The 72,089-nt window shown below is 38.6% G+C and overlaps 3 protein-coding genes across 3 annotated transcripts in view; all 3 read right to left on the minus strand.

Annotated features, from left to right (window-relative positions):
* Positions 1 to 14,210: 14,210 nt before the first annotated feature.
* Positions 14,211 to 15,409, minus strand: LOC124149606 (C3 and PZP-like alpha-2-macroglobulin domain-containing protein 8). Its single transcript, XM_046521301.2, has 4 exons — positions 15,265 to 15,409; positions 14,827 to 14,929; positions 14,546 to 14,637; positions 14,211 to 14,298 (listed from the first exon to the last, which is right to left on the minus strand). Exons 1-4 carry the CDS (start codon positions 15,385 to 15,387, stop codon positions 14,290 to 14,292), a joined length of 327 nt encoding a protein of 108 aa, XP_046377257.2. The 5' UTR covers positions 15,388 to 15,409; the 3' UTR covers positions 14,211 to 14,289.
* Positions 15,410 to 28,777: 13,368 nt separating this feature from the next.
* LOC124149631 (CD109 antigen-like) lies at positions 28,778 to 51,241 on the minus strand. The gene is made up of 37 exons (XM_046521353.2): positions 51,195 to 51,241; positions 50,719 to 50,796; positions 49,514 to 49,707; positions 48,840 to 48,865; positions 46,259 to 46,418; positions 45,238 to 45,308; positions 44,740 to 44,868; positions 44,313 to 44,352; positions 43,999 to 44,083; positions 43,572 to 43,683; positions 43,050 to 43,274; positions 41,982 to 42,215; positions 40,559 to 40,657; positions 40,347 to 40,409; positions 39,717 to 39,908; positions 38,338 to 38,487; positions 38,113 to 38,196; positions 37,679 to 37,754; positions 37,126 to 37,450; positions 36,646 to 36,763; positions 36,359 to 36,472; positions 35,976 to 36,080; positions 35,687 to 35,815; positions 35,318 to 35,456; positions 34,139 to 34,315; positions 32,671 to 32,752; positions 32,355 to 32,511; positions 32,169 to 32,243; positions 31,816 to 31,993; positions 31,447 to 31,652; positions 31,177 to 31,326; positions 30,985 to 31,047; positions 30,333 to 30,442; positions 29,907 to 30,054; positions 29,460 to 29,562; positions 29,209 to 29,291; positions 28,778 to 28,873 (listed from the first exon to the last, which is right to left on the minus strand). The coding sequence occupies exons 2-37, from the start codon at positions 50,766 to 50,768 to the stop codon at positions 28,865 to 28,867; spliced, it is 4,461 nt and encodes a 1,486-aa protein (XP_046377309.2). The 5' UTR covers positions 50,769 to 50,796; positions 51,195 to 51,241; the 3' UTR covers positions 28,778 to 28,864.
* Positions 51,242 to 57,547: 6,306 nt separating this feature from the next.
* The window catches only part of LOC124149632 (CD109 antigen-like), a 19,968-nt gene continuing 5,426 nt past the window's right edge, over positions 57,548 to 72,089 (minus strand). Inside the window, exons 11-37 of the mRNA XM_046521356.2 lie at positions 71,787 to 72,011; positions 71,188 to 71,421; positions 70,136 to 70,234; positions 69,768 to 69,830; positions 69,227 to 69,418; positions 68,478 to 68,627; positions 68,231 to 68,314; positions 68,012 to 68,087; positions 67,373 to 67,598; positions 66,961 to 67,078; positions 66,338 to 66,451; positions 65,364 to 65,468; positions 65,058 to 65,186; positions 64,465 to 64,603; positions 63,985 to 64,161; positions 63,753 to 63,834; positions 63,486 to 63,642; positions 61,356 to 61,430; positions 60,960 to 61,137; positions 60,534 to 60,739; positions 60,223 to 60,372; positions 60,018 to 60,080; positions 59,128 to 59,237; positions 58,647 to 58,794; positions 58,209 to 58,311; positions 57,927 to 58,018; positions 57,548 to 57,675 (exon numbers count right to left, since the gene is read on the minus strand). Of these exons, the coding sequence (XP_046377312.2) occupies positions 57,667 to 57,675; positions 57,927 to 58,018; positions 58,209 to 58,311; positions 58,647 to 58,794; positions 59,128 to 59,237; positions 60,018 to 60,080; positions 60,223 to 60,372; positions 60,534 to 60,739; positions 60,960 to 61,137; positions 61,356 to 61,430; positions 63,486 to 63,642; positions 63,753 to 63,834; positions 63,985 to 64,161; positions 64,465 to 64,603; positions 65,058 to 65,186; positions 65,364 to 65,468; positions 66,338 to 66,451; positions 66,961 to 67,078; positions 67,373 to 67,598; positions 68,012 to 68,087; positions 68,231 to 68,314; positions 68,478 to 68,627; positions 69,227 to 69,418; positions 69,768 to 69,830; positions 70,136 to 70,234; positions 71,188 to 71,421; positions 71,787 to 72,011 (3,504 nt within the window). The 3' untranslated portion in view covers positions 57,548 to 57,666. The remainder of the gene's footprint in view (positions 57,676 to 57,926; positions 58,019 to 58,208; positions 58,312 to 58,646; positions 58,795 to 59,127; positions 59,238 to 60,017; positions 60,081 to 60,222; positions 60,373 to 60,533; positions 60,740 to 60,959; positions 61,138 to 61,355; positions 61,431 to 63,485; positions 63,643 to 63,752; positions 63,835 to 63,984; positions 64,162 to 64,464; positions 64,604 to 65,057; positions 65,187 to 65,363; positions 65,469 to 66,337; positions 66,452 to 66,960; positions 67,079 to 67,372; positions 67,599 to 68,011; positions 68,088 to 68,230; positions 68,315 to 68,477; positions 68,628 to 69,226; positions 69,419 to 69,767; positions 69,831 to 70,135; positions 70,235 to 71,187; positions 71,422 to 71,786; positions 72,012 to 72,089) is intronic.

Below are 72,089 nucleotides of genomic sequence, written 5' to 3' on the forward strand. Positions count from 1 at the left end.
GGAAAGTTGGTTTTGCTCATCTGATGGGGCTTCTTGGCTACGTTTATCGTTCGTTTTATAGCAAAGAAAGACGATACGACTTAGTGAGAATATTGTGTCACATGCCCAGTAGCTCGGTCTGTATTATCTATGTGAGTGTGGTATGTATACAATTAGTGTACACTAGAATGCAAGGCTACAGTGATATAAACAAATGAATCATCTTTTCACCTTGCTATGTCCATTATTTCACCTGTCAGTGCTAATTACTCCCAGCCTCCCGTTTGCCCAGTGTCTATAACCTATTACTACTATATGTTACTTAGTACTGGTTTCCATACTATCAGCGGTAATTACTGTAAAGTGTTGGCTTCCATTATCCATTGCTAATCACCTATTTGCGCCAATCATCTGTTGGCTTCCCTTGTTAGTTTCTATCCTTTTTTATTTTCCACCTTTTGTTATCTTATTGATGCTGTTGTCCTGACCTGTTCATATATATGCTCTCTGCCTCAAAGCATTCACAAACAAACACCACACCCATAACCGACAGCTGTGTCTGGGGCCCCTACCGAGAAACCGCACCCACCTCACACACACACGCAGCCACTCAACCAGCCACGAACCCTCCCACATCTCACATAGCCAAAACATCAACCCCCGCTTCAAAACAAACCTCAAAATGACCACCACAACACGACCCTCATCCAAGCACCCTACAGCCCATATGGCAACAACACTCTCCCACAAGCAAGCACAACAACAAAACACAAACACTAAGAAATCATCAGCTACACCCATCCCGTAAACACCTTCACAATCCTCCACATCACATGCCTCCCCCATGGAAACTCAATCAGCTAAACCTAATCTAACCGATGACGAAGATTTCTCCACTACTGAGGAAACAATAGACACTACTCCAACTAAAACAAACCAAACTCCCCAACCAGCCAACACCCAAAACCTTAATAACCTCACCTTACTCCTAGCATACATGCATAGTCAAACCTCACCAAAAGCTAGCATGAAATCCTTCCACAAAGTAGCTTTCAATCTAAAATTAACCAATCTTCCCTTCTTCCTCTTTAACCTCCATCTAAAAGAACTCACCGAATAAAATAAAAACTAAATCACCAATCACCAATCACCCGAACCCAATAATGGAAGGACTAAATATTTTTCAGTGGAACGCCAACGGACTCACCTCCCACGGCCATGAACTTAAAACTAAATTTAAACTAAATAAAGGCCCTCACATTGCTTGTATACAGGAAACCAAATTCTCAAAAAAAATCCAAATTCACACTACCTAACTACAACTCAGTTAGAACTGACAGAGCTAAACCGAAAACAAGAAGAGCCGCAGGAAGACTAATCATATTTATCAGGGAAGATATAAATTACGAAGAAATAAAAATAGACACGCTAAACCTAGAAGCCAACGGCATTAAAATCACATTAAATAACCGAAACATAAACATCATAAATATTTACCACTGGGCGGAACAAAAAGTCCAACCTGAGGATCTAAACAAACTACTCCAAATAAGCGATAAATCTACTATATTCCTAGGAGACTTTAACGCTCACCATCCTACATGGAGCATAGATGATAAAATAGATAATCATGGCAAATTAATCTCCGAATGGATAGAAACAAACGACCTAGTACTCCTTAATAGCAACCAACCCACGAGGTACGATAAGATAAACCAAAAAATTTCGGCTATCGACCTAACCATATGCACCGCAGATCTAGCCCAAAGTACTCAATGGGAAGTGCACGACGTCCCGCTAGGTAGTGACCACTTCCCCATAAACATAACCATAGGAAATACAAACGTACCAATCCAAACAGAAAACCAAGAACCAAAATTCCATTACAATAAAGCTAACTGGGACCGATTCCAAGATATCTGCAACGAAGCTAACTTAAACGAAATAGAAAATAATGATCCAGAAACCTATTGTAAAAACCTAACAGACTATATAATAAACGCAGCCAAAACCTCCATCCCCTTCAAAACATCTAAGACAGGCAAACCGACGGTACCATGGTGGAATGAGGAAATAGAACAGACTAGACGAAAACGTAAATCAGCCTTCAATAAAGCAAAACGCGACTACAAATATTTAAACATAGCCCACGAACTAAACCACCAGGTTCAAAAACTAGTCCAAATAGCCAAAAGTAGAGACTGGAAACAATTCTGCGAAGGTATAAATAACCGTACAGATGCCAGAATGGTCTGGCGCAAAATCCACGCCATCAGAGGCTTAAAACGACATAAAAAAACCTAACATTGACAACTCAACCAACCCCGCCCAAAAAGCAAATAATCTCGCCAACCACTTTTCGGCCGTTAGCAGTAACACCAACTTCAGTCAAAAATTCCAAGATAAATTTAAAACAGAAAACAAACCCACAAAAGAACCAAACAATAACAATCTAGAAATAAATCAACCCTACACAATGGAGGAGCTCCTCTACGCAATCCAAAACAGGAAAAAGGGCACAGCCCCTGGATTAGACCTAACTTCTTACCAAATAATTAAAACATTCCCCCTAAAACTACTCCAGGCACTACTCAAACTATACAATCTCATCTACCTAAACGGACAGGTTCCTACTCCCTGGAAACAGGCCCTAGTCATACCAATCCCTAAACCTAATAAACCAGCTAATCAAGCTAACTCATATAGACCAATATCCCTAACTTCAAACTTATGTTAAGTAATGGAATCAATGGCTAAAAATAGATTACAACATTACTTAACCCAAAATAACATCATAAACCCAGATCAAAGCGGTTTCACTCCTGGCCGCTCAACCCTAGATAACCTCGCCCGACTAGAACAAGATATTAAGACAGGACAACTAAATAAACAATATACCACAGGCATCTTCTTAGACTTCTCTAAAGCTTTCGACATGGTACATGTATGGCACGACGGGCTAATACAAAAACTTCAAAAAATAGGACTCAAAGGTCAGATAATAAACTACATCCAGGACTTCCTAAACAATCGTAAAATAACCGTGGGTATAGACCAAACTCTATCGGACCAATGTCCCCTAGAAAATGGCACTCCACAGGGCAGTATCCTCAGCCCCACCCTCTTCAATATAATGATAAACGATCTATTCGAGGGCCTATCCCCTAAAGTAAACACATCAAAATTCGCGGATGATGGAGCCATCTGGATCCGCACTTAAAGCATGAAAATGGTCCAAAATTTACTCCAAAAATCTCTGAATAAAATACAACAATGGGCTGACAAATGGGGCTTCTCCCTTAATCAGAAAAAACAACAGGAATAGTATTCAAACATAAAAACATGAAACCCGCCTCCCCAATCCTCCAGCTAAACAATCAAACAATCAAATTTCAAAAACAAACCAAATTCTTAGGACTTATTTTCGATGAACATCTCAACTGGGATGCTCACATCCAAAACCTAACAACTAAATGCAGTAAAGACCTAAACACCCTAAGATGCCTAACTGGCTCTAACTGGGGAGCATCCAAAGATACCCTCCTCTCTCTCTACATATCACTAATTAGATCAAAACTAGACTACGGCTGCGCCATATACAACACCCTAAACAACTCTCTATCTAAAAAACTTGACTCAATACAATACCAGGCTCTCAAACTAATTACACGCACCCAACATGGCACCTCCTACACCTCACTTCAGGCCTTAACAGGAGAAATGCCACTAAGTCTACGCAGGGAACAGCTAAGCTTAAATTTCTGGGCCGCGTCCCAATCAAACCCTCTCATCCAAAACTTAATAAACCAAAACATCAGCCCCAAAAACCAAGCTCTAGCTCGTAAACACCCCTTACTTACCCCAATATCCCAAAGAATAACAAACTACCTAAATGAACACCAAATTAAAAATCCTAAACAAAACTGCAAACAATCAAATATCTTCACCCCTAAACTCAAAATACCCAAAATAGACACAACACTAGCTAGCCAAATAAATAAACAAACCCACCCAAACATAGCTAAAACTACCACACTAGCATACATACACGAAAATTGGCCAAATTGGTGTCACATTTACACGGACGGATCCTCAGATCCGACCTCCAAACACACAGGTTTCGGAGTCCATACCACACAACCAACTAAAACCACACAATCCTTCCGAATCCCAAACAACCAATCAATATTCACCGCAGAACATGGGCATGGCCTCAGCCCACCATAATCAAGAATCCAAAAACCACAAAAAAAATCCTAATACTTACCGACTCCCTAAGTGGACTGCAAGCCCTCCAAAACAAAAATACCAAAAACCGCCCTAAATTAATATATCAAATACTTAAAAGCTCAAACGACCTAACTAAGGCAGGCAAACAAATAACCTTCTTGTGGATATCCGCCCACGTAGGAATATACGGTAATGAAAACGCCGATAAAGCAGCTAAACTATCCCTCAAAATCCCAGAAATAAGCTTAAACTTACCCATTTCAAAATCAGAAATTAAAAGTGTAAACAAGCAAAAAATCACAAAAATGGCATAACCTATATCTAAACTCAAATAGCCAAATCAAAAAAGAGCTCAGCAAACCACTAACCAAACCAAAAATTCTCCGCCCATCCAAATAAATCGACAGAGTAATCACTAAACTCCAAACAGGACACACCAACCTAAATAACCACCTAAAAAAAATTTAAAAACACACTACAGGTAACTGCCCACACTGCAAACAACTAGAAACCCCAGAACACGCACTCATCCACTGCACACACTACCTAACACATTGAACCGCATTACAAACCACCCTCAATCTAAACAAGGCTCTCACTCTAGAAGCAATACTAAACCCACAAAATAAACTAGAAAACTTCAAGGCCTTAGGCGTATTCTTAATCAAAACGGAACTAATAAAACGCTTCTAAAAACACAATAACCTACCAAATCAAAAGCACATAAACAAACAAACATCCACCATACCCAGCTCCCTTAGTTCTCCTCCCCAACCCCATCGGCATCTATTCCAAATCTCAAAATTCCCAAATTCTATATAAGCAACCCCTAAAGCCCCCTCTTGGGTTGCACACACCACTTTCGCCCCTTTCGGAAACACATTAAATGGCCTGGCCGGCCCCGTGTGCGAAATACGCATCAGTCGGAAAGCGCACGTTAAATCTCCAAAGTAAGTAAGTAAGTAAGAAAGGCATTCAGTCACCTGATGAAGGAGTAAGCATATACTCCGATACTTTGTGTTCCTCATAATAAAGAAGTTGATATCCATATATTCTCTTCCTTATGTGTATCACTTCTAAATGCCTTTTAAAGACCCAAATGAAACATGGTCTCCCATTAGGCGCTGCTTCTTACTGACAAGCACATTGTTTATGGGCCACCGTTGTTGCATTTCAGTATTGTCTGGATCTGAGGATCATGGGTTTGAATTCTTCATTGTGAAACAACGGTCAAATGGACAAGAAACGCTCGCTTATAGATTGAAAGTTTATTTGAATGCTTCTTGCAATTTGCGAAAAACTGCTGAATGAGATTGTAAATACACAGTGATCTTACAATATGTCAGTTAATATTAATATTATTTCTAAACATATCTGAAATGCAAAGTGGATATGGATGATTGACCACAAACCAAAGAAATATGTTTTGTTTGATTTGGAATAAATAATCAAATTAAACCATCTACTAACATTGCTGTTAAAAATATCTGTTAAATATTTTTTTAATAATATATTACAACTTTAAATGTCGAGGAGTAAAACGTGTTATTTCATCCCTGGCATATGACATATGGCTACAAGGTTCATACCTTTTATACCTTCTGGCAGCATTTGGCACAAATGCCACACATAGCTGCATCATGTTGGTAGAACGCCACTGCCTTGTGTGCTGAAGGAGAGAGTATCACCATCGTCATTATCAGAGACTTTAAAAATATCTTTTAATTATCATTCCATCAACCATTGGAATCGAAATTTCTTTTTAAGAGAAGGATGTTTGACATGCTAGTTGTCAAATACGGGGATGGGAGATGCAACCTTACCATTCCCTTTGCCGGTGAATGTGATGCATGAATTCGCTGCTTTCAAGCTGTCAAAATATCCCATAATTCTTGAAATACTACAATTCCTTTAAACACAAGTATGACCGTGGTCTAGTGGTTGAGCGTCTGCCCGGAGAGCGGAAGGTCCGGGGTTCCCCGGCCGCGTCATACCAAAATACCTTAAAAGATGGTACTTGTTGTTACCCTGTCTGGCGCTGTGTCTGAGTGCGGTATTCATGATAAACTGCAGCATGGTATCTCAGTGGGCTAGTACTATAAAATTAGCATCAGTCCGGAGTAGTACAAGCACACACACACACGTACGTGCACGTCGCTATATAAGTGCAATAATCTTGGACGCGTCGTTAAACCCCATTTCACCTCAACTCACCTACCAGGTTCTAGAAAACGATCGACTGTAGGAATCCTTTATTGTATGTTAAAAAAAGATAACACAAAATCTTCTTGATGGAAGAATGTTAGTCGTGAAATTTCGATGTGCAACACACTGGGGAATATCAGTAATACATTGTAAACGAAAAATTAATAATAGCATACCATATCTCAGCAGGTCTGACGTGGATGTATATGGTCTGCAGGTCATTATATTTAGTAAGTGTGAATGAGTATGTTTAGGCCGCTGTTAGCAATATTCCAGCAATATCACGACAGAGCACACTAGAAATGGGCTCAATACATTGTACCCGTGAGGGGAATCGAACCCGTGCCTTTGGCGTGAGGAGCGAACCATTTACATAGAAGACTACCCCACCGCCCCGACATTATATATAACTACTAAGTGAGTGAGTGAGTGAGTATGGTTTTACGCTGCTTTGAGCAATATTCCAGCAATATAAAACAACGGAACAAAGATAAAGTTGATCTGTTTATTTTATGACGGTGCAATGGTAGATCTAGTAGTATTTCTTTTATAAGATCGGTGCGCAGTTTTCCACAGCGGCAGCAAAATTAAGACACGAAAACATTATATTATTTCACGTCGGAATGGAAATAGAAATATTAAAATACCGCCAGCCTCACAGACTTCGAAACGATGTTCAAATAAATATTTGTTCACATTAATTCTGTCATGTGCGAGAAAATGGATTTCAACATTATTTTCTTCAAGCTTATTCAGGTCGCTGGCTGCACAGACCATCCTCTCTTGTAAACTACTTCAACATGAACACATGATTTGTCTCGAAGCTCAAAGCAACAATGTTTCTCTCAGATACATTTTTTTCTCCATCCATGACGAGCATCTGTCATAATGTGCCTCAACAATCTTCCTGGTCAGTTGAATTGAACAATGTAATACACACGGTCTCATTCACGGCGTCATCACAAGATTCCTTCCAAATACCCACCACGTGATCAGGGTTACGACCTTGGGATGAATTAATAAATTAATTTGCACTTTTAGGAAAGATTTTTTTTCGTGAATAGTTATTATTAAAAAATATCCTGTACATGGTACTTTTGGATTGCACTGCGGATGTCTTTTATTACTTTCTAAAACTTTTTGTTTTCCCCTTTCTGACCACGCGATCTCCTAGCAACCACGCCCCATGAGCGCATCGAGTTGCTGCTTACAACTGTCAAGAACTTTACAATTTCGCTTGTCTTCAATATGAGCAAAAAAATATTTTCATGTAAATCCTAAATTGACGAAGAGTTGTTCGCGATAATCAAGGAGCCTTTGGTCATTTCGATTATGACATTGGTGACTTTATTGTGGAGAAATGGCGCCTCTCTTCCCGCCCTTGCAAGTGCAACTGAAACTTTGACAAATTCAGTGCCGATTCTTGGGAGTAGTGAATCAGTGTCACAGCGAGATTTGATTGTGGAACCAGATGAAGCCGAATATGTATGTTCACACTTCTTTTTTCAACATGCGTGACACGACACAGGCAATCGCAGTTAGGGAATGGCGCGGCCACCATGTTGCAGAAATTCGTCGATTCGAACACATTGCTTCTGGGCACTGAGCTAAATAAACGAAGTGTTTGGAGAGATCGCAGATACTTAGACTTGAAGAAACGGATATTAAACGTTGCAGCAGATGAAGGATTGGTGTGGACAAAACGGGAAAGGGGTCCTAGATTGTATTTTAAAACTTGTGAACAAAGTGTATCCAAATACCCCGAACAAAAAATAGGCTACATGGGACAAGTGTGGATCTAATGATCAAGTTCAATTTTATGTATGAAAATTCTGTGAAGGAAAAGGAAATTCATAATTAAAGTTGTCTTGGAATATGTGTATTGGAGTTTTCGTTTATCGTAAGTACAATGTTATCTGGATACGCCTTATGTAGGTCAAAACATCAAGTATATTTCGTTACTTATTTACCAGTTGCTTATGTGCATTGTTATGTTGATACACGTGACATATTCATCTATTGTAGTCAAGCTGAGAAATATTGGCGCCACTTCTGGCGCTTCAAATTAGGCCTCTTCCTAAAGACGAGTTGAATAATCTGTGTCATAATTTAAGTTTTATAAATATAATCTGATTATTGTGTGGCACAGATCTAACTGTTGAATGCAAATGACCAAAACTAAACAAATATCTGTAATTTTCGGATTGAACTGAAAGAATCGTGTCGTCAATTTCGTATGTAAGTATCGTTACTGTTACATTAACCGAAACCGATGTTCTACTGCTGTTCTGCCGTAAAAATATACAACACAATGCACTTTGACCACAAATACATTGAATGTGTCACATGAACACATGACCATGTGCTTTGCTATTTATAGCACAACCGTAAATAAGTTCCGCCCACTGTGATTGATGCAGACGCCAAACACGATCGATTCGATTTTTTATGATAAAACTACAGAAAATTTATTGACTTATATCTAGATATGGAGCCATTTGTTGTATCCATGGTTTGTCATTCAAGTTGATACGAAGTTTGACGGTCAATGGTGATCTTATTCCCGTATGGTTTTCAAAAAGCTTCTCCCGACACTCGGTAGTGTTTACATTGTCAGTCATTGTTCGAAACTGAAACACCGCCACCTTGCGGGCTATTTATGGTCAGGGTGGGGCTTGAAACACATAGTCTTCGTGTCTTAAGAAAATCAACATTTTGTCAGGTGGGGAGTAATGTTGAAGTGCCGGAATCTTAAAACTTTGTACATGGCCTTGTTTGTCTGGATGAATGTTGACAGGTACTTGCTGTAGTACTGCAGGTTGTACATGTTGGTGTGTTCCTCTCCAGAGCTCGTCTCTACCTGGAACTTTAGGATGTTCTTGTCTGACTTCAGGTCCATGGGGATCTGTGGGATACAGAAATGTCACGGGTGCATGACGACCCTTGTGCTTGATTGAAGAATATTGTGTATAAATCTGTGTGTTTCATGATAGCCGCGTGAACTGTAGTATATTTGTGATGTTTTCCCGATCTTGTGGGGCATATGTAGATTATATGCAGTGAGTGTATTATTGCGAATTTGGAAAACATTTATTGTCAAGTGTCACAAGAAGGTTGCTTTTGAATAAATTTTTTTCCGAATTTTGTTTTGTTTTTAAAGGTGTTAAAATAAGTCTGTTGGTCTGTTTCCTATGCATATGAATAGGAATTGCCGCTCTAATTGGCTAAATCAAAACACGGGAATTTGGTCCGTTTAACTTTAGATTCTGGTATATCGATGATCTGATATCATTCAATAACTATCAAATTCTCTTCCAATGATTTACCCAACTGAATCAGAAATAATGGGCCCCAGTGAAACAGCCTTATCTCTTTCATGTTAAGATGTATGCATACAAATCTTGAGTTACAAAACTCTATCTACAAGACTGTATTACAAGAGGGATGACTTCAACTTTCCATTAGCCAACTTCTCTTTATGTTGAGCAATATTCCAGCAGCTCCGGCCTTTGCTGTCTGCTATTTCACATTTCTTGAGTTACACTTTCAAAGATTTCAAAGAGCAAAATTTCCATTAAGACAATGCACATGGAACATTATCACCTTGATTTACCGCCAATTCCATCTCCTCAAGTTATATTATGTAGACGATAAGAATTATTACATTTCAATCAATCAATTCAATGTGTTGTACATTCCGACTTGGTGTGTCATACATCTCAAAATATAATTTCAAAGACAATCTCCGTTCTTAACAGTGTAGCGCTCGAAACTAAATCCTTGTACAAAATTGGTCTCTGTCACTATTGTGTTAAAACCACTTTTTGTAGTAAAACAAAAAAGTCCCACCACACGCATGTATACCTAAAATTATAACGTCAGTTCAGGTTAATATTTTCTGTCAGCTACTTTAATGCCATATTGCCCGTGGCCTACCTCAACTAATGATATGCGAAGTGTTGGCATGATCGACGTTGATAGTGGTAGTAGGGGAGTTGCTCAACTCGTATGCCTGAACACGTGCTGTTACAGCCAGGTCCTGACTGGCGTTCAGGGAGTTGACCCCCAGACACAGGGTTGTAGAGGTGTTGATAGTCTTAAGGGTAACGATCAGAAAGTTGCTGCAAAAGCAGTTGCTTACAAAATAACGAATGAAGCATTAATTTATTTATTCTTTACCCTTCACTTTTACAGTTCAGATTTAGTAGGACGTATTTAAATGAATATTATGTTGAGCGGAGGCTCATAGATTCAGTAATATTAACGTAGCCCTGCAATAACGCTTTTGAATCAATGAATAATTGGATGAAATACTTTCGGCGTTACATAAGAAAGATTCAACTTTTTAGTGTGTATCATGTATACAGTGCTTTAGGTCTAGTATATGCATTTCATTATTGGTTTTCAAATGATAAACATCGAGCATTTGGCTCCCTGATACTGGTAGTCATAATTGTTAGAATTGAAAGAATCGTAGATATTATGCTGCTATCCTAAAACTTAAATATGGTCCTTTTTCTTTTTCCGAAATAAATTGTGTTTTAAAGAATCCTGCTATCAGTACTTACATTTTAACGCTGATTCACATAAGCAGCAGTAGTTTCCAGATGGTTGAGTTCCAGGTAGTAGACACTTCTTTTGAACACATTGCGACCATTGTTTACCACTGATTGATACATAGCATTATGTTCATGTAAACAAGTCAAAACCAAACGATAGATTTCATATTAGAAAATAAGTACAATTATTACATACATTAGTTTAGGGGTTAGATGTTAACAGAGAACGCAGAATGGACACTGACCACATATATGTGCCCTAAGCCACATATTACCATCGCGAAATTTTACGTGTAGAATGAGTTTAGGGCTTGTGATAATGAGCTATACAATCGGTTCAGTTGCTCAGTTAAATGCTTTGTGTGAGTGTGTGTGTGTGTGTGGGGGGGGGGGGGGGGGGGGGATTTGGGGTTGTCGATATGATTCGAGTATATACATTGGACTCCATGTTGAACCATACAAACATACAATATTAGCCAAAAAAATGTGTACCTAGATGTTGAAGGACTTGGTCCGGTTTTTTTCTTCTTGACCCTTCCGTTATCTGCTTCGTTGTTGTCATGTCTTATGCAGTCGGCTTGGCGCTGTGCCTGGATCATGCGTCCAGTATTGGCGCTTGGCTTATACATACCACATCCTATCTTATCTGTCCGCCCTCAGTACTACACAGCCTACGATTACAGGCGGACACTCTCAGGTTTTAAGAAGAAGTACACAATGCCATACACTAAAGGTGATATTGATAACCTGTGGAGCATTCTTGTTTGTGGAGCATTCTTTTTTTTATAACACAAGTAATGTCTATAAGGAACTGTTATTGTATAATCATGTACGCAAAAGTCGGATCATGTGAATCGAAAGTCGGTCTACATTTTATCAAAATGTTACAGAACAAGTGTTTTGATATGTTAGTTACCCTGGTGTTTTGTATTCGCAGGCCTCAGTACATACAAAATATTCTATGGCAGGAGCCTTGTATCTGCTTTACCAGATTGCAGTCGTGACATTGAACATACGTTATTTGTAACTGTCTATGTACCAATGCTGTTTGACTTGTGTAAAGGTAAACTGGTCAATTTGAATACACATTCACGTCGATCAGTATTCCGTGATAACTATAAATATTATTAGATATAGTATTTCCTGATATACCAGTACCGATGACATATCAGCTAAGAATGTTGAGCGTTGAGGACTTTAATTGGATAGATATTAATCACTTATTGATTCAGAAAACGTGATATCCTCATTGTTTAGTGACTGAATATTGTACACCCTTTCAGGGGAGGAAAGACATGAATTATGTCAGGGGCCATTACAGGTGTGTATGCGTGCGTGCATGTCAACAATTATCATCAAGTAATTCTTCTTGTCCCTCACTCTTGTGGATTGTCCATTGTCACTCTGAAGCTTTATGTAGTTGTGTTGCGTAATTCAAGGAATTGTCCAATCCGCGGATTAATAAAGGCAATCGACCATTCTCGGGAACCGCGACCCTGTTGGCGTAATCAGCGAATAGTGCACGCTTCATTTCGAAATCCCATAGAACGAACTGATGTAAACCTACGGTGGTAGTATAGACGATGGGGGTTCTAGATCACCCCGACTTCTTTGATGAACGGTGTTATTGGGTCGTGCATTCGACATCGCATTATGAGCCTCGCAGGCATGAAGAAGACATTTGCACTTCTTCAATAGATTCTCAAATTTTATTTTATCTTCTACAGCGGGGCTATTATGAAACAAAAGTGAACTACTCAAGTAAATCCCTGTCGAAACACATGAGCTTTGATTGCACACTTAAAGGGATAACGGAGATTAGTTAATTGCCCAAAACCAGGGAATGAGAAACGCTCATTGCGAAATGATGGAACTTTGTCGACCATCCTTCGGGACTACTCAAAACTTTCGATTTCCTCTGCATATGCACAAAGAAACAGAACAGGTAAACAGGGTTGGACAATTTATGCCCCTGTGCGATGCTTACTTCTTGCCTAAATGTCCAATCCCCAAATTTCACAATGAGGTTATCTATGAGAAAGTCAAGCAAAATGTTGATGGTACTGATGCTTGGTTTTGCCAGCTTTCAGTTGTCTATATGTGGCATTATTTGTTGTCACTTATACCGTGTACTTTAATCAAACAATCAATGTAGTGATGCTTACATATAATGGTAATAATATTTAAAGCATTGTCAGTTGGAACTGCTTCAAACTGTTTATGTTTACGTATTCCAATTCTGGTTCCTCTGTTTCAGTTTTTTGTATTATACCAACTTCACACACTGTCTTAACAAATTCCGAACGACAATCGACAGGTTCATCTTCTCTTTTTTCGTACATTTTGGGCATGTTTTGACAGCATCCATAATTATTTAAAAGTTGTGATCCCAATTGGTAACAAGCTGTTCACAGTATTTTGTGCCAGATTTGAAAAAAGGTTGTTATTGCCAACAATAGAGGAGTCACCTGTGATTATATGATCAACAGGTTGGCAGCGGTACGGTGAGTCTTGGCAGAAACTACTGCCACTCTGCTACATACTCTGGATGTACACCAGGCCTGCCTTTTAAAGTCTGTGCTTGCCTTAAAAAGGGGTGAATGAAATGTACGGATCACAGCACTGACATATATTTTTCAATAATGACAAAAATCTCCTGTCTCTCACGTATCATATCAGATGAAAGAAAAGAAAACACCTTGCAACAATGCCATTTTGTGGCAGGCAATTTCGGTTTTTGTCAAGAGTGTGAAGTATAATTATTTGTTTCAAGAATTTTCGAGGACAATTTACTATATATTCAATGTTGTTCTATGCGATTGAGTGTAACAGTGAGTGGTGGGTGCAAGCAGGATATGCTTGACCTTTTTTCAAACACAGGTGTCATCACTGACTTTCAGTGATTTATTCATAATTGCCCCACACGTGCAATGGAATCTGATTATTCTCTGACGTGGACATTTATATCTCAATATGAGTTTGTCACTGCTATGAGAAGCTTTCAGTTCTTTAAACAAATCTTACATGATCTCAGATACAGCTTCACAGTCTGGTTCTTCAGAACAGATTCATAAGTTATCTCAATATTTACACATATTTCATTGCCCACCGGTGACACAAGATGCGCCTCAGTCTTGTCAGGATCTCAGGATCATGTTAGTCGTTACACACCACTCAGATGGATAAGAAATAATTGATAATTGTTTGACAGTTTATTCGATTGTTTTTGGTGAACAACTGCACAGTGTTTTGCTTATAAATAAGGTTAGTCTTTCAAGGCTTTCGTGGCTTGTCAGTCAAGATGATGTGATGAGGCTTAGTGTGACTGAAAAAATATAGAAAGAATTGTTATTGTTGTTATTTATCCTACAATTATTCTAAACATATCTAAAGTGGACATAGCACATTAACCACAGTTGAAAGCAATACTTGATATTTGATTTGGAAAAATTATCATCCAAAAATATGTTAGAAATATCTGTGTTATTTATTTATTATATTACAACTTTGAAACTCAAGGAATAAAACGTGTTATTTCCTGCCTGCCATATGATATACTACCAGCTACATACCTGTACTACCTTCTGACAGCAGTTGGCGCAAATGTCACAAACAGTTGCATCATGCAGGGTCTTCGGTTGGTAGAACGCCACTGCCTGGTGTGCTAGAGGAGAGAGTACCACCACCATCATTATCATCAGTCATCATATCAGTGGAAATATTTTAATCCAAGTAGTAATTTTTGGACGTTTGACAAAATCGCAAAGACGGTGATAAGCAACATTCATTCAATTAATCGTTCCATCAACGATTAGAATCAAAAGTATATTAGGCAGAACTATGATTTACATACTTGGCTCATAGTAGTCAAATACATGGATGGGAGACGCCTGCAGCTTAGCAACCTGACCATTCCTTCTGCCGGTGAATCTGACGCATGTTTCGCCGCTGTCAAGCTGTCAAATATCACAAAATTCTTGAACTAGCGTAATTCCTTAAAACACAAATATCACTTATCATGAATTTTAATACATTGTTTTATTCGATTCTTTCAAACAGTCGACTGAAGGAATCCTATAATAAGGTATGTAAAAACGTTAACACAAAATCTGAATCAACTTGAAGGTTGAATGTTAGTCGTGAAACTTGGACGTGCAACACATTGTTTAACATCAGCAATACATTGTACATGTAAAGTTAATAATAAATCTTATCTCAGCAAGCCTAAAATATGTGGCACCTACCATAGCACATATTATAACACAGTAGTTTAGATGTAATGGTTACTCACGTGGCTGAAGTAGAATACAAAGTTCTTGCCCAGCAATTCAGATCGTTGTAGGTTGCGGATTTCATTCAGTGACTCCATGTCCGGTTCAAAGCCTGATGGGATTGTGATTTCTACAACGGCCATGTTGTTAGTTCTTGCTTTGCTGTAACTGTTGAATACATAAGAATATGATATGACAGTGTCGAATAAATATAGTTAGATTACTTTGTGTTTCACTGTAAAATCCTTGCGATTCGTCTCACGAATAGAACGATATGAATCCAACGATACATATTATGTTTGGAACAGTAAATAGTAGATAACCTATCAGAAGAAGATGGTCCCTTGGGAAATCAATCAGCAAAACGTGACAGGAAGGGAACATTTGCGACAATCCTGCTGCGGTATGACAGCGAGGTGCCAACACAAAACTGAACAAAATAACTTTTTTAGGAATCAACCAGTTTGCTAAACTAGCATTTGCCAAACCAGTATAGACCGAGCCACCGTCTGAAATAAACCTGAAGGTAATTCCTGACACAGGTCCTGAGTGTGTACATGTTCAGTGTCTCGATCTCGATGTCCTGACTGATATAAAAGTACTGCTCTTCTACAGGCTTCTCTACGTTGAAGAAAGTTGCAATCTGTGAAAGAAACCAGAAAAATTCCTCTCACAATATTAGACATGTTTATACTCACTGGTTATAACTTTATTTAATGAGTTATGCGAAGTATGTCTAAATACAGAAACTTATCATTAGTTAAGAAAACTAATGACTTTATGATAACAACTTCTGGTTTATTGCATTAGCGATGTTCCGATAAAGATTCTTACACTGTTCTCAATCAGGAATGAGTACAACAAGTTAAAAAAGTCCGAATACTCCCAACCCAACATCAGGAAACGACAAAGAAAACTCTCAGAAGCTATGGAAATCCGCCGTCACAAACCTTTGATAAACAGAGATCAAGGGTATTACATCCTTTGAAGATCTGATCAATCAAAAGACTCATCCAGTCAAGCTTGTAACACCTTAACATCTTAATCCGTAATCCATTCTGTAATCTGGCTTCATTCAACTGTGTGCTATTTGTTATCAGTCACCTGTTGTTGTTGTTGTTGTTGTTGTTGTTGTTAATAGGTTGCTTTGCACAACTTATCATGCATATGTTTCTCTCATCACTTGCTTGTACTCATTCTAGTTTTGGAACAGTGTAAAAGTCGACATCAAAACGTCGTTAATGCAATAAACCATGAGTTGTTATTCATAAACTATATATATTTATCCATTCCTTTAAAAAAGAATTTGCTAAAAAATTTCATTAATACACCCATTCCACTAAGTGGCGCTCTGTGGCGCTCTTACAAATTGCCATAGAGCGCCATTTAGAGGGCTAAGATCTCCAAAAGCGTTAATGGATCGCTATCTGATCTCTAACTGATCTCCATGATCGTCAAAGTAGCCACCTGTCGACTTCCCTGCACAAAGATCCGTGGCGCTCTGTCCAGAATGCTGTTATCGCCACTTGATCGCCGAGATGGCCATCGGAGAGCTACTTGATCGCCAAGGTCGTAATCAGGGCCCTACTTGATCGACATGGTCTTAATCAGAGCGCTATTGTATCACCTTAGAGCGCCGACGATCGCCACGAAAGACAAGACCTACCCCTCTGCTAACAAGCGTATAACTGATGGGCGCCTCAACTTACTTACTTACTTTGGAGATTTAACGTGCGCTTTCCGACTGATGTGTATTTCGCACACGGGCCCGGCCAGGCCATTTAATGTGTTTCCGAAAGGGGCGAAAGTGGTCTGTGCAACCCAAGAGGGGGGGTTTGGGGGTTGCTTATATAGAATTTGGGAATTTTGAGATTTGGAATAGATGCCGATGGGATTGGGGAGGAGAACTAAGGGAGCTGGGTATGGTGGATGTTTGTTTGTTTATGTGCTTTTGATTTGGTAGGTTATTGTGTTTTTAGAAGCGTTTTATTAGTTCCGTTTTGATTAAGAATACGCCTAAGGCCTTGAAGTTTTCTAGTTTATTTTGTGGGTTTAGTATTGCTTCTAGAGTGAGAGCCTTGTTTAGATTGAGGATGGTTTGTAATGCGGTTCGATGTGTTAGGTAGTGTGTGCAGTGGATGAGTGCGTGTTCTGGGGTTTCTAGTTGTTTGCAGTTTGGGCAGTTACCTGTAGTGTGTTTTTAATTTTTTTTTAGGTGGTTATTTAGGTTGGTGTGTCCTGTTTGGAGTTTAGTGATTACTCTGTCGATTTTTTTGGATGGATGGAGAATTTTTGGTTTGGTTAGTGGTTTGCTGAGCACTTTTTTGATTTGGTTATTTGAGTTTAGATATACGTTATGCCATTTTTTGCTTGCCTCAGAAGGCTACGAGTTTTTATAGGATCGGACTCAAACTTCGGCTATCGGGTCGCAATGGGATCCCATAGAGTGCTAATTGAGTGCTAATGGATCTCATTCGGTCGCCTAGATCATACTCGGATCGGAGTAGAGGGCATTAGATGCACAGTACGTGTTCACTCTAATAACACAAACATCCAATCCATGAAATAAAGGATAAAGTGCAGTGCCCTATATTGTCGCGAGGAAGCGATCCTGATTTGATTACTTACGTAATCATGTTGATGTAATGTTTCCATGTGGGTCATGATTCAGTATGGAAGGTATAAGGCAGTCCAACCACAGAAAGCTGGAGACAATGTGTAGATGGTGGTGTATCTCTACTCCAGCAATGCTACATAAATAGGGTTTGTGGCTCACAATATAGTCAATATGTTACAACGCACACACACGCACGCACACACACAAGAACACTAAATAAATAAATAAATAAATAAATAAGTAATTAAAAAAATATACTCAACAAATATACATACGATACTGTAGCTTTTATCTCAGCCAATTGTCATCATTGTCAACAAAAGATAGTCAAAGATACCGAAAGTCAGGGCCTTACTGAGGCGTTTTGCATGTGTACAGACAAAATGGAACTATAAACTGCGTTTACATTAGGACTGTGTATCAGTTCCCATACCTTTTCTTGTAGATCTCTGTGACTTGGGGTCTCTTCTCGAATGTAATGCAGTTTTCGTGATTTAGTGGGCGACTGAAAAAGTTAGAAACCGTCACTGAAAGAGAAGTTTGTGCACATCCCGTTCCAAGTCGAGTCCAATGTGGTCGGAGGTGTCCATTCATACCTTGCTTTGTATCACTGTGTCGGTATGTGGGGCATCTGACTATATATTGTAACCAAATAACAATGTTATGACCAGGTAAATTTGATGCCTCATTCACTGGGTTCTGGCGGTTAGATACAGGGACGAGTCACCACTTATATGCCTCAGAGACTGGAGTAGCTTCCCTTTGATAAAGGGCATTTACTCCTGTGTGTGGTCTGATTGATTGTCGCGAAAGGGGATATCACTGGCAATATGCCCCACTCACTGGTTTCCCGCGCTAGCCCGGTTGGACATCGTGACGTGTGACTGCTGGAACAAGCTTAGATGGGCACATTGATTGCCGCTAAAGGTTATATCATTGACATTATGTGTTGGCAATTGTCTTTTCAAACATGGTAGTTGGAACTACATTGTCTGTTGTCACTGTCAGACTGACTTAGCACTGACCTTTTGACGCAATATGATAAGCGCAAAATCCAGGAATGTTTGCAATGTTTAGAAACCCGTTTGTGAATTTAATAATAACATTATATGATGAAGAAGTTATATCCTGTATTAGGACACAAGACTCGCTTATAATTTTTTTAATTCATAATACATGATATTTTCCATCCGAAAAACACACCCGCATGACAACTTTAGACATCTCATGAGTAATATTTGATGGACCCATGTGGAACCCAGTTAGCAAAACCCTTGACCAGTTGCTTCACCTGGCCCACTTTAAACCATGCTTTGCGGGGATAGGATTTTAATACCTTTTTGTTCATGTATGAGGATCGATAACGCTCCAGATCTTGTTGGAACACGTGTCCGAAACAAAACAGTAAACCAATTCATATTCCTGTTTCAGAGTAGCATGGACTGTGTTGCTTTTCACAATGACGGGAATATGTCTGAAAACTTTGGCTGGTCTTTACAGTAGGTACTACAGCTACAACTTCATCACTAAGATTACAAGAGAGCGCAAACAACAGATCAGGTTTCCTGCAATCACGTTTTGCAAACCGAACACGTTTGACATAAGCCAACAAAACCTTACTGAGACAGAGCTGAACTATCTTCGCAGTAAAGGCCCTCTGGCACACATGTCACCTGATATTGACTGGTACGGGGAGGAAGGAAGAGAGCTAGATAAAGTGGATTATGTCAAACTTTGGGAAGATGGAGCATACAATGAGGAAAATATGTTCGAGTTCATATATTTCAAACACGACCGTGTCCTCCCGGAAAGGCTGAAATACAACCAAAAACAAGATCAACGTCGTTCACCTTCAACGCTAACGCTGATATAGATACAGAGTCCGGACATTCAGTATTGTTTATAACTTTTAACATCATGCAAGAGACCTATCTTGAGGGAGTAGTATACGAGGCGGGGACAAATGTAAATCTGACAGACACAGAAAAGTTTCAAAAGGTTCAAAAGCAAACAACATTCTACTATAGCTGCTCATAATGTAGTATTACAATACCTGACATTCCCTCTGACCAGGGGGCACCGGTTGCCCAGTCGCCGCGATTCGCTGTGCAAAGTTGCGTCCCTTGGGCACGCCAGGAACCTATGATTGTATGTTCGAATCCCGGTTCACCCCGATTATGTTTATAGGTTTGTCAGCACCATACCCGTGCTCGTTGGTTTCACCGAAGTGGTAAACGTCTGAGACCTGCATCACTTCGGGCTTTCCTCCCACAATAAGCTGACATGCCGTGATATCACTGCAATACTGTTAAAAGCGGCGTGACACCAACTCGTCCACTCACTCCCTCTGACCAGCACTCAGCAATTACTTCTTAACATAAGACAATTTTATCTTTCGAACCTTGACTAAATGGATCAGATGGTCAGACTGGGTGACTTGGTTGATAGCGTCTCAAAGTACCTCGACCGTGTGGAGTGTTGGCCATGGGACCAATTACTGTATTGTCTGGTCCAGACTCCATTTTTTACAGACCGCCGTCATATAGCTGACATATTCCTGCGTTAACAACCAACACACAATTAAATAACTCAGCACATAATCGTTCTAGACGTCAATATTGAGCATCGTGCCATTCGAATCTAGGGCTAAAAACGAAGCTAAAGGTAAATATAATAGCACAAAAGATGTGAAGAGGTTCCAAGCAAACGACAATATGTCATGGCTGTTCATAATCTAATACAAAAGTTGTTTAAAATATTCAAGAATGCACTGACTCATAAACTTGGAATCCTTTGCCACATGTAATCTCCGCTTGTTGAATCAGGTATATATCGATGAACCAGATACATCTCCGAGCTACAGTAATCATGCAATGACTGGTGTATCAGTCGGGACGTCGACACGCATACAGCTGACAAAGAAGGAGGTACGTTTGTGTCAAGAACAATATATATATATGATTGAATTTGATCAGTCATCCAAATAGTAAACAGTTCCATTATGTAAGTGTACAATTATATTCTTCCAACGCAAGGATAGAGCAGTGATGCAAACACTAGTTTGGAAATAATTGATGTTACCTTTTGAAAATGACGTTTGGCTCCAGTGGGTCGAATCACAAAAATAAAATCAAAAGCTAAAAAGGGTCCCCTTACATTTATGCCACAACAATCAGCATTCTCGATCGAGTGGTTCTAAGCAGACTTGATTTAACATCGAAATTCCACATACTCAGGTGCTTCTGCTTGGTCCTAAGTCAATATATATGGTCGGCGTATGAACGTACACGATATAACAACAACGAAGTTAAGTTGTTCGTTACATCATATTCTAACAATCCATCAACATGAAGCAAACAATGACGAGAAGTCAATGGACCATGAGCACGGGTATGGAGTTATAAAATAGAACTAAACAACGGAGCTAAAACATCTGGAAGCACAATCAAGGCGAACCAGGATTCGAACCTACAATTATATGTTTCTGGCATGCCTAGATGACACAACTCTGCACCGAGAATTACGGAGCTTTCGATGACTGGGCCATCCATCGATCATTAAAACATTACATGTCAAGCATTGTCTGTTAAGGTTTACCATCAAATGACAAATTGTTTGTGATAACAGTGTTTGAGAATTCCGGGTAGCACTGCTATATGCCCATAGATGAAGTACCTTCCGACCCCCTATAATTCCCGCAGAACGGATTGTCTGGACACTAAAGCCTCGGACTTTGTCAACTCCCTTAATTGGTTCAAGCACTACAGCTTTGACGGGTGTCTTCATGAGTGCTCCAATAAGGCTGCCATTAAAGCCTGTAACTGTACCGCTGGGTGGGACCCTCAACAAGGTATTTGTCGTTTTCTCTTTTTACAGCAAGAATACTTTACATCCAACGACACCAATAACGCATTTTCATGTTGAGGTTGGTCTCAAACTGTTTGATTGGAACCTCAACAATGTATTGTATTTCTTTCTCAGTTTCTAACAATGGCAATATACCCATGATATCACATGTACAAACAACACAGTTTCTTTTATTGCTGGATGGGAATCAAGTTATTGATGTACTTGTTTCTTGCTTTCTTTTCTGGTTTTAAGAATAACAATAGACACATTACATCATGCTATACAGATAACACAGTCACTGTCATTTTCAGATATTTCTGAAAGTCTGGCATTTAAACACATCTGACTAACTGAAATCCAGCTTGTCCTAGTAGTAGAAGTCTTTGTGATTTTTTGACTGGTGATATATTTTCCAGCCACCGTCAGTCTGCGGCACTGCTCTGTGAAAGAACTTGAAACATGTTACAGACCCAAAATCCGTAAGATCATTTCCATTGCAATGTGGCTTTGTACTGTGTTGAAATGTTCCTGGCATACGTACATTGTATTTTGTTGTTGATTCTAAATGAAAGCCACAAAATCATTTCCACAATCTTGAGAAACCTCTGCTTATACGATTCTGACTACATCATAAGCTCGTGTCTATGAATCACTGACAGTGGGTGAGTGTGTTGGGTTTTAACGCCGCTTTTAACAGTATTCCAGTTATATCGCGGCGTGTCAGCTTAATGTTGGAGGAAACCCTGAAGTGATGCAGGTCTCAGACGTTTACCACTTCGGCGAAACCCACGAACACAAACCTGGAAACATAATCGGGGCGAACCGGGATTCGAACCCCTGTAAGACAGTGATTATACAAGGTGTTTGGAAAAGGTAAGTACATACTGAACTCCCGATAACACCCATCACAAACACATACAAAGGCTGCTGGTTTCAACCACAGAATTTCGGAACTTTGAAATCAGGAGGTTCTTACTCTTAAACCAAAAACGAGGTGTATGTGTGTATGTGGAGGGGTGGGGAGAGAAAAGAATAATTGTAAACTGCGTAAGATTTTAGTAAATAGATGGCAATATGATTGCAAGTAGAACTTACATAATTGAGGTGAGATACAACTTACTAAGACCATATACTTGAGACCATATGTATTTGCTCATGCAAAGTTCTCTATGTTTAGATCAAGCACAGTCGGAAGCCAGAAGCGGGAAGAGTTGTTCATGCCGGTACCCATGCGATGAGACATCGTATGATATACAAGGGTCATCCATGGTATTGCCGCGAAACACCACATCCATCGCTTCTCTTATGCATTCTACCCGTGATATGATAAGGTGAGAACGGATCGGCAGCTGTTTTGTATTTTTAATAGATCCTTTTACGGTGTCAAGCAAGACTGAATGAGAACTTACTTACTTACTTTGGAGATTTAACGTGCGCTTTCCGACTGATGCGTATTTCGCACACGGGCCCGGCCAGGCCATATAATGTGTTTCCGAAAGGGGCGAAAGGGGTCTGTGCAACCCAAGAGGGGGGGTTTAGGGGTTGCTTATATAGAATTTGGGAATTTTGAGATTTGGAATAGATGCCGATGGGGTTGGGGAGGAGAACTTAGGGAGCTGGGTATGGTGGATGTTTGTTTGTTTATGTGCTTTTGATTTGGTAGGTTATTGTGTTTTTAGATGCGTTTTATTAGTTCCGTTTTGATTAAGAATACGCCTAAGGCCTTGAAGTTTTCTAGTTTGTTTTGTGGGTTTAGTATTGCTTCTAGAGTGAGAGCCTTGTTTAGATAGAGGGTGGTTTGTAATGCGGTTCGATGTGTTAGGTAGTGTGTGGAACATGAATGAATGAGGAACATGGTACAGAATATATATAGTAGGTTGAGGATTAACAGAAACAACAATTGCATACATGAGTGGGATAACATGAGTAGGTAATGACAACAGAAGGAAATACTGTCACAACATGATGGAAAGAGAACACATCATCCGATAGGTGGAAGCCAATGAGACATGAAGCCAATTAAACAGGATAAGTTTTGCATAGGTGTAGGGATTATTGCTTAATGAGTTCAAAGTAGGTGGATGGGATTATATAGCCTTGATCTCTGTTGATTGATGGCTTGTGGCGGCGAATCTGGACTGCTTCTGTTAGTTTTTTTAGTGAAGTCATGGACGTTGTTGGAGAGGATTTCTACTTTGTCATCCGTCAACTTCTAAGTAATGCCTATCAAACAATCCTTTTATACTATGCACAAAAGTAGGGGATATTGTTTTATTTGAAACTACAGAAAAATACACCAGTGATTTACTTAAGCGATACCAGATACTTGAGTCAGTTTCACTTTGCTCGCAATAAATACAGAGAACTTTGTCGCAAGAAATGTGAATATTGCCATTAGTCTTTAGCTATAAATCTACTCAATACAGTTAACGAGGGAAATTCAAAACAATATGTGTCTGGTGTAAAATCCTTACTAGGCAAGTCTTATTCCCTAGCTTCGTGTATAAGCAGTTCTCGGTGGATTGACTATTTTATAAATATTTTGTATATTTAGGATACTATACTAGATGATGACTTTGTCTCCTTTACTCGACATTACCTTTCCAAAGATATCCCTGTTCATATTGATGATGACAATAATAATACTCTAAATAGAGAGATATCAAGAGAAGGAATACTTAAAGCACTGTCTTATTTAAAGTGTGGTATTCCTCCTGGGCCAGATGGAATTCCTCCTGAAATGTAGAAACATGGAGGTGATGTGTTACTACCATACTAAGGTGTTCTTTTTAATAGGATTTTTGAATCTGGTGATTTCCCACTGCATTGGCCTTACAGTATAATTTTCTCACTTCATAAGAAAGGCAATACAAATGATGTGAATAACTACATACAGAGGAATTTCTTAATGAACATTTGTGGTAAAATATTCACGGTGTGTTTTAAATAACAGACTTAAAACTTTAGATTTGTGTAACAAAAACCCTGAGTGTCAAGCTGGATTTCGTACTGGCTACTGAAATATTTATCCAAATCCAGGGGTAGATTTTATTATTTATTCGTAGACTTTCACAAAGCTTTTGATTCTATCAATAGACATCTTTTATGGTATATGCGTTTGCTCAACAAGATATTAAAGGCAAAATGCTGAATATAATTCGTGATATGTATTCTGAGACAACAGCAGCTGTTAAAACATCAAATGTTAGCATTTCCGAATATTTTGATTGTTTAAGCGGTATTCGTCAAGGTTATGTTCTAAGTCCACTTCTATTTAGTATGTTTATAAACCAACTTGAAGATGAATTACAGCAGCATGGCGGGAGAGGTATTTTTGTTGGTGCAGTTTTTTTAGATTTGCTTTTATTACTATATGCAGCTGATTTGTGTCTGTTTTCTGACAGTATTATTGATTTGCAAAAGAAAATACATATATTGTGGAAATTCTGTTCAAAGAGGGGCTTGAAAACTGAAATCCTCGTGTTCCGCAACGATGGTATAGTTAAGAATACCAAAAAATGGATGTACAATGATAATGCACTGAAAACCTCAACCTACTATAAGTTGGAATAATGAGAGTGTCGGCAATATTGATTTCTTTCTTTTAGAATTTCGACAATGAGCATTCAAATTTAGATTTTTATTCCACTATAAAGTCAACTTTCACAATTGAACCATATTTGCTTCATATAAACCAAAGAGACCAAAGGAGATTGTTAACATTATTAAGAATTGGACAATTACACATAATGAAAAATATAGGTAAACGGGTGGGTGTACCTAGAATCCTTAGATTCTGTCCTTTTCGTAAAAATATTATAGAAGGTGAGTTATATTTTTGTTAGTACATGTATGCCCACCTTATGATATTTTAAGATACACATATTTTCCCAACAATAACTTAAAAATAAGTACTCCCTCAGAACTTTACTGCAAACTTCTAACATTGAAACCTTGTTATTATGTGCTAAATACATTAAAGATGCCCTATCCTTGCCTTCTTCATTATTTTAATTCTAATTTACACTTTTATTGCATACTGTACCTCTTGATATTGTACCACCACTTGGTATATAATACATGTTTCAATATTGTACTTGGGCCTGTGGCCTTTATACTGACCTAAACGTCTATTATTTACTATATGTCAAGAACATTTCCTATGGAAATGAAGCTCCCAAACACAACATTGTGATTGTCATGAAGCACGTGACCTCGGACAGCACGTGCAAGGGGTGGTATGCCAGGTTTACCATAGACTTAGCAAAGTCATTGTGACCTTATTCTTCCAACAGCAAATCATCCATGTTATGCCATGGCCAGTACTCCTTTCTCCCATTGAACACGTCTGGGACGTCATTGGCAGACGTGTAATTCAACGTCAAAATCCACCCGTCACTCTCCATGAACTCGGTGTTGTGCTGTCATTGGTCGACTATCAGAAGCATGTCCCGAAGGTGCATGTGTTGCCACCCGATATTAGTGATGTTTGCTAGCAAATGCAAATTTTGAATTCGACCCCCGACTTCCTGAACAACCAAGTGCGCCGGTATCTCATCGCACCGACCATAAGAACCCATTAGATCTGATCACCTACTCCCAAGCAAATATGATCATATGATTTCCATTTTCCAATACCATGTAGTTGACAGGACTGAGCACAAGCCAGAATTGGAGCGGAATGGTGTATTTGGTCTGTATCAAACTATATCTATGTGGCTCATTTCAATCCATTAATTTGGGAAAGGTTGGCCGCGTTGGCTAAAGAACCGCAACACGCTGTGTAGACACTATGTCCCATACCCATGAATGTATTACATAAATATTATCATGGGTTTGAATCCATGACCCGACCCGTTTACGATCCTTGGTTTGTTACAACCCAAACAATGCTCTACTTTTACCGAAGTGATCACTTTCAACTTTGCTCTGACATCATACTGACATGCTGTATATAACGGTTGTTCAAAACGGCGTAAATATTGAATATTCCGTCTGTCACAATAAACCCAAGCGTGCACATCTACGTGCCTGACATAATTCTCTCTTAAGTAATTTAAGGATGAAGATATGTTCAAAGTCGTTAATCCTTGAAAAATGGAAATGTAATTGACACGCTGTAGGCATCATGAACGTAATTAACTGGAAATATTTATAATTAATACCAATGTAGGTGGTAGTTCAATATGAGAAAGAAATTCTCGGTAAAAATTGAGGGCGAAATTTCTCCACATAAAAGACATACTCACTACGCATACTTATGTCAACCTGTCTTGATATTGTGTACCCGTTCAGCCAGTGTTGGTGGACAGATGGGGCTGTTTCTTGGGGCCAGTATCCTCACCATCATAGAACTGCTGGAACTGTTGTCTGCATGTGTGCTTGCCAGTCTGACGTCGCTGTGGGCCAGACGTAACAACTTTAGAGTTGAGGAACAAAACAGACCCTGGTAACCCAGATAGATCTTCTTCCACTGAAGTTTGATTATCATATACAAACAATGTATTAATGATAAGTTTCAAACTGTAAGTCATATGTTTTCTGTTTGTCCCAATTTGACGTAGTAAATATAAATTGTCAACGCAAGAGAATAACCAGCCCAGATAAAACATTTCAGTGACATATCCATCCAACAGCGTAACACTCTTGATCAGGACATTTCTGTTTCCTTCATAATGTTTGTATTGATTGCTTCAGAGCAGAGGCCAATTGTTTATTTGCTGTTTTCATTTGTTCCAGAGTGCCCACGTTTCGAGAAAGCTGAACTTTGCTCCCGGGACTTCTGCAATCGACTGCATAGTGGATGAAAAGTTTTAATATCCCTCGTTTCATGGAATATAATACCATTCTTAAAATAGAGAGATGTGGCATTGATGTGTATGTATTTCTCTTCAGAATATATGGGCTACATGTATATGGTATTGCTGGTTGATATATCGTGTACCTGTGTACACGACAAGCCAGAAACACGTGGTGTGAGGGCCAACAACATTCATTTCCCTGATGGGGTAAATAGAAGCAAGTCATGGGGTTTTCTTGGTCAAGTGTGTGTCGTTTTTTAAAATCATTCAGTTAACTAAGTGAAGTTCGAAAATCGTCATGCCTAGATTCAATAATAATGCGAAAAATAATGGCAGTAGCTGACTTGAGTGAGTGAATATGGTTTTACGCCGCTTTTAGCAATATTCCAGCAATATAACGGCGGGTGACACCAGAAATGGGCTTCACACATTGTACCCATGTCGGGAATCGAACCAGGGTCTTCATCGTGACGAGCGAACGCTTTAACCACTAGGCTACCAGACCGCCAAGCTGACTTGAAGTTGGTGAATGACAAAAATCAGTGCCAAGACATTTCAACTTTGCGCACAGCACAATTTCCCGATTTTTGGACTCACAAACACAAACGAACTGACGTGGCCGTCAAGGTCGCCATATCTCAAAATAATTGATTTGTGGGATGAGCTAGACAGACGTATTCTTTCACGTCAACCAGGGCTACAGAATCTGCATCAATTAAGCCAAGCTCTTCAGGGTGAATGTGCAGCCATTCCATAATGTCATAAGCAGGTATCTTGGTTCCACGGGCATGATGCGTCGTGCAGTCATTCAGGCCAGTGGTGAACACACACGGTACTAGGCTTTACGACTACAGTGAGATTGTGACCGGCATTTGCATTTTCTTTTCCCGTATCACGTTTAAAGCAGTGTATAAGACCTCTTGAATGAACCTCTTGAAAACAACATGAGCAAAAGCTTTTCCACACCAACAATAAATCTCTACCAAGAGCAGAGTCGATTGTACGTTGCCAACTATATGATGAATAAGTCTTTATGAATCACCATAAAATAGTGATGATACCAGGCGTTCTCGAAAACGTGAACGTATCCCGCCGCACCAATGGCACAAACACACGAGGAGAGCACACTCACACCCACGCACGCGTGCACACTCAAATGGGAAATATTTATATGTTGTCAAATAACGTTTTTATTAATAAGTAGATATTTTCACGATCTTTCTCTTGAAACAACAGTGTAACCAATAGATAAGCAGAAAGATAAGAGGCATTTGAATATTTATTTGTTGTCAACAATTGCGTTGTTTGAAAGAATTGTTTCACCGTCGGTGTTTCCAGATGTTGTGACGTTGTTTAGTGTGACTGGAAGACAATGGAGATAATTTTGCAACATTGAGACGATATTGTATAAGTGACTTAAAATATCGACATGAATGACAGATCATTATGATGACAATTGATCAAGGACTGATGGTTTATTGTGAACATAGTAACATATGGTTTCAGAATAGGGTCATTGGACTTGTTACTTGAATTATTTTGTTATCTAGAAACGCGTATAAACGGGGCTTTTAGAAACATATGTGTTCACTTATATTTCTATTTTCAAAAATAAATTTAAAAAAAACGATTAATTTTATCCTGGCCATATAACCAAATTATTAACAGCTACAAACTATACTACATAACTCTACTACCTGTGTGCAGCATTTGGCGCAAATGTCACAAACAGTTGCGTCATGCAGGGTCTTGGAGCGGTAGAACGCAACACCCTGGTGTGCTAGAAGACAGAAACGCCAGTCACAGAATCATCACTTTCAATACTTTTGGTTTTCAAGAAAGACAAACCGTCTTATGACTTCATACATCATTACTACATTCCTATTTCCTGGTATCATTACTAATAAGATGTTTAGGATTTTATTTGGCAGAAATATGTTTAACTTACTTGGCTCGTAGTAGTCAAAGGCATGGATAGGGGACGCCTGTATCTTAGCAACCGGGCCATTCCTTCTTCCAGTGAATCTGATGCATGTTTCACTGGCATCCATCTTTCAAAATATAACATAATTCTTTTGAATGTATATTCATCGGTAGTACTTCATGTCTGCCCAGAGACATACATGAATGCCTATTCATACTAGTGATATATGTTGTGATTCTACAATTATATATGGTAATTATAAAACATATATCATTTTCAATCTGTGATGACATGGTAACAATATTAACATGAATACAATTTTAGTTTCAAAGTATGGTGTTTGCGTAAAGCATGTCTCTCTCTGGTTGAATTGCCAATTTAATGCCATAAAACTTCTAAAGCTTGTGTGAGTGCATGACACCTACCACAGTTCACATGTCTACATAATGGCGAGTTGCTTTGGTTGCTCACCTGGTTGAAATAGAAGACAAGAGTCTTCCCCAGCAGTTCGGATCTCTGTAGTTTGCGGCTGATATAGATTGACTCCATATCCGGTTCAAAGCCTGATGGGATTGTGATCTCGACCACAGCCATGTTACTGGTTCTCTCCTTGCTGTAGCTGTTGGATATTATGGAAGAGTATATTAATGGACGTCACACACATAATACTTCGGAGTAAAACCTAGTAAATCAATATGTATATGATAATCAGGATTTATAAGACATAAGTGAAAAAACCTTTGATATGGCCAGGTAATCAATAATAACATTTGACGTGAGAGAATAGAGAAGAGTTTTGTTTACCATTTCTGTTTCTGACAACTAGCCAATATATTGACAACAACAGACTCCCCCAACCGTAGTCATAGGACAACCTACAGGCACAAGTACTCTTACCTGACACAGGTCCTGAGTGTGTACATGTTCAGTGTCTCGATCTCGATGTCCTGACTGATATCAAAGTACTGCTCCTCTACTGGTTTCTCAACGTTGAAGAACGAAGCAATCTGTGTGACAAACAGCTTCACAGTTCTACACATTGTCATAACAAGTGCACTGTAGTTAAAACAGCTGCAATACAGCATGCCAAATCAGCACGACATATTTGTTCTCAAGTATGATGGCTTGAGTCTAAGTCAATGGGTAGAGTTACTGTGTCTCATATAAAGTGGTGCAAACATTGTAGCTTTGAAAATAATACCATTAACAATGAAGAGTTGTCATGTGTTCTCTAATGAGATGTGATGCCTTCCCATACCATTACACTGATTATTACGTTGATTTCAGCAAGCCGTGGCATTGCGAATTTACGGTTAAACTGAACTGCTTTCTGAGCACCTTAACAATCAGTATCTACTGTACACATTCAAAACCTACGTTGCACTATATAATTTCATAATAAATATATATTTATTGAACTTTATATGAAGCGAAAATTACTTTTCCCCGTTAATGTATATAAGAGATTTAATGTAAGAAAAGTTACTGTGCAGCTGCAAGCGTTGTTATATTGGTTTACAGTGTTGTTACTGTACCCACTAGGACTAACCTCAAGGTATCCGACTCCATGGCCTTGGGCTTTCACGTTGAAGGTACCGGTGAACTCATTGGCCTGAAATAAAAGTTTAGTACCCTGTGAACAAATTTACTTTATCTCAGAGATTGTGTGACCTACCAATGTTACCAAATATGGTTACAATATATTGCAAGGTATTGATGGTATACTACTGAAAGAACTTACATCAGTAGCTTGGAGGTCAAGGGCGTTCTTGGCATTGATGTCAAAATGTTTGCTGAATTTTCCAGAACTGATGTCGGCGCTGATTTTGAAGGAATCCGAGTTGATGACGGTGGCAAACGCAGACAGAGCGTCGAGAGCAACAACAGTATCCTGAGAAATGAGAAATAAGAAATCCGAGCTAGTCAATCTCATCTTGTGTTCATATCAGATGCTCAATATAACATCATTTTTATCATGTTCCGCTCTTCAATTTTATCTAATCATATATACCTGAGTAGATACGAAGCCACCATTGGGATTCCTGGTGGAAATGAGCCATTTCATGATAGACAGGCCTTTGACAAAGTCCTTCCGGAGCGCATATGTCTTCAGAGCGTAGCCTGTAGTCTCAATGTCGATGGCGTCAGCATATTGGTGATATGGCCTCCAGTAGCTGGAGCGAGTGTGGCTGTATCTTTCCCAGAACATCATGTCATCTGGCAATGGACCCGAATTGATTGTGAGCACACTTTTTATCATTATAGCATACAGCAATGGATTGTATATTCTAGTCAATTATGGTTTCTCACTTAACAAACAGAAACAGTTTTTTTGTGAAGCAAGACATTATATGAGCATGTTACTCCTGTTCCCAAATACCTTTTGTTTTAGAAACATGTTCAAGTTTCTTGAAGGCATCTTCAGCAAAGATGCTGCCTGCTTTGGTTAGGGCGTGGGTAGCGATTGCAACAGTGTAGGCATCATCAAACCTCATAATGTTGAACTCAAGGAAGGCACTGGCGCGGATCAAAGAGTCGTTCAGGTTGTAAGCATTCACCTGTATGCAAAATGTTTTATGCAAAAATAAAAGCGATCATCTTCGCAATGTATGATTATCTCCGTATGCTTTAATTACGTGTAGGCCAAGTCTGCAAGAAGATTGAATTTGACCACATATTTTCGACTATGAAAGCAGCCTGTGACCATTGAGATGGAAGTATGATTACACTTACCCCTTCCAGCCCTCGGACTTCAAGCAGAGCATCCAGAACAAATGCTGTCAGAGCGTATCCATGTCCAGATCCTCCCTTGAAAACACAACGGAACAGGAACATGATAAGCATCAGCTTTCATTCATCTTAAATAAAAATATACCACTTGCACGAATAGTATCTTTAAAGTACAACATAATTAGGTACCTGTATGCTGGAGCTGTGCACATAACCATTCTCACTGAAGTCCCCATTCGTGTTTTGTTTGCTTATCAGCCATGTGGCAGCACGGGCAATGATTCGGTTATCGATGTAGATGTACTGACGAGCCTGGATGAACGTTTTCACGACAAATGCTGTCAGCCTGAAATGAATAATGAACGGAAATAACCATTATATGTACCCTATCATCACTCACACATCCTCCCATGTGAATTATTCTAAAATAACAATGATGAAGCGAGACACACTCGTGAACTAATCAAAGTGTGTGTTGATCCCAAAAGTGGAAGTTTGTACTTGCCAGGTGCTCCCGTAGGAGTCGCTGTTCCCCCAGATGGAGTAGGAGCCGTCACTGTGTTGATAGCTTAACTCACGCTGGAACCCTGAGCAAGTTAATTTGATAATGAATAGACACCGATGATTCAAGCTGTCAAAATAGGTCACCCCCTACTTACACGTGCACATTATATAGAACTTATAAATATTTCAGGATGTATTTCCTATATGAATGGAATGATGTAACTGAATAACATTGATATGTAATACTTCATGCTTCAAATATACTAGTATGTTACCGACAAAAATAATGGAACTGAGGAAATGATGATAGTGAAATGTGAAAGTGAAATGACGATAAATGTCAGTAACATAAAACATTCGGGCGTGTTGATCAATATCTGATGTGTCCACCGTGTTATGCGAAACGTGGACGACAACTTGATGGCATACTGTTGATTAACTTGCTTATATTTTCCCTCGGTATTTCTCGCCATTGTGCCTGAAGAGCTACCCTAAACAGTGAAACTTCAACAGATGCTCTATTTGGGACATGTCAGGGGACTTAGCAGGGTAGTCCAAGGTCCGTATGCCTTGTCATCGGAGATAATCGGTGGTCTGGTATTGGTATCTTGCAGTTAAAACTTTTTGTCGACAGTTCTAGCAAATGGAACAAGGACGCAAACTTTCGTCAACAAGGACGCAAACTTTCGTCAACATATCGCTGGCCAGTCAAATGTCCATTCACAAAAACCAAATGAATTCGCTTGTCCTGTGTTGATACGGCCCCACACCATGAAACTACTGCCACCACACCGATCATGGTCAAGGATTGTTGCTCGTCGCTACGTCGCCAGCAACGTTTTCTGCCTTCTCTAAATCGGAGTGAAAAGCTTGATTCGTCAGTAAACATGGCCTATTGCCTGGCTGGCCCCAATCTTTGCGGCCTGTTAGAGTCACACTCTTCATAGGACGCCTTGCATTCAGAGGGGCTGCATATAGCCGGTTTTAAACGGTACATGTTGAAATTCGCCTCCCTGTTATTGTACGGAATTCTCTGTTGATAACAGGAGCAGATTTGATTCTATAGCTTACTGCAATTTATCTATCGTATTCACAATTCGACATTTTGTCCTTTCATTGAGATACTGTCCCGGGAACATTTTAAGCATGTGCTGAGCTCACTTTGCATTAGTGCTTGTGAGTTCCCCTATAGGCGCACGCACTTTGGCGTCTGTGTGCCCCAGCATCACGTGCTGTTCATGCATCATGTGAAATTTCATTGTGATTAGATGTTGCTTTCAGATGTAACACCATTGTATTGTAAATGTACACCTCAACGACTGCTTAATTTAAATAATTACTTCCCTTATTATTGTCGGTAGTTTGATTATCTTCAGGTAACAATCTGAACGTAAACCGTTTCATAACAGAATGATGTTTAACGTTTTGAGCGCCGAATTAAACAAATTGAAAATATTATCGTGATTTACCTTCCTCCATGAATGGAATAACTTTCTGTTCAATTTTCCCGTCAAATTTCTTAGCACTGACAAGGTAGTTTGAGATGTAGACATCTGGGGCAAGGCCCATCATGTTCTGTTCTCCACAGCCAGTGGGCATCTTCAGAAGACTGTCCAGGCCGTCGAGACTGGGGCTCACCACGTCCCCTGTAACATACGGTATTCTGGATGTTGGTCTTTAGGAGAACATATCTACAAAACATCTACAAAAGAAAGTTCATAAAGTTATCCTGTTGTGATATTTTAAATCAGGACAATTAGAAGCGATAAGTAGCTGAATTTGATAACTTGTTTCAATTATGATAAACGGACATTTAAATTTCCATAATATCAATGTCACAAGGTATGTATGTGATCCTGGCTCTTCTGACCAAGTGATTGGTAATGGGCTGAGTTCAAGAATGCTATCGGGAAAAGTGTCAATCGCGGTCCCCGCCTCAGACGCTTAATTAACTCCATACATTTGTGCATGATACCAATACCAAATTGACACTGACATTATGGCCTGGGCAAAACACGTTAAAGACATGCCTCATCTAGCTTCCATTAAGAATAAGTACGATTTATTGTGTATATTTTAAAGATAAATAGAGTGCAGATCGTTGTATTTTGTATTTGTACTCACTAATTCCTCTCGGAACACTTATTAGGTGTAGATGATTGTTTTTGTAGTTTGTTTGTTTGTTGTTTATAGCCGCACTCAGCTATATTCCAACTATGTGACGGCGGTCTTTAAATAATCGAGTATGGACTAGACAATCCCATGATTGACATCATGAGCCTCAATGCACGCAATTGGGATACGATTACATGTATCAACCAAGTCAGCGAGCATGACCACCCGATCCCGTTAGTCGCCTTCTACGACAAGCATAGTCGCCTTTCACGGTAAGCATGGGTTGCTGAAGACCTATTCTACACCGGATCTTCACGGAAAGATTGTTTCTGTAAACTATGATCGGTATTGTGACCGGATTAAAAAAAATGAAATGGGATCAAATGTGTCTCTCCACGATGTCTGGTTTACGGAATCAATATTTGATTAACTGCCTCTTCAACAAACGGATGACAATGCATTTTATGATGTTTGCAACGAACAATATTTATTCACAAAATCGTGATTTTCTCCAAGAAAAAATATCTACTTACCAAAAGCCCTGACCCTGGCTTTCTGTGAGTTTTTAACAATGTAGTTTGGCAGAGGGATGGATAAAGTTTTGTTGTAGGTGTTTCCAGACAGAAGATCAATGGTGACGGGGAAGTTAGTCTCCTTTCTGATACCCTCGGGCTAAAACAGGCAAATATGAAATGGCATTGCGGGCGCTTTACAAATTGCAGTCGACCCATGACGAACCGGAGTAGACGTAACATTTATCACTTAGGTGAAACCAACGACAACGGTGCCGACAAACAGAAACGAACGTGGTTTAATGAGAGAACGAGGAATGAAGAAAGGCGTCTGGGTGGGGATGGAGGAGACATGGGAGAAAGCAACCAATCCATATTGCCCTTACTTACCTCAACTTTGATTTGTCTCTGTACTGCATCGGCTGCTGCAGTTGATCGGGCAGATACTTGAATGTCAAGTTGTCCCAGGGTGGTTGGGACAATGGGAAAGTCTACTGTCACCGATACACCAGAAGCCACCTGGAGAAATTCTCTGATACAATAACAACGCCAGGAAGAAAGCCATTACAATTCATAATCAGGATAAGTATTAAGCGATTCCGTCAAACTTGCATTTAATATGTGAATATTGTATGAAAATTGCAAACGTAATATATAATTATTTTTTGTTCATACTCACTCGAACTGTCTTAACTTGATCTGCAGAGAAAGCCTTGAGACTAGCACTTGTGGAATCAAAGAGAATGTTGTCATAGTCATTGGATTTCTTCATTGTCACCATCACCTGATAACAGTTTTTGATATTGTATAATTGTTAAACATAGTCATAACATCTCTCGCTATGTTTCAACTGGTCAATATCATTCATTAATTGGGGATAGTTCACCATAGATTAATGCCATAAGTGTGTAAAGTTTGAAGGATACAGAACACGAAATAAAAGCGATACAACCCTTTCCATATTTCCATCTCGATTGTACGATTCGGGCTATACCGATTCCAAACGCACATACATACACTGTTGAAGTTATTTGTTTACTATTCTAAAGATCTGTCGCTCACATCGAGATCGGTCTGCAGATAGTTGAAGACGCTGGCCTGAACCACAACTTGCTCACCGCGGATGACAGACATTGGGACATCAACACTCACAAAAAATGGACGGAAAACCTTCATCTGAAATGAAATGAGTTAACTGAACAGCATACTTCAGTTTGAAATAATACATTTGTTAAGAAAGTCCACTGGTGTATTCTTTGCTTGAATGGTAATACATGGCTAACGCAGGTTCAGGAAACTGATATTTATACAGTTGGTACATGTACGAATAATGAAAGTCAGCTGACTACCTTCGATGATGATGCTGTAACTCCTAAACCGGACACAGGATTAACTGCGAATGCTGTTGCCAACCATGACGTTATAGTGTCAGGAACAGTTGCAGATATGGTTGCAATGCCATTCGAACTGAAAATGGTGTCAAAAGGAATAGGCGAGAGTTGTGAATGCCAAGAGCTAATATGCAGCATTTGAACAGGTGAATGAAACCACAACACTGTTGCTTACTAGATTCATTCAGAGTGATGAATTCCTACCTACATGCTTTCAGTGAGATTGACATTAGCCAGAACCTTACAATCGTTGGATCAAGTTCAGTTTCACCCTAATTATTAGTATTTGATTGTCATCATCACACCCATATTTGTGGTTATTCAAAGTGATAAACCCAGCTCACTCTTGCACTCACTCAAACACAAGGGAACCATTACAGTCAAATAATAGTATGACAGTGTTCACGTGTTTGAACGAATATTTGAACTATTTCTCACCCAATAGTAGTGTTTGTCCAGAGCCACGTCTCTGGGAAGAATTTCCTCACTCGCTCTACCTGCTTTAAGGGCTGACCTGTTCCAGTGTAAGGTGTTGCTCCAGGGGAAGCTGTGTAACCTATAGGATACCTCGATGGTCCTGGGTAAGGTGTAGCTCCTGGATAAGGAGTGTAGCCAATCGGGTAAGGTGTTGGGCCAAAGTAAGGTGTTGCTCCTGGATAAGGAGTGTAGGCTATTGGCCAAGCTGTTGGGCCAAGATAAGATGTTGCTGCTGCGTAAGTGTACGTGGGGGATGTCGGTCCAAGAGAGGGCGGATACGTGAGACCTAGTAAACAAGAGCATTATTTTCATAAAACGATGTTATATACTGTATGTATTTGCCATGCTATGTGTGATTTACCGGTTACCCATGAACACATGCATAGGATTGGAAGTCTTTTAAGTATTCATTTAAGGTATACACTATTATCAAGTGTCATCCTGAATTAGTTCCAAGTACAACAAAGTAAATTCATACATGATGTCTGTAAAATAAATGACCTATGATGCATACCTGCTATATGGCCATAAGCAATTCCGCCAGGATTTTTGGGCACATTTGCATCAGTGAAGATATAAACACTGACATCCTGGAATTCAGAAATAAAGAATATAAAGGTCAACACAATAAAGTGTTATTGATTTAACTTGCAAATCAGTATAGTGTTATTTCTCTTTTTCTGCCTTTTCATTAGTGAGTGTTTAAAGAACAACTGAGGTTGTCTGGTGTTTGTCCAGAATTTTCTAGAAAAATTATTTTTAATAAACCACCCCACCCCCTTCATACACCCCATACACATACCCTCATACACAACCACCACCAACACATAAACACCCACCCCACCCTCCCCATCCGCACACGCACCGACGCACCGACGCACGCACGCACCCCCCCCACACACACCAGATGATCAAAAGATAGGTTCATAGTCTCCCTGGGGATCCTACCTTGAAGACCTGACTGGCGTCTGTCTCTCCTGCATAAGTATTGGTCGTGCCACGGTTGTCATAGTATTTTAACTCAGTCTCCACCTAAATCCAAAGTTTCATCTTGTAAGATCCTAGTGTTTATCAGCAACATATAGCATGGGAAAAATAAATGACAACATAATTCATTTTATCCTTGAAGATGTTGGAAGTTATTGATTAGCAACAAAACCAACTGGAACAAACCATATCACTTGTGATGTCATTTCCACTGGCCAGGAGGGTCACTGATTGGTCAACAACGAGTAAACTGACCAATGACTGTGGATCAGCTGAGACTTTGACATCAACAGTCTCATGGGGCTGCGATTCGTTCCTGCTAAAGCCGAGTGTCACCTTAAAATAAATAATTCCATGTTTTGTGTTGATCAATTAAATATTGTTTTGTACTTTAAACCGACACAAGCATGTGATTATGAATAACTATCAAAACAGTGATGATTTCAGATGTTTGCGAAAAGGTTTGCATCGTGCCTCACCGGTTGCTGTCATCACAAACACAGACAAAGGCAAGTCAACTTTTCGCCTGAAATTGCGGGAGTATATGGTACAAGTCAAACTAGGTATCTGCATTGGACATGGTGTGTCAAATTTGATATTGTCCCCCACGTGTTTACCATTCACTTTACTTTGGCCTTGGATATTGTAACGCTCAACAAATAGACAGACAAAGGTAGTGACAGAACACAATTTGACGTTCATACGTTTTTCAGACAGTGTTCTTGAAATGACGTAAACACTGACGGACTACTTCCACATTCCCGGGGAAACCCCTGGGAATTCCCTAGCACGAATAGATATATAAGCATTCTTTCTATTCATTTAAGACCCTTTAATCTTGAACTCAGCGTTTTAGTATACATTGAGAAACGCGAGAGAGTTTGACTGCATAATCGTTCACGAATATTCTCGCTACCACCCATCCCAGTGAACAAAACGAAGAAATACACATCCAAGCTATCGTAGTATCGACTCGATCCGTGTCTAGGCTGACAGTGACAGTCAACAGCAATCTATGAATTTTCCTTCGTGTCTATTTTACACACCTTTCATTACCTTTCAATGGTCCGCCAACTGATCAGTAATGATCGCTGTCATTGTGACTGACTTACTAGGGTAGTTCTTAACCGACCTTTCTCATTTAATGGTGATATTATTTGAAGACATGTGTTGTGTGAGATGTTGAGCAAGTTCTGCATACATATGCTTTTGTCACCTCTCTCTTTGAGGAACTAGAACTAGTTTATTCCGCGATACAGTTGGCTGTTGTATGGCTGCAAGTGTACACATGAAGTCACACGTACACACGTATAATTGTGTATAGATCTAGGCCTGCATCCCTGAGGTAAGAAATTGTGATAAAACAATATAAGAATTGACTTTCAAGCTCCGACGTTCATACCGTTTGGCCCACACTCTATGAAGGTTCATACTCTAATGAACTCACACAAAGTGAAAGTCAATCCTTAATAAATGTGTGGTTATCCAATTGCATATATTTATTGACCGATTATGGGGGCGTATGAATAATATTTCCGATCGGTGTACGGTTAAAGTAGCAATACCTTGTTGGTGAAGAGTCCCTGCACATCGAAATTTGTACTGTCTGCAATGACCTCACCATCATCAAGAATGGAGTAGACAAGAACGCGAGCATGAGGCGCCATCTTGGGTGTGACAGGTAGAGTGAAGTTGAAGCTCTTCTCCATACCACCATCCAGATACCCGGCAGTAACAAAGGATCCGCGGGAGATAACCTTCATGAGAAGTTGGGCATAAGTACGTGAATGTGTACACTATCACCACCAATCTCACCCTCCCCAACATGACTAAATTCATGTAGAACATTATCCAAAAAGTATCTTGGTTTGGGTTAACATTTCTTGAGATATGATGTATGTATATGTATATGTATGATGTAAATAACAAATAATTGTGTTGTATTCAAGTGTCTTATTGGATACGTAAATGTAAGTAAAAGACAAAACAAAATTCAAATGTATTTTAGAAAAAAAGCAGAAGTTTACAAGCAAAGATGATAGGTGATTATACTTCATGATATAATTTGGAATGACCGGGTTCGAATCTCTGCATTGGTACCTTTCAAGAAACCGTTTTGCTACATATGGCTTCAAATGACATTGATCCCTTTTATGTATCATTATATTTGACTTTAAAGTTTAAGATCTATTTACCTCGTACCAGACTGTATCGAGCGGTTGTGTGGACTTGATGAGGATGTTGGCATTTTCTCCGGACTGAAGGCGAAGAAAATCACAGTCATACTTGACTTCACAATTTGATGAATGGCCATTATTGTTATCGTGTTTACTGATCATTTTTTAAGTTTCTTTTACCAACTAACAGTTTTTAAGTAAAATATTTTAACAAAACAGCTTTATTTTACCGTGAGTTTTGTGTTGTGGAGGTAGAGCTGTAGGAAGGAATCAGAGGGGGAGTAGGCTTTCTTTATTGTCCATGACGTTGATGTCTCCTCATAAAAAGCCTGTGGATGAACAGGGAAGAGACGATTGACCAACAATTACTGGAATGCATTTCATGGGGTACTACTTATTTCCATAAAAAATATAATCTGCCAAACTTTGATTCCGACGTATTCTTATTTCTCTAATTACAGGACCGAATTCAGAACCCCTTATTTATCGCATAAAGTAAAATCTGTCTAATCCGAACTTCTTTTACTCCGGATTTAGGACGGATACTGTGGGACAAAGGACTAATAAATTTTGTAATTGACAAATCCAACATCGTTTATGCTGTTCTCATCAATACGGTGCCGTATGTAAGTTAGTGTTGCAAAAATAGTGTAACAATATTTGGAATCTTTAAATCTTCGCTGGTTGACCTGAATGTGCCTTATTTGGCATTTCCTGCTATTGACTTTGTAAAAGTAAGATCACATATAAATAAAAACCCACAAAACCATTTCCGTAGCCACAAGAAAATATACAACTTATGTACCACTTATTGTACATTGGATGCTTCTTTCGTCAGAAACGTCTTATGGTTATGGAAAGAGTCTTGCTGCTTTCATTTATTAATAAGTGAATTTTCTAAAAAGTGTTGACACTGTTGACTAAAATTCCAGAAACAAACCGTATCACAATCCGTTGAGTATGTGTTACTTTTACTTTTATGATAATGTCAAAAGACGTCTCAGAAACAAAGCTATATCTGCAAGTTTCATGATAAAATATTTCAAACAAGAATATTAATACCAGCGCAATAGTTGAACCCAACCATTTGACCATCCTGAATTTCTCTAACGTAAAAGAAAATGGCTCAATAGAGAAAAAAACATTATCCAATGCCTGTACAATAAATCAGTTTATTTATATCTTTTCCAAAACGGTAGAATCTGTAGTCAAAGTAAGAATACAATACCAGTTCATAAACATTTTAAAGGGATATCAAAAATGAATATAAAGAAGAAATAAGACAAAAAGACTGTTTTGCATAATTTCGTTCTTCGGATTCATAATCAAAGTAAGAAAAAATATGTTCGAAGATTTAAAGGTATGGTTTTCACCTCTTAACTGGAAATAAAACACATATGCCACTTGTCAAAGTATGCATTGAAGTCAAATGATTTGAACAGACTGACCAAAGGTTATATCCTTAGCAATCTTGCATAATATGCTTGACGATATCAAATGAACCAAACTCTTGCTTGATTGATAGCACGTGTACAAAAGCAATTACTGTATTATTCTGTGACTTTTAATGAAATTGAAAGAAAGATCAATATACGAATTCGAGTTTCGGAACCACTACAAATAATGTACAGTATTATGCATTGTTTCCTTCACCGTTATCGTCACCGAGACAGCATCCTCTGGAATTGTAAGTGTGACGTCCACAAGACCATCTGATGGAACTGGAAATGTCTGTTCATCAAGACCATAAGTCCCCTGGAAGTTGGAGTCGCAACTGTGGTAGCGGCTCTGGTTCGGGACTTTAACACGGTAGGTTACACACGGGAAGATGGTCACATTCTTCCGTGGGGTTGGGAGTGGCAGATCGTTTTGTAGGGAGACTTTCACCTGAAAGTAACCAGTCCTCTACCAATTATAAAAATTAAATGAAGAGTGTCAATTTCTGTCCTTTACACCAGACATAAAAAATCTGTATTTCAGATTTCCTGACTGAAACAGGTTACAAGGTTCATTTGAGGTTATGCAAAGGCGAATTTGGCTAAGAAGTTTAACTTAAGCTTCAGGTAAACTGATGAACTGATATAGCTCAATAATGGTCGAATAGCAAATCCCCTTCCTCAGATTTATCCACCTGAACATGAAATAAGAGACTAGTGAAACCACCTATTCGTTTCTTATTTAGATCTATTCACATAGATTTCAAAAGGTCAACTTTCCCTAAATATCAACCGATGTCCCAGCATCTCTGGTCTAGCCTTTGGTGTCTACGTTTCAAAACTTTTGAAGTACAAACGAACATGATCTTTCTTCAAAGATTGCAAAGAGCGTCATCAGACCTTGCTCAAAAGTTATTTGTTCAGGGTTACAACATTTAGGCCTAAGTGAAGCTTCAAAAGTTTCATGGCACAATTTTGATTTGCACAATTGACTTGACTGTGCATGTGTTTGTGACGAGTGCCATCAGTGGGACGGGATGCGCGAACTTTTTCGCGAAAACCTGGCATCATCATTATTTGAGAGTGATTAAAAACCTCATGCTTAACGCATAGTCGTAATCGTGCAATGAACTCTGCTTTTAAGTAGCGATTTGTTATGATCATGGAAATGTTTTCGTCGCTTTTTATTATGACATGTGATTTGTGTAAGGCAAAGCAATACTCCCAGGTTATACTTTGAGATGTTAGACAGGAGGTGTTTCCTGGATAATTGACGTGTCCTTACCGTGCCAGTGTATTCGAGACCAGGCTTAAAGTTGTGATCACTGTAGTCCAGGTAGGTTAGCTTCACCGCGTTGGTATAGAAGGTCACAGTCGAGGAACCACTTAGTTTTTTGCTGGTCAGCGTCTCTGTGACAGTGACCTGTATCTCCAGTGTCTGACCATTGAGGTAAGAGTTGAGGTGCTCAACTTCCACCATTGGGATCGTGAACTTACTTTCTCCGTCAAGCTGGGTAAATAATCACACACCAACAATAACTGAATATGGCTTTGTATGTATTGACGAAAGTATGTCACAGACAGAACGTTTGTACTAGATGATGTAGGTTTTTTTTCATATTTTTACAAACAAGATGCATTCTTCCTTAAACTGTGGGTTCGATATTCTAAATAAAGTGTAAAGATATTATAATTTCTTTGTCTTCAGTAATGCCTTTGACAAAGCCGTCTACCTTTCAAAACATTTTTTTTACTTAAGAGAAATCAATTGTATTTGTTGGGAAAAGACCGGCATCAATCTACATACTGGGAAAGTCATGAGGATCTTCGGTTGCTCAGAGGCACAGGATCCAGAATAACCTCCGGCCATCTTAGCGTGAATTTCGGCGACGCCTGACACTCCCTCGCCGAAGGTATACCTGCAGGAAGCAAAATAAAAGATATGCATGTTCTAAGGTTGATAAATCATTTGATTTTGTCATTTTCAGCTTATTAAAAATGTGGTAGCAGTTAAGTATGTATTTGTTTGTATTTGTGACACCGGTGGGGCAGGTTTCGTTCACCTTTTCGCGAACACCTGGTGTCATCACTATTTAGTAGTGATTCATATACACATGTTTATGGTGTAATCGGAATCATACCATGGACTCTGCTTTTAGTACATATCTTTTTATGATTATGGAAATGTTTTGTGTCGCTTTCATTTTGAAGAAAATATTTATAAATTCACATACTTTGCAGAAACTTTGCCCTTAATGTCTCGATCTGTTACCAGAGCAAAACTTGGAACATCCACTGTCACCTCAAAGCGTGGAAGGTCTAGTAAAGAAACAATGTAATGTTAATATAATTCATATGTGAACAAAACGATTAAACCTTACTATCTTACTATATATATAAAACGATGTTGATGGGAACTTGACTATTGCTTGCACTAAAACATCTGTTCCAACCCGTCTAATTACCAAACTTTTAAGATACAAAACAAATAATTTAAATTCTTTCACTTTTACAATGTATGTTAGGTTTTAATCCAAAGTATACTCACAATAGTTGGATACCTCGAATTTCTTTTCTTCCACTGGGCTCTGTAAGGGTGAGATTCGTTTAACAGTGAGTTTTCACGTTTTGGGGGGCAGGCAAAACATTGCACAAGGTGACAAGGCGATATCATAAACCGTCACTGCCTTAGATACATAGATTACATTCACGAATGCAATATCAACATAATATTGATTACATTTGCTAGTTGGATATGCATATCAGAGACAATTTAAGTTTTCGTAAGTTTTAGTACATATTCACACAAGTTTCCACTCAGCATAATCACAAATGACATATGACATGCATACAAATATTTTCCAGAAGTACATGTGAAACGCCACTAACTTGACGACACTTGACGTGTGTACTTATTTATCTGCCGAAACAATTTTCTAAACATGAAGAACATTTAAGTTTCTTGCTATGATTACGTTGGGTACTGTAACCCTGATCTTCCAATCTCCGAGGATGGGCATGGCACTGAGTTTAAAGGACATAGTGATAACGCCAGTTGGATCCGTGACATTCGTTTTCAGCATCAGTTTGTTGTTGACGGGATCCTGCAGGGATAGCATGTATACGTGTTATCATGTCATAAACATTATTACAGTATTCTTGCGATCAAGTATATTTCCATATTATTGGAGTTTGAAATTAGAATTCAAGAAATTACTAACACCACCAAAGTACAGATGCTTATCAGCATATGAACAATGAGAAAAACCAATTAAAATCATATTGTACTGTTGTTTACTGTTAATCTTTGGGTACAAAATTCTCTATAAGAAAACTATCAAAGCCAACAGTCAACCACATAAATATGCAATTTAATAAATTGCGTGTTGTGCACTCTTAGATCACTATTATCAAAAGATGGTTAATACAAAAGAAAATCTACGACTGTACGATGGGGCAGGGTGAACACTCACAAATATCTCGATTGTCATATTTCCAGTATAGGTGAGAAGGTCAGGGTACACAGCAAATGTACGGAAGTTGACTGCAAAATAGAAATGGATAGGCTTTAAGTGCAAGTCTCATGGGTAGGTACAACGTTGCAGAATTAGATAGATCGTAATATCGTCAATGAAACATATCTTATTCAAAACATCAAAAGCGGCACGAAAATAAAGTTAATATTCACTGAAGTCTAGCTCTCAAATAATCAAAGACGAAAAACGAAAATGCAACGGACGCGGAGACTATGTAATATAGGCTTCCTATATGGATACTGTTGGAGATGTTCTCCACAATTGCATGCTTGATTGCACAACAAGCTCGCCCTCTGTTTGCGGTAACAGTCAGCACAGCAACTTTACATATTCACGTGTTTGATGCGCTGATCAATTTCAACGATCAGACCGGCGCCCACTCTGCCTGCTTCCATATCGGATTTATGAATCGCATTGCGGGGCTTTTTCAGACTGCACATCTGTTTGATTACTTATGTCAACTTGTGCCTTATTGGTAACAACATTGACTGCCTTATTAGTAACAACATTGACTGCCTTATTGGTAACAACATTGACTGCCTTATTGGTACAACATTGACTGCCTTATTGGTAACAACATTGCCTCAGTTGTCTTCTCATGGGATTAATCCCTGACAGGCATTCCTTGTGGGGATAGGGTTGAGGGCAGCAGGTCGTTTATGGGACCCAAGCCGGATAATAGTCATAAAAAGATATTTACAAACATTAGTTGTTCTTTTAATTACTTACAATATCATGATCAAAGGTCGTTTCACACACTGCAAAATGTGTGCAATTATATTGTTTGTAGGAATAACTCAATCATAGCATCAAACAGTCCTAATTTTTATACTATCAATATATATGTTTAAGCATTGAGCATAAAGATTACTCCTCAGCACACACTGGTTTTGATAAACGAACAGCTTTTGCTGTGACCACAAGGTTAAAACAGGCAGATATAGTGTAACCTACTTACCCATAGATCCAGGTTTGTAAATGGCCTTGTCTGTCTGGATGAAGGTTGACAGGTACTTGCTGTAGTACTGCAGGTTGTACATGTTAGTGTGTTCCTCTCCAGAGCTCGTCTCTACCTCGACCTTTAGGATGTAGTTGGCATACTTCAGATCCTGGGGAATCTGTGGTAAAATGCATCAAGTTAGTGTCAGCGGAGGCTGGTGTTGAATCTGTAGAATGTATAATTATATGTTCTTGGGTTGTGAACTATTACGATACTACAGTGTACTTGATTGAATTTTGTTCTGAACAACAAGGAGATGCCGTAAATGCAATTGGCACACTGAAGATACACATACAGGCAACATCTCTACAAATACCAACAAGAGTAGATGTTCAATCTAAGTTCCTTGTGTCACGAATGAAACTTCCAAAAATATATCTTTTGAGAAAACTGTGAAAAGGTTATTTGTTTAGAAAGTCGCCACGACCATGAAAATTCCAAGGGTTTAGTATGTGATAAAGACGTCATGTTTGTCACAGACCCGTCAAAATACAGTTTTGCGTTTCCACCAGCTACGGTTTGGACCGTTTTATTCAGTTCTGTCTCATCAAGCGTGATGGTTGTTCATGCATATATGTATATGAAGAAGTTGCTCTATAATAACCCTCTAATACCCTAATAATTATAAACGAACTATCATACAACAAGTACTGATACAAACGGTATATTGTCGACAGTAATGGGAAAATTGGTATTTTAAAATTGTCAAAACATGTGTCATAAGTCTTTGTGGGGGTCAAACTAGACAGTTATATTATGTTCTTCTCGGAGGACGTTATAGATATGTATGCCTCTATAATAACAAATGCCACCAAGAGCAACCGTTCGTTGTGTAACATCAGCATTCACTTTACCCCTTTGAGTTACTTTTTTTAAACCTATGAACTGTCCTGTTTCATTACAGTAACCTGCGAATCGTGACAAGTTACTACCATATACCATCATGTTTCCTAGCAAACGAGAGGTTGTATTCATCACTTGACGGGTCATAACTGATCACGTGAAGAGTCAATATTCAAGATGAGTGTCAGCCATGTGATTTGGGGGTATATATTGAAATGTATTGTTTCGTTACGTGGCACGGATTAACCAATTTAAATATCAAATTCTTAACATAGGTATAACATAGGATATATACCTGATGAGAGAAAGTGAGAAATATAAAACATACATGTTGTTCTTTGTAACAAATGTATTGGGCTTAATCTTTAGAGATTTCACACAGGGCAAAGTTACTTCCTAATTCCATTTGGGAATCTTTATCGTAAATAGAAATTAAAAAATGACCAAACTCAGTGTGAATTTAATAAGTATTGTTTACATTCAGTGAATGAGAGCTGCAATCATGCTATTACATAACCATAAGAATTCAGTCCAGTGTACGATTCCCACTACATCATAAGCATGTGTTTATGAATCACCATCAATAGTGATGACACCAAATGTTCCGGCAAAGTGAGTGCATCCTGCCCCATCGATAGCACCCGTCGCAAAAGACAAGTCAAATACTTGAAAACGGTAATGTTTGTCATTGATTCGTCAAATTTGGAAATATGTCTACCATAAAAAAATAATATAATAAGCCCTTGCATGTTGTAACTCTGTCAGTGATCAAACATCTTTTGTAGCAAGACTCGTATGGCGCTCTTTGAAAAAGGTTTGCTCAATTGTACCTCGAACAAGTATGTAGATTAAATGGAGTAGTTGGGATATTGCTCTACATAAAGGGAAAGTTGAAGTCATTATCTTGTGATACAGTCTGGTTGAAATTTGGTTTTCAATTCTGAATCTGTATGCATCAATCTAAATATGAAACAGACCGGACGGTTTCACTGGTCTCTTTTATTTAAGAAAAGGTTGGTAAATCAGTTGAAGGGGGTAGGTTACTAGTATTTGATCCTTATTAAACGATATCTGCTCATCGATATACCGGAAGCCTAAAATAAACTTCTTGGACAAATTCGCTTGTTTTTACTTTGCCACCCCAGCAAAACTTTCTGATCATATGCAGAAAGAAACATATAAGCAGGAAGGAGAGCACAATTAGTGGTAATCTATGGGGATGCCTACTTCTTATTTGGAAGTCAAGCATTTCACATATTGTTTTCCCAGTAAACCATGGGTGATATTTTTTTATACGATAGAGATGTAACTATATCTATTATCACCACGTTCAGTTACTAATGTGCCATGGCTCAGGGAAATAAGGTTTTTCTTTTTTGTCGTGTGGAAGAGCGGTATACGAATTTGAAAAATCAAATGTTTTGACATAATTGAACTTAGTATTTTTCTGAGGTTGCTTAAAATCAAGTAAATCCTTTGAGATTCATATTACAATAAAAGAATTACCTCTAGCATTTCCCTAATATGTTAAAAAAAACTTTGGACAAATCTGTTCCAACTACTGGTTTCATACAAGTGTATTGTTTCCACTATTTCAATGTGAACGTATAGTCTATCTTGATATTTGATGCAGTGAAGACGTTGTCGTCCATACACACTCGTATAGGTCATTGTCTATTACATTTATGTAACTTACCTTGACTTTCACGATACCTGCGTCACCTGAAAATGTGACAAAGTAAAAGTAAATGCTTAATTACAGTGACCACAGACTCAATTCTGTTTTAACATACACTGCTATAGATCTGATATAGATCTCAAATAACTTTTTATAACTGCATAACCATAGGGCATATCAGCCAGAAAATACCTCATACTATTACCTGTAAACACTTTGGGACTGATAAGCTATAGTTTTGAAGAATTTGTCTAATGTATCACCCTTTTATTCTAATATCATATGTGCCATCTCTTTTAACCTGTCAATGTAATTTTGTGACGAGAACTTGCTTCAGACCATTTTACATGCAATTAAAGCTATACATTAATTTGTGTGAGGTGCTTCTGTTCTCCATTAGACTCGAGAACACACCACCTCTGCTTGGAAATTATCCCACCGATTGATATACACCTTGCATAGCTAAATGTTACGAAGAAGAATCAATGTTATCAAAATGTTGAGAAAATCAAAATCTACTTTCCATAAAGATATGACAGATAACATATTGCATGATTTATAGTGATAACGTTAGATTTCATTTTGGGTGAAATGTTTTGTTTCATTAGAAATGTTTTGTATGATTAGTGTAATACTTCATAAGTTATCATGTATAATAGTTCAACATTATTCTGACTCATTATGTGGCCTACCTCCGACAATTGTGTTTGTGTTGTTGGCGTGGTCGACGTAGATACGTTCATAGTGCTCGTAGGGGTAATTGTTCCACTCCTTTGTCTGTATACGTGCTGTCACAGTCAGGTCCTGACTGGCGTTCAGGGAGTTGACCCCCAGACGCAGGGTTGTAGAGGGGCTGATGGTCTTAGGGGCAAGGATAAGAAAGGTGCTGCAAAATGCATAAAAGAAAATGAAACAACACATTAACGATGACATTATGTTACAGTGTTATTTAGTTTGATACGAATGCATGTTAGATCACACCAATCATGTTTGATTAGATCACACCAAGCCAAATCAGTGGCTGATATTACGAACATCGATGTATGGCTTCAGTCAGCCAGATCGCATTGATTGCGACCCACATACAACAGACCAGATGTTTATAAATCACTATCGCAAAAACAGAGCAATATTACAAGCCACAAATTTTTCCCTTTTGTGAAGTATTTTCTTCAATTACTTGAAACATATTTACTTCAAAGATTGATTATGTCCTGTTTACATTTGCTCTTGTTAGAATAAATAATACTGTGTGCATCGTGCGTTGATCAAAACTATAACGTAGCTCTATCATATGTACTGTTTATTGATGGTTTTGATTCTACATTTTCTCTAGGATAAAGGGAGAAATGAAAAAAGTTATTGTCGGGAAATAGGGTCTATAGGTATATGTTTTTATGGCTGTTTTAGGATACTTTATATGAAAACTTTTGTAACATCATTTCAGAGAATGTTATATTTCCATTTTGGATATAATCAATGTGTTTCACTTTTGTTAATAAGACATCAAACATAAACATGGAGTGTAAAGTATTAAAAAAACCATAAAAACATAAAAAAGTGTTTTTACATTTCTCAGAGGACACTGTTCTATTAGAAACTTCAGAGTTCAAATATTGTTACAGATGCAGGTGAAAGCTCGGTTAACAAAAGGTGTATCTTGCAAGGACATTTAACGGCAGGAAGGTATGTAATGATTTCTGACAATGAAGAAACGTCTTCCATTCATATATTAAACTCGTGATAAATTAATGGGAGGGTTCTTCCTTCTAGAACGTCACTGTCTTACATCTTATGATTCTTGGTAGTTTTCTTGCCACGTCAACAAATAAGTCCGAGATTACACATACACGAATTAGGACATAAATGTGAATCGAGTCATTATGAAAGAACCTACTTTTTAGCATTAACAATGCTGATTGATATGAGAAGAAGTAGCTTCCACATGTCGGAGTTCCACACGCAAACCGGTTCTCTGTAACATGTATAGAAAATCCACTGCGACGTGTCATGTTTCACTGTATGATACAAGTTTAAGTTTAACTAAACAAATGAGAACGGGGTTGTTTGGGTTTCAGGAGTAATCCCAGTCCCCATGACATACATGTAATGTAAGGTGAGATAAAACATTATGTACAAAATGAAACCTTTTTTTAAAGCAAATTATGATATTTTCTAAATAGTGTAATATAATCACAACCAAGTTTAAATATATACATATCGTCAACAAAAATCCTATGTTTGCAGAGGCAACTATATGAAATGGTCTTTATGCTAGCATGTATATTCAACTTGTGCCACTGTGCCAACAATACCTAGTTGTTGAATGACTTGGTCCTATTTCTCTACTTGTCCCTGCTGTTATCGGCTTACCTGCTGTTATCGTGTCTTGTGCAGCTGGCTTGGCTCTATGCCTGGAACTGGCGTCAAGTATTGGTGCTTGGCTTATAAAGAACACCTCCTATCTTATCAGTCCGCACCCAGTACTCCACTGCCTACGATTCCAGGCGGACACTCTCACGCCGAAGTTGTTTTTTTAAAAAGGCAAATACACGCCATGCTCGCCCACATACAACTTATGTGGCACTGATAATCAGGATCATACCAGCCACCTGTTTGTGGAATATTGTGTTTTTGTATTGCAGAGAGACAATGGAGTGTGTGGTGAATAACCATGTGTGTTCTGTGGAATATTTGCGTCACAAAGATGGAACTATATTCATTACTGACTGGACAATATCCCTGGTGGATAAACTGTGTGAGAGGTATTGTCATTTAACAAATAAGGGACACAGATTAAACATATTTGACTATCAAATGTGCATTGTTATTCAGTAAGCCAAGATCCCTTGCCTAAAGGGAAAATATGGTTCAGTTGCAAGTCAAAATATGAATCTATATCAGCTTCTTCTTAATCTACACGATAATTATCTGTCTGTCCCAGGTGAAGGGATAGGAATCAAACACACAAATGTTCATGCATTGGGACCACGCTAAACTGTAAAAATGTATAGATTTGTATCTTCTGTATTAAAAATAAATAATTTGAGACTGATTTATTTCAATAAGGCATTTGAGAAACACGAAAAATACGAAATTTCCATCTATCAGGGGAAATCTATTAAAAAAATCTATAAAGAGGATTACACGTATAAATATAGATATGGATTGCTCTCATAGCAGTTTCGCCAACAACAAGGACCAGTTCAAGTAATTCAGAACACTACAGGCAAACTTCATACACTAAATCCGGGCACTCAAACACGTCACACAGGTAATGAAGCAAATCCATCAATTATTGACTTCTGGTCACTGCATGTCGATGTCAATAAAATACAAGCGACAAAATCACTTCCGTAACAATAAGAGAAATCTGCTGAAAGCAAAGTCCGTTGTACGATTCCGATTATATTGTAAACTTCACAACTAGTGATGATTCCAGGTGTTTGGAAAAATGTAAGCATATCCTGCCCCACTGGGGTCAAAATCATATCGGAAGCATTTTCTATTGGTAAAACACAACTCATATTCAAACGTAAACCCCTCCAATGTGAAGGAGATCATTTCATCAAATCACATCAACTAGATGGAATGGCCCTGGAAATGGAAACATCGTCCGATAATGCACTTCCGTTTTGGACAAGTACAGTACGTGTACCCAGCTAACGTATTCAGAACGCCATATGCACTTCCGGTCTGATGACATCCTTTAGGACTAAACACGCCCTCGCCAGTACATAATAGCATGCCTCTTTTTATCATCCGATCTGAAGATGTACATTCTTTTTTTTTACCTTGACCTTGAATACATGTCTCGTAAATTGACCATTTAAACAAGTTCCACTTCCAAGGGATACCACGTTCATTCGGAAAGACATGATCAAATATTCCTTACCATAGCACGAACATAGGCCAGCCGTGGTCACAAGAAAAGCCAAAGCGTGTTGTATCTCCTTCAGGACTCCAGCAACATTGCTGGTGGGGAGGTCTTAAACACTGAGAGCCCACAGAATCGACAAGAGATTATTATATACTATCAGTATATGGTATATGGTAAGTGGAATATGGTTTGAGATTTACACTACTACCTAGACGTTTCCTCTTCTTAGCCGTTTTGGCAACTCATGTGCAGCCCGTCCGCCCGTCCGCCCGTCCGCCGTGACATGTACGCATATCGGAGGGAACAAACTTTTGAAAACAGGTGAAACTGTGTTCAGCTGATATAGATATAGGTGTTAGTGGCATGGAGTGTAATTGATATTTCGCGTATATTTGCTGATGCCTCCGTTTTTGATGCGCGATTGCAAAAAACATGCATGATATTTTTATGATCATATTGTCCTAAATTTAAGTGAACATCAGTCCAAATATGTTTTATTTAGATATTGTTGAGAGAAACATTGCTCCTTGAAATAATATTGTCATTGAAAAGTTGATATGATTTGCTGTTTATAAGCGGGTGTGGGACAACATGCATTCAAAGGACTAATATTGTTGGCGCTCCTGTAAGTAGGCTTTGTTTTTTAGTTCTCTTTTAACGGTGACTGTGCGTGTCTGCGAAGATCAAAAGGCCGACTCAAGTATGTTGGACAGGCGATTCGTTTAACTGACTGATTGCTACTGACTAATTGTGGTGCAACCTTTGTCGAACAGACAAGGTGAAGCATGGCTGCTACTACCGATAGCATTTTCACCCGATATCGGTATTGGCTAGGTCATTTAGGAAATTTGATTGAGAAATCAAAGAAACCATGTCTCGATTTTATCAACAAGAGATTCTTGTCGACATTGTACTGTACTGTCAACAGTTTGTACGATTTGCTTGTTGTTCTGAAATTGTACAAAGTATAATTATTTCTATAGATTTGAATTGTAAGATCATTTTTGAAACTGTTTGCAATTCAATCATCAAAAGATATGTTGAAGTGTAATAAAGTGTTCTGCTGCAATTGCAAGAACAAATCAACTAGTACATATTACCATTGTCTCCATTGATTTATCAGACCTCTCTTAATGATGACATAAACAAATTTAGAGTTATACTGTTGATATCAACAATAGTTGAAAATGAGTGATTGACTGAGTATGGTTAAACGCCGCTTTTAGCAATATTTCAGCAATATCACGGCGGGTTCCCCAGGAAATGGGCTTAACACATTGCACTTATGTGGGGACTCGAACCCCGGTCTTCGGTATGACAAGCGAACGCGTTAACCACAAGGCTACCCCACCGACCCAGTTGTAAAAATAGTTCGAAGTGTCTGGTGCAAACATGTGTTCAATCGATAGTAGGTTTTGTTCAAATTACGTCCGATATAAATAGTTTACACCAATAAAATGTTGTGTAATACTGACTACAGAAATAAACCATCTTTCACTTTATCTAGTACTATTTAGTTTGGAAACGTTAACTCGGGAATCGAACACGGGTCTTCGGCGTGACGAGCTAACGCTCTACAAAAGGTGCTTGAAAAATCATAAATAAAATTAAAGAGAATTCTCTCAATGTGGAGTAAAGGAGTAATCATATTTATGGCGGGATTAAATGGGTTCGGGGATGTTTCTTTAACTAATCCCGCGTATTTTTTCACACAGATAACAGAGATGATAACTATATGGTGTACTTTACATCTTCCTGTTTCTATAGGAAGATAATGATTACAACACCGAATTAAATCTAAATAAAGTTTGCATGTCTTTTAGAGATATAATATAAAGTTATTGTGCTAAATTACTTTTTAATATGTTATATTGTTACACAATGAAAACGCATAATCAACCTTAACTCTAAATGAATGATAAGGAAACGATTTTAGCAGGAAGGAATTACTCGCATGACAAAAGCTGATGGCTGTGTGACAAAATGAGTACACATGATATGACAGGTACAGTCGGAAGATGAGATATTAGAGTACCACCCAAAGACCAAGAGGTCAGAAGCTGATGTAACCCATCATTTTTACGAAGTGTAAATGGTGAGGCACCGGGTCACAAAGACGGGCTTTGTGGGCAGCTGGATTGTTCCTCTATTCCTCCCACAAGACTAAGGTCAAGCACGGAACGTCATTGGTTGATGGTTGACGTCAGCCCATACCTCGTCCGAGGTCATCCCACATGTGATCTCTATCTCAATCATATCAGGAGAATTTCGGGCCATTCCATTAACAAAGAATCAAGGATCCAGAAAAGCTGGTCTTATTACTGAAGACAATTCTTCGAAATAATAGGATTTTACTTCGGCCATACTGATGTTACCGCGTACTGATGTTAAAGCGACCATCGAGGTGTTGACGGCGAATGGAGAGGTTGGAGCGTTGTTCCGGTATACTATCTAGGAGATCCCATCTACAAATATACTGTGCACCAACTTTACCTTTTTAAAGACTAGTCAAGTCTGAAAATGTGGGATCGTAAGGATCGCAACGCTGACATATATGTTTCAACAATGAGAAAGTTGATGTCTTTTCCCTCACATTTTCATATCATGTGGCATAATGTCAGTGATGTCATTGTTTACAAACCTCGAAGGATTTTGATATTTTCTGTGTGAAAAAGTGGCATTGAAATAGTTAGTTGGACCTCCGAAATATTCACGTTCATCAAAGATTGACAGACATCACCTTAATGACTCAAATTTTAAGCCGACATATTTATTTGATGTTTATCTTTACTCTAAACTTGTACACAATGGACGTAATTCATTTTATTGTTTCCTTACAAAGACGGGAAGTGCGCTATTGTGGGTCCATCACTTGGTTGTCTGGTTTGTCTTGTTTGTCTGGCTTCAGCAAACACCTACTTTTTATGCAAAGTGTGAGAGCAGCGGTTACTAAATGATGGGACAGGACATGTGTACCCTTTTTGCGAACATCATCACCTGGTATTATTACTTCTAATTTTTATAGTTCCATTCATGTAATTATCAACGGTATTTTCCCTTTTGCGCCTTATGGAATCTATTTCGGGAGATAAACGAGACTTGTTATTGGCTGGCATTGGCGTTTTTTTACTTGATTTGGTTTCATTTTTTACGAGTTCTGATATGTAAGCACCCAAATCTTAGGAAAGTTGGTTCTGCTCATCTTTTGGGGCTTCTTGGCTACGTTTATCGTTCGTTTTATCTCAAAGAAAGACGATACGTCTCTATCCAAGACTTAGTGAGAATATTGTGTCACATGCCCAGTAGCTCGGTCTGTATAATCTATGTGAGTGTGGTATGTATACAATTAGTGTACACTAGAATGCAAGGCTACAGTGATACAAACAAATGAAACATCTTTTCACCTTGCTGGCTTCAATTTTGCCTTTGCTATGTCCATTATTTCACCTGTCAGTGCTAATTACTCCCGGCCTCCCGTTTGCCCAGTGCCCATTACCTATTACTTATCTATGATACTAAGTACTGGTTTCCATACTGTCAGCGGTAATTACTGTAAAGTGTTGGCTTCCATTGTCCATTGCTAATCACCTATCGGCGCCAATCATCTGTTGGCTTCCCTTGTTAGTTTCTATCCTTTGCTATTTTCCACCTTTTGTTATCTTATTAATGTTGTTGTCTTTACCTGTACATATATATACTCTCTGCCTCATGGCATTCAGTTATATGATGAATGAGTAAGCATATACTCCGAAACTTTGTGTTCCTCATAATAAAGAAGTTGACATCCATGTATTCTCTTCCTTATGTGTATCACTTCTAAATGCCTTTCAAAGACCCAAATGAAACATGGTCTCCCATTAGGCACTGCTTCATTCTGACAGGCTCTTTGTTAATGGGCCACCGTTGTTGCATTTCAGTATTGTCTGGATCTGAGGATCATGGGTTTGAATTCTTCATTGTGAAACAACGGTCAAATGGACAAGAAACGCTTATAGATTGAAAGTGTATTTGAATGCTTCTTGCAATTGGTGAATAACTGCACAATGAGATTGTAAATACACATAGTGATCTTACAATATTCCAGTTATTACAACTTTTAATGTCAAGGAGTAAAACGTGTTATTTCATCCCTGGCATATGACATATGGCTACCAGGTTCATACCTTTTATACCTTCTGGCAGCATTTGGCACAGATGCCACACACAGTTGCATCATGCAGGGCCTTTGGTTGGTAGAACGCCACTGCCCTGTGTGCTGGAGGAGAGCACTGACATATATTTTTTCAATAATCCCCTGTTTCTCACGTATCATATCAGATGAAAGAAAAGAAAACACCTTGCAACAATGTCATTTTTTGGCAGGCAATTTCGGTTTTGTCAAGAGTGTTTAGTATAAATATTTGTTTCAAGAATTTTCGGGGACAATTTACTATATATTTAATGTTGTTCTATGCGTTTGAGTGTAACAGCGAGTGGTGGGTACAAGCAGTAGAGCAGGATATGCTTGACCTTTTTTCAAACACAGGTGTCATCACTGAAATTCAGTGACACATTCATAATTGCCCCACACGTGCAATGGAATCTGATTATTCTCTGACGTGGACGTTTATAACTCAATATGAGTTTAACCACTGCTATGAGAAGCTTTCAGTTCTTTAAACAAATCTTACAAGATCTCAGATACAGCTTCACAGTCTGGTTCTTCAGAACAGATTCATAAGTTACCTCAATATGTACACACATTTTATTGCCAACCGGTGACATAAGATGTGCCTCAGTCTTGTCCGGATCTTATGTTCGACGTGTTAGTCGTTACACACCACTCAGATGGATAAGAAATAATTGATAATTGTTTGACAGTTTATTCGATTGTTTTTAGTGAACAACTGCACAATGTTTTGCTTAAAGATCAGGGTAGTCTTTCAAGGCTTTCATGGCTTCTCAGTCAAGATGATGTGATGCTGCTTAGTGTGACTGAAAAAATATAGAAAGTATTGTTATTGTTGTTATTTATCCTACAATTATTCTAAACATATCTAAAATGGACATAGCACATTAACCACAGTTGAAAGCAATACTTGATATTTGATTTGGAAAAATTATCAACAAACAATATGTTAGAAATATCTGTGTTATTTATTTATTTATTATATTACAACTTTGAAACTAAAGGAATTAAACGTGTTATTTCCTGCCTGCTATATGGTTTTCTGCCAGCTACATACCTGTACCACCTTCTGACAGCAGTTGGCGCAAATGTCACAAACAGTTGCATCATGCAGGGTCTTCGGTTGGTAGAACGCCACTGCCTGGTGTGCTGGAGGAGAGAGCACCACCACCACCATTATCATCAGTCATCAATATCAGTGGACATATTTTAATCCAAGCAATAATGTTGGGACGTTTGACAAAATCGTTGAGACGGTGATATGAAACATTCATTCAATTAATTGATCCATCAACGAGTAGAATCAAAATTATATTAGGCAGAACTATGATTTACATACTTGGCTCATAGTAGTCAAATACATGGATGGGAGACGCCTGCAGCTTAGCAACCTGACCGTTCCTTCTGCCGGTGAATCTGACGCATGTTTCACTGCTGTCAAGCTGTCAAATATCACATAATTCTTGAACTAGCGTAATTCCTTAAAACACAAATAACACTTATCATGAATTTTAATACATTGTTTTATTCGATTCTTACAAACAATCGACTGAAGGAATCCTATAATAAGGGCTTTAAAAACGTTAACACAAAATCTTAATCAACTTGAAGGTTGAATGTTAGTCGGGAAACCTTGACGTGCAACACCTTATGTAACTTCAGCAATACATTGTACATGTAAAGTTAATAATAAATCTTATCTCAGCAAGTCTAAAATATGTGGCACCTACCATAGTACAGATCATAACACAATAGTTTAGATGTAATGGTTACTCACATGGCTGAAGTAGAATACAAAGTTCTTGCCCAGCAATTCAGATCGCTGTAGGTTGCGGATTTCATTCAGTGACTCCATGTCCGGTTCAAAGCCTGATGGGATTGTAATTTCGACAACGGCCATGTTGTTAGTTCTTGCTTTGCTGTAACTGTTGAATACATAAGAATATGATAGTGTCGAATAAATATAGTTTGGCGATTTGTCTTACGAATAGAACGATATGAATCCAACGATACATATTATGGTTGGAACAGTAAATAGTAAATAACCTATCAGAAGAAGAGGGTCCCTATGGAAATCAATCAGCAAAGCGTGACAGGAAGGGGACATTTGCAACAATCCTGCTGCGGTATGGCAGCGAGGGGCTGACACGAATAAACTTAACAAAATACTTCATTAGGAATCAATCAGTGTGCTATACTAGCATTTGCCAAACCAGTATAGACCGAGCAACCGTCTGAAATAAACTTGAAGGTAATACCTGACACAGGTCCTGAGTGTGTACATGTTCAGTGTCTCGATCTCGATGTCCTGACTGATATCAAAGTACTGCTCTTCTACTGGCTTCTCAACGTTGAAGAACGTTGCAATCTTTGAAATAAACCAGAAATTCCTCTCACAATTTTAGACATGTTTATACTCACTGGTTACAACTTTATTTAATGAGTTATGCGAAGTATGTCTAAATACAGAAACTAATCATTAGTTAAGAAAACTAATGACTTTATGATAACAACTTCTGGTCTATTGCATTAGCGATGTTCCGATAAAGATTCTTATACTGTTCGCAATCAGGAATGAGTACAACAAGGTAACAAAGTCCAAAGCCTCTCAACCCAACATCAGGAAACGACAAAGAAAACTCTCAGAAGCTATGGAAATACGCCATCATCAACATTTGATAAACAGATCAAGGGTATTACATCCCCTCTCCCTATGAAGATCTGATCAATCAAACGATTCATCCAGTCGAGCTTGTAACAACATCTTAACATCTTAATCCTTAATCCATTCTGTTATCTGGCTTCATTCAATTGTGTGCTATTTGTTATCAGTCACCTGTTGTTGTTGTTGTTGCTATTGTTGTTTTTGTTAATAGATTGCTTTGCACAACTTATCATGCATATGTTTCTCTCATCACTTGCTTATACTCATTCTAGTTTGGGAACAGTGTAAAAGTCAACATCAAAACGTCGTTAATGCAATAAACCATGAGTTGTTATTCATAAAGTTATTTATTCATATTTACTCACCAACTTCTAGAATGCCAATCAAACAGTTAGTTAGCAGTTCTTACACCTCAGTATTACAAACGTTCATCTCTACAACACACTTCAATGGCGTAAAACAATATTTCTGAAGAGAACTAACCTCAAGGTAGCCCACTCCATGACCTTGGGCGTTCACGTTGAAAGTACCTGTGAACTCACTGGCCTGAAAAGAAGAAGGAATTCGTGTACAGTCTGAACACATTGACCACATCACATTGAATCGTGAATGACATAACGATGTTACCATGAGTTTTCAGATACAATAAACGACATTATGTTGTTGTCATAAAACTGTGACAACTTACATCAGTAGCTTGAAGATCAAGTGCGTTCTTGGCATTGATGTCAAAATGTTTGCTGAATTTTCCAGAACTGATGTCAGCGCTGATTTTGAAGGAATCTGAGTTGATGACGGAAGCAAATGCAGAAAGGGCGTCGAGAGCAACAACAGTATCCTGAGGATTGGATCAACAAAACATTATTCACTGGTATATAAACAAGCCTAAGGGAAAGTAGAAGTAAATCTAAGTTATCTAATGTTGTGTTCATGTAAGATTTGATACAAATTTATGTTGCCATGTTCTTCTCTTCAATTTTTTTATCGTGTTTGCTTTACCTGAGTGGAAACGAAGCCACCATTGGGATTCCTGGTGGAAATGAGCCATTTCATGATAGACAGGCCTTTGACAAAGTCCTTCCGGAGCGCATATGTCTTCAGTGCGTAGCCTGTAGTCTCAATGTCGATGGCGTCAGCATATTGGTGATATGGCCTCCAGTAGCTGGAGCGAGTGTGGCTGTATCTCTCCCAGAACATCATGTCATCTGGCAATGGACCCGAATTGATTTTCAACATACAAAAATGAATTGTTTATTCTAGTAATTTATGGTTTCACACTTAACAAACAGAGACAGTATTTTGTCAAGGAAGACGATATATATATTATTCATTTTGTATTGTTATACATAGATACATAGGAAGTTCTGGTTGTTTAATAACATTTTTACATACATTAATAATCATGCTACTTCTGTTCCCAAATACCTTTTGTTTTAGAAACATGTTCAAGTTTCTTGAAGGCATCTTCGGCAAAGATGCTACCTGCTTTGGTTAGGGCATGGGTAGCGATTGCAACAGTGTAGGCATCATCAAACCTAATGATGTTGAACTCAAGGAAGGCACTGGCGCGGAGCAAAGTGTCGTTCAGGTTGTAAGCGTTCACCTGCAGAATAATCTACTTATAAAAAAGGAAACTAGGTCATTGTGTTTCTTTAATGTTTTAAAGTGATTAGATAAACACGATCTTAATACACTTGTAAGTTTGTCTCCATATTCTTATATTGCTTGAAGGCCAATACTTCAAACCAGATTATGCGTCACCACAGAGGCAGTACCGACGTTTTGAGCATGAAAATGAAAATCAGGACGGCTACAACTTACCCCTTCCAATCCGCGGACTTCAAGAAGAGCGTCCAGAACAAAAGCTGTCAGGGCGTATCCATGTCCAGATCCTCCCTGGAAGAAGGGAGACGTAAGCATCAGATTAAAACCACATTAATACCTTAAATGTGTTCGTTTACCAGACCAAACTAAACTATTTTCAAATCCGATTGCGTATGAATCCTGATATGTGCCCAAACATGGTCATTGTTAGCATTGCCTTGTATACATAACATGTTCCTGCTATTTTGTGAGCAAACATGACATTAGCAACCATCAACATCTTTTTCTTAGAACAACTTTTACCAAATTCGACAAGACAAAACAAGATGTGATTTTTGTGTTTTTCACTTTTTGAAATATATTTATCCATTCCTTTAAAAAAGAATTTGCTAAAAAGTTTCATTAATATTATACCCCCATTCCACTAAGTTACGCTCTGTGGCGCTCTTACAAATTGCCATAGAGCGCCATATAGAGCGCTAAGAGCTCCAAAAGCGTTAATGGATCGCTATCTGATCTCTAACTGATCTCCATGATCGTCAAAGTAGCCACCTGTCGACTTCCCTGCACAAAGATCCGTGGCGCTCTGTCCAGAATGCCGTTATCGCTACTTGATCGCCGAGATGGCCATCGGAGCGCTACTTGATCGCCAAGGTCGTAATGAGGGCCCTACTTGATCGACAAGGTCGTAATCAGAGCGCTATTGTATCACCTTAGAGCGCCGCCGATCGCCACGAAAGACAAGGACCTACCCCTCTGCTAACAAGCGTATAACTGATGGGAGCCTCAGAAGGCTACGAGTTTTTATTGGATCAGACTCAAACGGAGTAGAGCGCATTAGATCGCAATGATCGACATCGGAGGGCCAAATAGAGGGCCATTGAATCGCATCCTGATCGCTTTGGATCGCAAAAGGATCGCCACATTTTGGGTTGTTTGTTTTTACGATCAAGTGTCTTCAAGTCGCTATCGGATCGCATAGATCGCTATTGGATCGCAACAGGGGCGCTATCTGATCATAATCAGACTGTAAGTGCCCCTAGATAGCAGAAAAATGAGACCTATGGAGCTCCCTTAAAGCGCGTAAGGCGCAGAAGAGCGTCGCCTAGTAGAATGGGGTTATAAGTAAACAAAATACACAAGAATTGTAAAATTCAATCAAACTCAAAATAAAACAATTCCAGATATATCATTTTGCTTCTATTGTTAAATAGAATTCTTGTTGAACAATTCATGTAAAAAATGCAACATCTTGATATGTACTTGTTTGCTTATAATAATTAGGAACACCCTTTTTGTGGGTATAGTGGCAGAGTGGTATATCTCCCTATACACCAGTTTGCCATGATGTAACAGATACCAGACTCCCCAAGTATTGATAGCCATGACCCAGATATACCGCCTTATCAGTGCTACATGCTGCCAAACCATGAAACAAAAGGCTTCAGTTTAATGTAATGTGTATGCAATATTATCAAAAACAGGATGCCTATATTTCATTTGTGGCGACGAGGAACATTTATCAAGCATCGTTATCTCATTCTCACTTAACTTTAATGTGGACAGACTGTTCTACAGAGGAAGCTTGTACCACCCTTTTCCGAAGAAAAGAAAAGTCTTTTGTATCAGAAAATCAGGCACATTTTCACGGAATTTTCTAAAATGTTCAGTTCGACTGATCTGCAATTGTTTTCATTCAAAACCACCTTTTGGAAACAGTGCCACATAATATGTATCGGTGGGGACACTTTCTTTTTCCAACTCTGGATTTTAAACATTAAATCAAATTGGGTGCACCACATCCAAGGTATCTCGACCAACGTGTATCTACTGACAGCAAATGGATATTGCTCAACTGAATAATATGTGTAGCTGATCCATGTTAAGCCATAACTAATATCGAATGCATAGTGAAATTGAAGCATGAGATGTGCTCGCTTACAAAAGTTGGAATCTCGAAAAAAGTCTCGTGACATTTTAATGAATAAACAACAGTTCCAGTAAACCTTTTAAGTTTGACTAGCAAGTTTACGGTTATACCATCAAAACGAATGAACCTTGTACGACACATCTAGTATCGCATTACATGTTTCTTTAATGTGTGGGTAATCACATTTGAAAACGTACCTGGATGCTAGAGCTGTGCACATATCCGTTCTCATAGAAGTCTCCATTGGTGTTTTGCCTTCCCATAAGCCAGTTAGCAGCACGGGCAATGATTCGGTCATCAATGAAGACATACTGACGAGCCTGGACAAATGTTTTCACAACAAATGCTGTCAGCCTGAAAGAAATAAACAAAATGTCAAGTCAACTATTATTTACTATAGATTATGTAACAAATTTGCCCTTTAAGATCAAACGTTACCCTAAATTCTTCAAAACTATACTTGCCAGGTGCTTCCATAGTAGTCGCTGTTCCCCCAGATTGAGAAGGAACCATCACTGTGTTGGTAGCTTAACTCACGCTGGAAACCTGAGGATGACAAATTTAAAAATGAATAGACAATGATGATATTGAGAGGTTATTATTTGGAAGTAGACTTTTATTCATTGAGTTAAGTTACTTTCAAAGAATACTTGTAATTTTGCACAACTATGAAATTACAATTATTAAATGATTTACCTTCCTCCATGAATGGAACGACTTTCTGTTCAATTTTCCCGTCAAATTTCTTAGCACTGGCAAGGTAGTTTGAGATGTAGACATCTGGGGCAAGGCCCATCATGTTCTGTTCTCCACAGCCAGTGGGCATCTTCAGAAGACTGTCCAGGCCGTCGAGACTGGGGCTCACCACGTCCCCTGTAATATAGAGTGGTAATAAAGTAATTAGTATAAAGTAGTGTGATAAATGTTGTTTGTATCACTTGACAGGGATAACGGACAATGCCTCTTGTCTCTCCATGTCTCTCCATTGTTGTTGCAGTTTCGAAGAATAGGAACTTTTCCTTTCCAATGAATAGGGGATAACTATCATTCTCTACCACTTGTCCAATGATTCAAACATTCCAAACAAACACACCTTTAAACTTCACACCATTACATGAATACATTAAGAAAACTATTGGGAACAGGTTTTTAAGAGGAAAACCCATTCTTACTTACCAAAAGCCCTGACTCTTGCTTTCTGTGAGTCTTTTACGATGTAGTTTGGAAGTGGGATGGACACAGTATTGTTGTACGTGTTTCCAGACAGAAGATCGATGGTGACAGGGAAGTTAGTCTCCTTTCTGATACCCTCTGGCTAAAATTGGATTGGAATAAAAGAAATGATGGTGTGGCATTTATGTTTACATTGCCTAATGTTTCCAGTTGATAATTTCAATAAAGAATAGACCCCCGTGAGGACTCCAGAGAAGACTCGAATCCCAGTGTCCCGTCTTGATCGTAAGAGCCGACTGATGAGCTGTGAGGTTGGGTGACTTAATTGGTTGCATGCCACTGCACCACGATGGCGTGGATCGTTGCTTATGATTCCATTCACCACTGCTGAGGCGAGACGAATAACAGACGCAATTATATGACTGACTGGAATAGAGCTGACTGTGGCGTTAAACACACGCGAATAATGATTAGAACAAAATAACATGTAGATATTTAGAGAGTCAGGAAGACTGAGATAAGAACGACGCGAGAGAAGGCGAAAGAGAAGGAGGACGAAACACATCAAGTAATCCCATCTGACATACGACACTCACCTCAACTGTGATCTTTCTCTTTACTGCATCAGCAGCTGCAGTGGAGCGTGCAGACACCTGGATGTCAAGTTGACCCAGGGTGGTCGGGACAATGGGAAAGTCAACGGTCATTGCATCACCAGAGGCGACCTGAAGGATTTCAGGTCTTACTAAGGCAGTAGAAGCATCCGGCAACATTAATTATCCTCAAAAGCAAGGCAAATGTATTAACTAAATCCTATATGATATAACGACCTACACTGTCATTTAAACAGATGATTGTAATAAAATGGAATATGGAAAGGCAGTACGTAAGAGTTTACTTACGCGAACTGTTTTAACTTGGTCTGCTGAGAAGGCCTTGAGACTGGCAGTTGATGGATCATACAGGATGTTGTCGTATTCATTGGACTTCTTCATTGTCACCATCACCTAGCATGGAGAACTCAGGTACAGCGAGTGTTGCAGTTTATTTACACGAAATAGTCACCGGTATTCTCAAAATAGAAAATGATTATAGTGTGTAGTCTAAACGTAAGCTTCAGATATCTCGAAAGACATCTAAAAGCCAATTCCCTTCCACTGATTTACCCACCTGAATAAGAAACAAAAGAGACCAGTGTTTCAGCCTCATCAGTTTCCTATAAATTTGATGCAGAAAGAAGAGTGACAAGCAAGAGATATGACTTTAACTTCCCAACAGTCAACTTTCCTTTTATGTAGAGCAATAATTCCAACAGTTCAAACCTTTGGTGTCCACATTTCACACCTTTTCAGATATACTTTAGAATTATTTTTTTGACAATATGTGTAATATGACTCTTGCTCAAAAGTTTGATCAAGATTACAACATTCAAGGTCTTATCAAAACATCAAAACCGAGTGCGAAATCGGCAACACCGGAAGCGCTCGTTAAATCCCCATCATCATCATCATCATCATCATCATCATCATCATCAAAACCTTCTATGGTAGTCGTAACAGATTTTGTCTTGTAACATTTGTTCCCTTGTTATTTCAGGCGAAAATTGCCTTTGCATGTGTTTGTGATGAGTGCCATCGATGGGGCAGAATACGCTCACCCTTTTGCAAACACCTGGTATCATCATTATATGATAGTGAAATAAAAACAAATGCTTGTGATATAGTCGGACTCGTACAATGCACTTAGCTTTCATCAGAGACTATTTAGGATTATTGAAAGGGTGTTGTAATGATCTTTGTAAAAAAATTGTTATTATTTTCGAAACAGTGGTGACCAAGAATTTACTTTTCTATACATTCCAAATTATAAGACTTACATCGAGATCAGTCTGCAGATAGTTGAAGACGCTGGCCTGAACCACAACTTGTTCACCCCGGATGACAGACATTGGGACATCAACACTCACAAAAAATGGACGGAAAACCTTCATCTGAAATATATGTGAAAATAACTACTACTTCCATTCAAAGATGCTTTAGCTTTTGCTCCCTCCCAGAAAACATTAAATTAGTCCTTATTATCTCTAAATAAACGAAGTAGGACAAATAATGTTAGTGGAACAGGTAATAATTTCTATGTATTTGTGCGAATCTATAAAATCTATGAAATGTATGAATACACAATGTCATTTAGAAAGTGGTCAAATGTAACTAATGTTGTGTTTAGGATAACACTTTCTTAGTAAAATACAGATTCTCGTATTTTTTGGGTTGAGTCCCGTCCGGGATTCGAACACACACTCTTACAGTGAGGCACCTAAAGTCAGCGATCTAACCCGCTCACCCACCAAGGCTTCAACCAAAAAAAATACGAGAATCTGTACTTTACTAAGAAAGTGTTTTCCCAACTATAATATTAGTTACTTTGAAATGTAATTGAAACAAAGGAAGTACAATATGTTAAAATTAGTTCGGAGCTTTTAACTGTTGCTTCATCTACCTTAGAAGCTGATCCTGTAACTCCTAGCCCGGACACTGGGTTAACTGCGAATGCTGTTGCCAACCATGACGTTATGGTGTCAGGAACAGTTGCAGATATGCTTGCAATGCCATTGGAACTGAGGGAAAGATATTGTAATGTCAAGAAGGAAGGAATTCTTGAACTACATTGTTGTGGCATTGGAACTGAAGGCCTGACTTTAAGGATCAACTAACATCAATTCAATGAAGCAGCGGCGATAAAATACAAAGGATTGAAGTGTATACAATGGATTGACAAATGAAATACATTCATATAGTGCCTTCTAATTCATATTTTGTTCTTCACAGACACTTAAAATATTTCCCTCGTTATGGTGTATGTTTTGCGTGTAGCGAAGAATAAGACGTTAATATTTCGAAATTTATCTCACCCAATGGTAGTGTTGGTCCATAACCATGTCTCGGGAAAGAAGCTCCTGACTCGCCCAACCTCCTTCAGTGGCTGAGCGGTAGGGTTTTTATTAGGAAAAGCAACCGCTGGCTGAGCTGTTGGCGCAAAGTGAGCTATGCCGCCAATCGGATAAGGTGTTGGTCCAGCGTAAGGTGTTGCTCCAGGCAAAGGTGTGAAGCCAATAGCATGGTAGCCAGGAGTGGACACTAATCATAGAAAGATTCCACTATGAGAATTGTGGCATTAATGTTATGGACGCATCTGATGGTTTTCACATTGCTGTGTTAGAGGGTGGACACCGGATCTAAAAACATTATATCGCGTACAGTATGTGAACTGTAGATTGATTGTTAGGGGGCAAATCCTTGTTATTGAATGATGATTCATGCTTGTGCACGAAATACAGCTGTACGCAAACGATGCCAAGAGTTTCCTCGATGTGTAGATCATCCCAGAAAGAATAACATCAGCCTCAACTACCAATTTGGTACTTCTATTTCAAGACATTTACTAAGTGTTTTATTGCACATGTAGCATTTACAGCTTCCTGTTACATATTGGAATGTAAATATATTGTAAGTTAATGTAACCGAACTTTTCGTTTTGATATTATCCATACCTGACCCATGGCCATAGTCAATGCCACTAGGATTGTTTGGGACGGTTGCATCAGTGTAGATTTCGACACTGGCATCCTGTAACCATAGTAAATATACAGTGTATATACTCCAACAACTACTTATTGTTACATCTGCAGTTCCAGCAGTTACTGGAACAAATCATTTCTTATAAAACTTATCCTTGTACATAACACATGTTTGATACAGTGAAAATCTACCTTGAACACCTGACTGGCGTCTGTCTCCCCCTCATAGTTGTTGCTTACTCCGCGGTTGTCATAGTACTTCAGTTCAGTCTCCACCTAAACACACACACAATATTATTTTATAAGATCGTTTATAAAATCTTACAATCAATTAAAGAATGAAATGGATACTAAGTTTCCTTAAATGTAACCAAGATATGATGTTATGGTGAAGTTTGGTTTATGACAGTTGTGAAAGTTTCAGTTTTCTTATACAAACCATATCACTTGTGATGTCATTTCCACTGGCCAGGAGAGTCACAGATTGGTCAACAACGAGCAAGCTAACCAATGATTGTGGGTCAGCTGAAACCTTGACATCAATGTTTTCATGGGGCTGAGATTCGTTCTTGCTGAATTCAAGTGCCACCTGGAAATGCAATGAAATCCGTGATATATGCTTCATAACAATATAAATACTATTTCATAAAAGCAGCGAGATATCTATGCTGTTTGCATGATTCAATAACCACTGCTACTATTAGCGAAAATGCAAGATTACGTCTTCGTAATGGTGCATGTTATGTGTGTATTGAACAAGACGTAAACTTAGTTTCATTATTTCTTTCTGAGAATTACAGCTTTGTTCCAATTGTTTTCATTATTCGTGAAGGGGCCTATAGCAACGTAACATTATTTTTACGGATTGTCGCAAATATTTGAAGATAATATTATCTATTGTACATGATGCTAAAAACGATTTCATATGACGTCGTTCCACAATAGAGTAACTGAGCTGATGTTTTCATTCAAGATCAAGAAAGTCGCATCTTTCTACGCCTTCTCACACAACAAAACTCTGGGTAATATAAAGAATACCCTACTATCAGCTCCATATTACGAGTTATCTGTCACTCAAGGCTCGGAACTTGCAGATGTAACTTACTCGGAACAGATAGTCCATACTTCACTGTTGCTCGTAATATTCTTGTATGACTAATGCAATCAGCGTTGAGTTGGTACCATTACCTTGTTGGTAAAAAGACCTTTCACTTCAAAATTTGTGCTGTCTGCAATAACCTCGCCATCATCAAGGATCGAGTAGACAAGAACGCGAGCATGAGGCGCCATCTTGGGTGTGACAGGAAGAGTGAAGTTGAGGCTCCTCTTCATACCACCGTCTAGATGTCCGGCAGCAACAAAGGACCCACGGGAGATAACCTTTACAAAGCAGATTGATACCATTTATAACAAGGGGATGACCTCACTGAATACTAACTGTCAGTCAATCAAAAGAACCCTTTCAAATGTTCTACATTGACAATAGCATAATGCATATCAGAGTTGGTAATTCAATCATTAAGAAAGTAAGACTTGATGTTGATATTACTGACCTCATATCCTAATGTCAATTCATATATCCATCATAGGTGTCAGTCTCGATTACCATATATATAATGGCATATTTTAAAATAATACTAATGAGACTAACATCATAGCCTGGCATCAAATTTGTATTACTCCTCACATACACTATTTGTGAGTCACTTAGGGGATTGGATCTATTTACCTCATACCAGACTGTATCGAGCGGCTGGGTGGAATTGATAAAGATATTGGCATTTTCTCCGGCCTGCAAATACAACAGACATGGGTAAACTCAAATTGGAATTAAAAACAGTATGAATTCTTATTTGATACGATATAATCGACATTAATTAGGTGTTATTATATTTCAAATATACACAGATAATTAAAAATACAGGCAGACACCGTGTGTCGAACTTTGATGTGTCGGACGCACGGTTGTCTCGGAGCAAGATCTTGGTGTCTGCATATTTCTTCTTATTCAGCACTTTAGGTAGTATCAAATCTCGGATAACGCGAAGAAGTACGTAGGTCTTCCAAAGTAAATAATAACGAAATAATTTTATTTACTGTGACATTGGTGTCGTGGAGGTAAAGCTGTAGGAATGAATCTGACGGAGAGTAGGCTTTCTTTATCGTCCATGAAATCGATGTTTCTCCATAGAAGGCCTGCAAAACAAATAATGTTCAATTCTTTATTCATGTACATGTGTAGGCCAGCGGCCCATGGTACAATATTTGGTCCATCATTAACATTTATAGACTTAGTGTTTGGAGTCTAACATTCATAGCATGGTACATAAAAGTTGCAACATTTCTAATAACAGTTTCATTGTTTACCACCATAAGCATATTGAATTTAGCAAGAGTAGGATGTACAAAATACTTCTGTGGTAAATACTGAAGACGAAGTTAATCATAAGCGTTACAAATAAATAAAAAAAATGATAAAACTAATAGAAAAAGTGTTAGCATCAAACCCAAATGCTTATTTTCTTTACATGTAATAATGTGTAACCTGGAATTAATCAGCTCCGTCGTTTAACATTGCATTATATAACGTTTCATATATTTCGGGAATATCCATTGTGATATTAAAGTTAAAATATTTATTCTGTGCCATACACCCAAAGAACGAACGACAACAGATCCTTAATGTTGATATATGATTTGGCCTTTTGCATGAGTGTGTAAGTAACATCGCTAACAGGTAGCTGTACGGGAACGACCATTTGATATTCTCTGGGGCGCCTGAGATTCCATCGAAAAAAATAATTTGTCACAGAAAAAGCTTGAAAGCAATAATTGTACTTCTGACTGTTCAACAAAAAAGAAATTGTCAGCCATAAAATACACATTGTTGCAAACTGCTTTTTGTAAAAAATATCTGGTGTTGCAGATGCAGCTGTGAAGTCTCCATACACAATCCCATCTCTTCTCCCCCTTCCAGAATGGTCGGCCAATGTCACAAACCTCCCTTGCCTGATATTGATTCCCCGCCCTCCCAGGAAATTGTGCTTTTAGGGAGAATGAGTAGTTTGAGTATCACCTCTTTTGTTAAGAACCAAATTGCTTTTCTTTAGAAACGTTATTAATTCTAACATATCACTAGCATCCCTCACCGTGATAGTGACGGAGACAGCATCCTCTGGTATCATAAGTTTGACGTCCACAAGCCCATCGGCTGGAACTGGGAATGTCTGTTCGGTAATACCATAGGTTCCCTGGAAGTTCGAGTCGCAGCTATGATACTTGTCCTGGTTTGGGACTCTGATACGGTACGTTACACATGGGTAGATGGTCACATTCTTCCTGGGTGTAGGCAGTGGCAAATCGTCTTGCAGGGAGATTTTCATCTGAAATTTAAACCAAAGGTTCAGCGGATTATTTTGTGAATGGCATTGCGGTTTTGTTCTTTACGTGAACTTTTTGTTCTTCAATACAACACTAAGAGTATATACCTTAAATACAGTAACTGTCAAATAGAAAATACATATACTTAATTTCGGATGTTATTGGAGGCAGATATTATGAAAATAGACACAATATGTACTGCACTTGTTCAGCACAAAGATGCTTATTCCATGCACAAAAAGTAATGTTTATCCAAGTTCAGCACCAGGCATATACTTTACACCATCTGTTCTTAGTTTCCTGGAGATGTTCATAAACCAACACACAAACTGTTATATATTCGTACAGATTCACACGACGCTCTTACCGTGCCGCTGTAGATGAGGCCAGGCTTGAAATCACGCGCACTGTAGTCAAGGTAGGTCATCTTGATGGCATTGGTGTAGAAGGTGACGATGGATGAACCGTTTAGTTTCTTGCCCGTCAGAGTCTCCGTCACGAAGGCCTGGATCTCCAGCTGCTTACCATTGAGGTAGGAGTTGAGGTGCTGAACCTCCACCATTGGGATCGTGAACTTACTTTCCCCATCAAGCTGTGCGGAATATAAACCCGAGAGATAAATAGGAAGTTCTATTTCGGCTTTTTCCTATAAAATTTTAGATTTTATTAT

This window comes from Haliotis rufescens, unplaced genomic scaffold, assembly GCF_023055435.1.
Source record: "Haliotis rufescens isolate VD_foot unplaced genomic scaffold, xgHalRufe1.0.p SCAF_7, whole genome shotgun sequence".
Taxonomy (NCBI): domain Eukaryota; kingdom Metazoa; phylum Mollusca; class Gastropoda; order Lepetellida; family Haliotidae; genus Haliotis; species Haliotis rufescens.

Coding starts and splice junctions, on each gene's coding strand:
- LOC124149606 (XM_046521301.2), bottom strand. CDS start 15,387: ATGGCCGTTGTAGAAATCACAATCCCATCAGGCTTTGAACCGGACATG. Junction 14,930..15,264: donor TTGTATTCTACTTCAGCCAC/GTGAGTAACCAT, acceptor GATATTTGACAG/CTTGACAGCGGCGAAACATG. Junction 14,638..14,826: donor ATTTGACTACTATGAGCCAA/GTATGTAAATCA, acceptor TCTCTCCTCTAG/CACACCAGGCAGTGGCGTTC.
- LOC124149631 (XM_046521353.2), bottom strand. CDS start 50,768: ATGTGGAAGCTACTTCTTCTCATATCAATCAGCATTGTTAATGCTAAA. Junction 36,473..36,645: donor TTACAGCATCATCATCGAAG/GTAGTCAGCTGA, acceptor ATTTCATTTCAG/ATGAAGGTTTTCCGTCCATT. Junction 32,512..32,670: donor GACTCCTACGGGAGCACCTG/GCAAGTACAAAC, acceptor TATTCATTTCAG/GCTGACAGCATTTGTCGTGA.